This window comes from Abramis brama, assembly GCF_963993115.1.
Source record: "Abramis brama genome assembly, chromosome: 2".
Taxonomy (NCBI): domain Eukaryota; kingdom Metazoa; phylum Chordata; class Actinopteri; order Cypriniformes; family Leuciscidae; genus Abramis; species Abramis brama.
In genome coordinates, this window is record NC_139964.1 from 28460196 (window position 1) to 28521143 (window position 60948).

The 60948-nt window shown below is 42.7% G+C and overlaps 1 protein-coding gene and 1 long non-coding RNA gene across 2 annotated transcripts; one reads left to right on the forward strand and one right to left on the reverse strand.

The window, feature by feature from the left end:
* Positions 1–29378: 29378 nt before the first annotated feature.
* Positions 29379–59199, forward strand: LOC311077322 (heparan sulfate glucosamine 3-O-sulfotransferase 6; the record flags this gene model as incomplete). Its single annotated transcript, XM_084105699.1, has 2 exons — positions 29379–29866; positions 58581–59199. The coding sequence occupies 2 exons, from the start codon at positions 29379–29381 to the stop codon at positions 59197–59199; spliced, it is 1107 nt and encodes a 368-aa protein (XP_083961825.1).
* On the reverse strand, positions 37634–40688 carry LOC311077323. The gene is made up of 3 exons (XR_014604867.1): positions 40606–40688; positions 40227–40317; positions 37634–38210 (listed from the first exon to the last, which is right to left on the reverse strand). It is a non-coding gene; the product is annotated as an uncharacterized lncRNA (long non-coding RNA).
* Positions 59200–60948: the final 1749 nt, after the last annotated feature.

Consider the following 60948-nt stretch of genomic DNA (forward strand, 5'->3'; position numbering starts at 1 on the left):
TCATCCAGATACCTACAGTGTTTACCTAATGTTTTATGAGTACTGTGAATTCATACATACTTAATTTTGTCACATACTGCACTGTTTTTCGCCTACTATATAATAGGGAAGTATGTGGTTTTGGACACAGCCAATGTCAACAAATATGCAAGAAGTGAATTTGTATGCATATTATAAAATAAATAAATGCAGCTCATTACTATGGGATCAATATCCCGTCAAAAGTTTTGCGGTCACGGAATAATAAGCGTGAATCGAAAATTTAAAAACACATGTAAAAAATAATTGCACAAACTGAAAAAAAAGAATGCAAAATGATCAGAATAGCAAACAAAGTGGTCACGGATCAAAATATAATAAGCCTGAATCAAAACATAACAAGCATGAATAAAAACTTTAAACACTTTAAAAATTGTGACCTGCTAACGGTATATATGTCTACCTGGCGATCCGTTTTCATTAAATTCGTCATCCTAACGACGACCTGCATATGATCCATCATATTCACCTTTAAGGCACTTACCTCTGGACCTGGCACCGAGAGAGTCGATCTTCTCCGAGCAACACAACTTTGTTTCATCAAAGAATTCCCGATTTTGAAGAGAAGTTTGAACAAATGACTCACTCGTAAAGACAGTAACTTGCCACCACCTACTGGCCGTTTTACTTTCATATTTAATCTTTAACAAGGATCTGCAATGTCGGTCCTGGGTGCAGAGTTACCTCCAACCCTGATCAAACACACCTGAACCAGCTAATTATTATCTTCTGGATTATTAATACTAAACACAGGTGACGTTTTTATCGGAGTTAAAGATAAATTCTGCAGGACAGAGGCACTCCAGAAACTACGTTATCTATCCCTTATCTTATAAATAATTTTCATGTTGCTGTTTTCAAAATTAAAGCTATATTTAAAACATTAATCCTAAAGTATTAATATGTAATTATGTATCCATGTAAGTAAACACAATAAGTATGTAATAAATCACTGCATATCAATACAATAGCATCAGTAGTCATGGGTCGCATTGGAGCCCGCCCTAATTTACATGAAAATCGAACTGCAACATTTGGAAGAGCAAGCGCAGAACGTGGAAAGAAGAGCAAAGAGAAAAACAGCACAAGCGTACAAAAGAGTAAAATATGAGCAGAAAATGAGAGCACAAAGTACAGAGTAATAAAAATCAATTCTGTAAGTTTAAGCTTTGTTAATGCGTAAAGCTTTTATTCATGTTTGTTATTTTTTGATTCACGCTTATTATATTTCGATCCATGACCATGTTGTTTGCTATTCTGATCATTTTGCTTTTCTTTTTTTTTTCAGTTTGTGCAATATATTTTTACATGTGTTTTTCAATTTTTTATTCACGCTTATTATTTTTTTATCCTTGATCGCAATACTTTTGACGTGATATTTATACCATACATTACCAGACATCTATTAAAAACTATTAATTAATTCATGACAAACTGGTTTGCATGATGTATCTCAACTGCAGGAAACTTTATTTAATGAAATGTTCCTCATAGTTGTAACATGGGGAGAGTTGTAAAACCACCAATTCCATCAATCAGGGATAAGCTAGGAGTCCTATGATAATTTCATTGTTTAGCCACATCCTCCCGGATCCTATATGAATGGCTGGAAATGGGCACATGCACATTTAATAAAGAAAAAAGTAACGCAACTTTGAAAAGTGTTAACTTACATCCATCCCCTTGTTAACAACTAAGAACAGTTTGTTTTTAATAATTTTGCAGAATGCCAAGAAAATGAAAAGACAGATAGAGGTGTGCCTGCCCACTTTTTTTTTTAAAGCAACTAATGGGGTTTCAAAGGAGGGCAGATCCTGGGAGGGCAAGCCTCAAAGGAGGGCAAGCCAGTGAAGAGAATTATGAGAACGTAGACAATGAAAAGTTTTGTGTTATTTGTATAGAGCCATTTGAAAGCTCAGAGCCAAAGGAAGTCTGGGTAATCCCTGCTAGTGTGGTTTAAGCAATCCTGTAAGATCATTACAAATCACACTGTACGACATGGATCTAATAAACTTGGGTATGACATGCATGTAGACTGTATGATGATGACATTGAATCGTAGGCTACGACGGAAGTTAGTATAGAAAAATAAAACGTCATCAGCATGTGCTAATGGTAAAGAAATAGAGCAAGATGAATCGCACTTTGGCAATTGTGCTTTTTATGTGCGCTGAAAAAAGAGGAGAATATGGATGCGGTCATGGCTTGGGAAAAGAGGCCAACTTGACATGCCGATTTTGCAAATGGAGCTCGAGGTAAGTAGTTTTACATTTGTCACCATTGTGACTCTGAGAATTAGAGAGTTTTTGTTAGACCTAAAAAAAACATTTCTTTACACAGGTACACTGGAGTCGATTCTTAACTAAGCATAAATATCGTTAAGAAAGTTAGTTCTGGGAGACTAATTTATACACACACATGCACACACTCCTCAGTCAAACAGAAAGTGGATACGAGTTATGGTCAGTCATAGAGAGAGAGGCATTGTTTTAGTATTCTTTTGGATTGTTTCAATAAACCTGTTTTTGACACATATTTCATGGTGTGGCCACTGTTTTTGCTTCTTTTGTCTAATTGTTACAACTTGCCTCAGTAGTACAACCTATACACCGGGCACGGAAGTGGGGTGGGTTGTAACAAAGGCACACCATGTATTTGACATTAACTCATGGGGGCTGTGATATTCTTACAGAGGTTTAAATTGGTGCCTTTTGTAGTACACAATTGTGGGTACTTTCTATAAAAATTTCAGCTCTATAACTAAAAAAAATCAGTGAGTTAAGTATACTGAAGTAAAAAGTGTTACAACCATACCCGGTCTCCCCCTACTTTAGGTGAATTTAGTGAATTCCTTTAGTGAATTGCAGTCAGAATTTTTTTTTACTGCATAACCCAAGCTCAAATACATTAAGTGACAATTCCAACACATACCCACGCAGTAAACCATTGCAAAGATGTAGGCTTGTCAAATTTGTCATCCTCGCTGTCATGCTCATGACACACTTTCTCAGGAGAGGCTCTTTTTTGTTGTTTTGCAAGCATTGGCATTTCATTTGGGAAGTTCAGTTCTTAAGTATTGTTGCTGATGTCATGTTTTAAAATAACAAGAAACTATATCAAACTTGACTAGCAGGATACTTGTATTTTTGATTAGTATATCTTTCATCTAGGCGCATGACTCGAATGCAATGAAGGGGTGTCCAAATTATACCAGTTAACATAGATAACAATAGAATTGGCCAAACAGTAAGAGATCTCAGTCTTTTTGACTTCAAGGTCTTCTCATTGTCCACAACAATATTTGATAAAATATTTTAGAGCTTAGCATAGCTTGAAAGATGTATTTCTTATAAAAAATATTCTTAGCATCACTCAGAGTTCACAATACAAGCTTAAAAGTGCTTGTACTGAACATGATACTGTGATATCTCTTTTGTTTTTAGTTCTGTCACTGAATGAACAGATCGCCTGGGCACAAATTTGCCCATTTTCTTTGAGATCATTTTAATGTTATGGTGAATGGGTGACCTATGGAATTTCTGACCTATGGAGTTGATGTATATATGATATAGCTATTCTGCCACAGAAAGATAATATTTCAGATCTCTACATTTTGTAACCAACCTGCAAAGGTACAGTGGCCTACTGTGAAAGGTTTCTGGCACCTGTCAAAAACGCCTTAAAGGAGAATTTTTTCAAAAATAATTTGTACAATAGTTTTTATTTATCAACTTTGCTACATTGGAGTGGCATGATACACAGGGGCTAATGAGCATCACCTTCCTGCCACACTAATAATTTCTTAATTGGGATGTGTATATTGGCATATATATATCCAGGTAAACTGGATGAAAGATGACATGCAAAATGTAGGTTGTCATCCTTAGCTTTGAGGATGAGTGTGCTGGTAGTCATGCATTGTATGGCCCAGGGGTGTCCACACCTGAAAGTCTCTAGCCTAGTAAGACCTTGAATATCTGGTTTAGCCAGGTGTGTTTAATTGGGGTTGGAGCTAAATTTAGCAGGACAGTGCCCCTTCATGAGAAGGACTGGACACCCCTGGAATAGCCATATGCAGGCCAACCAAGTGACACATGACATGTCTATCAATCCCCATAACCCACAACTTAAACCATAAATTGAACAGATTGGGTGATACATTTTTAAAGCTTCGCTCAAACCCTCAGCAAACCCTTTCCCCATTCCACCCTGATCTGAGAGAAAACGTCTCAGGTTACGTATGTAACCCTCGTTCCCTGAGTAGGGAACGAGACGCTGCATCGATACTCGATACTTTGGGGAATGCCTTCGGCATGAAGCGTCTGAAGTCTACTATACAACTATCCCAATCTGGATTGGTGCAACGTCATTACGTCACCCGTGACGTCGCATGTGACGGTGATCCGGAAGCTATAAAACGGTCACAGGAACCAGGAAATGTTAGCTTCTAATTGGTCAAAGCAAGTCGTTCTCAGGGGCGCGAAAAGTGTGGCCGAGGGATGCAGCGTCTCGTTCCCTACTCAGGGAACGAGGGTTACATACGTAACCCGAGACGTTCCCTTTCGTAAAGGGAACTCCCGCTGCATCGATACTCGATACTTTGGGGAACAAATACCCACGCTGCCACACTGAGAGAAAAACGCCCTGGTACAAAGATCTGGTACACTCAAGGACGATAGAATGAGTAGAGGGCAGATCCAAACTAGCTTGTTGTAAGATTTGGTGTAAGAAGGGGAGGTGAGGAGCCAGAGGCTCAACTAACCTCATGGAAAGGGAAACCCCAGACAGTAGAAAGTATTAGATAAGAGGTGAAGGCAAAAGCGCACCTTGTACTTCAATTATGAGTGGTTTCTGCAGACAACCAACTGTCTACTTGATAGAGGGGAATAGCTCCTAACCCTTGATACATTACTAGATGGATTAACTCCTCCCAGCCCGAGGCCTAGCATCAGAACCTCCAAGGCTAAACCTTGACCATACGACACATGCGATGGAGGATGGAATACCTGAAGAATCATGATGTTGCCTACCGGCACCTCGGTACCGGGGCAACAATAATGTAGAGTGGCTCCCACGCTAGTAAGTGAGAGGGGGCAGCACCACCCCTCTTCCAGGGAGTAAGACGAGCATGAAGCAAACTCAATAGATTCTCCTATATACTCATATATACTTGTATATATTCATATATGTCATCCACAGGACATGATGGGTGCCAGGGATAACCCATCAGCCTGATGCCAATAGGCTAGATGAAAAGGATTCATCCTCCAATCTACAGGAACATGGAGTTTCAGCGGGAACTTCCTATTGAGAACACCCTAAGAGGCTTGCGGAGGGCACTTAGGCCGCCACAGAGGCCCCAAGCATGAACAGGAGATCCCGTTAGAGAGCGGGATGGAACACCAGTACTGAAGCCAGTGGGCAGTAATAAACTGGGTTCAATGCCCTCCCTAACTTAATTGTTTAGTTCCTAGTAGAGTGGGGTTCTAGTATGGATGTCCTGACCACCTCGGTGGAAAGGGCAACCTAATTATGGGTGGGACCCCCTCAGGGGCCAGACCCATAGTCTCCATAACTCTGGTCGGGGATGAAATAATGTACCATCAGCCTGAGACAGAAGATCTCTCCTAATAGGAATTTCCCATGGAGGACTCTCCAAGAGACTAATAAGGTCCGAAAACCAAATTCGGGCCGGCCAATACGGAGCTACAAGGAGTAGTCTCACTCCGTACTTCCTGACCCTTTCTAGAACCCCAGGGAGCAGAGCGATCGGGGGAAAAGCGTACAGATGTGACCTCGGCCATATCTGTACCATGGCATCCAAGCCCAAAGGAGCTGGATGTGAGAGAGAGTACCAGAGCGGGCAATGAGAGTTCTCATGAGAAGCGAACAGGTCAACCTCCGCCCGGCCAAATTCTCTCCATATAAGCTCAACCACTTCGGGGTGGAGCCGCCATTCCCCGGGCCTCAGCCCCTGCCTCGACAGGATGTCTGCTCCCATATTTTTAACCCCAGGAATATAAATAGATCTGACAGAGAGAAATTTGTCCTGGGACCAAAGAAGAATTTGATGAGCCAGTCTACAAAGAGGGCGAGATCTCAAACCTCCTTGGCGGTTGATATAAGAGACCACCGACATATTGTCTGTCCTAACAAGAACATGATGGCCTCTGAGGTCCACAAGGAAGTGCCTCAGGGCAAAGAATACGGCCAACATCTCCAAGCGATTAATATGCCATGAGAGATGATGGTCCTTCCAAGTACCTCGGGTGTAACGGCCCTCCATAACCGCACCCCAGCCCGTGAGGGACGCATCCGTAGTCAAAGTCTTTCTCTGACATGGTGCTCCCAACACCGGGCCTTGAGACAGGAACCATGGTTTCTTCCACATGACAAGAGAACGAAGGCATCTGCTCGTAACTCTGATCGTGCGAAAAGGGTTTCCCAGAGGAGAAAACCCCTTGTTCCTGAGCCACCACTGCAAGGTCCTCATATGGAGCAGACCAAAGGGAATTACGTGGAAGCTGCAGCCATAAGACCCAAAACTCTTTGAAAATGTTTGACAGTGATAGCCTGGCCTAACCTAATACTCTTCATTGTGTGCAAAATAGTATTAATACGAGCAGGAGACAATTGTGCCCGCATCGTGATTGAGTCCCACTCTACTCCCAGGAACGTAGTCCTCTGAAGAGGAGTTAAGGAACTTTTCTTCACATTGAGTCTCAACCCCAAGCACCTCAAATGACGTAAAACAACATCTCGATGTTGAATCGCCAGCTCTTTTGACTGAGCTAAAATAAGCCAGTCATCTATATAGTTCAAGATACGAATCCCCTGAAGTCTCAATGGAGCAAGGGAAGCGTCCATACATTTAGTGAAGGTGCGAGGTGATAAGGCTAGGCCGAAAGGAAGAACTCTGTATTGATAAGCTTTTCCCCCAAAAGCAAATCTAAGAAACTTCCTATGATGTGGGATGATGGAAATATGAAAATATGCATCCTTAAGATCTATTGTCACAAACCAGTCCTCGGATCTGATTTGTTGAATGATCATAGGTATAGTCAACATTTTGAACTTAAATGAACATCTCCTCAAAGATTTATTCAATACCCTGAGATCTATAATGGGACGCAGCCCACCATCCTTTTTTGGAACTATGAAGTACCGGCTGTAGAACCCGGAATCCCTCTGCTCTAAGGGCACATATTCTATGGCCTCCTTAGCTAGGAGAGTCTGAACTTCATCTTCCATCACCTGAGCCTGATCAGGAGATACCAGCGTATGAATAACACCACTAAATTTGGGTGGTCTAAACTGGAACTGGATTCTATATCCTTTCTCAACTGTACTCAGGACCCACTGAGATATATTTTGAAGACCCTTCCAGGTGTCTAAATAATCTACTAAGGGAATCAGTCTCTCAGAACTAACCTCAGGTGTTACATTCACATTTCTAATTTCATCTTTGTTCTTATTTATATTTTCGGTGACCTGAAGCACTCTTCTGGCAGGAACTAACCGAATAATTTTTTCCACAGGCCTCGTGAGAGGTAGCGAACGTTTCAGAACAATAGATCTCACAGGAACACTCTGTGAGATACATTCGCTAGAATTCGATGCGTCCCGAAGCGCACTTGACGGCGGGAAGCAACATCGATTTCCTGAGGGCTCCGCGGAGCGAAGTTTTAGAAAGCCCACGCGGAGGGGGATGCCCTCAGAGGCCTGGATGTCCCGTCATGGCCTCTTAGTCGAAGCCTTCCTCGCCTGAATAACAGTCCTCAGATCTGTTTTCGGTTTGGAAGGCTTCGACTGAGGGTGTTGCCTCTACCTCCAGGCCCCTTGGGGGGGAAGCACGAGAGGCCACACTCTCCTTCTGCCTCAGCAGGTGTGAGGAGCTGGCGGCGGCCTCGTGGGACTGCCCCCTGGCAGCAGACCCACGAGACCTGGAACGACGGCGGGGGATGAGTTCTTTAAATGCGGCTGACTGCCGTTTCGCCTCCTGAAACCTATCGACGACATTGTTGACACCGTCGCCGAAAAGGCCAGAAGGCGAAACCGGGGCATCGAGGAGACAAGCCCTGTCCTTGTCCCCGATGCCCGACAGATTCAGCCACAAGTGTCTCTCCGTGGCTACCAGTGCTGCCATGGAGCGGCCGATGGCACGGGCCATCTCCTTGGTAGCACGGAGAGACAAGTCGACCACACGACGCATCTCGCGGATGTCGTCGTAGGCGACCTCCCCACCGTCGTCCACCTCTTTGAGGAGGTCGGCCTGGTATGCCTGCAACAGCCCCATCGTATGCAGACAACTACCAGCCCGACCTGCCGCCATATATGCCTTCCCAACCAAGGCCGATGTTGTACGGCAGGGCTTAGTGGGAAGCGCCGGAGCCCGCAGGGATGACGCAACGTCAGGGGAGAGGTGCGATGCAAACGACTCTTCAACCCTGGGCATCATCCCATAGCCCTCCTCCCTAGCACCCATTATATTTGAATATAGATGGACATTGGGGCTAGATATTCTTGAGGAGAAGGGCTTGTTCCACGATCTCGACACCTCGGTGTGGAGATCGGGAAAAAATGGCAGACTCCGGCGTAGAGGTTGTGACCGGGACTGCAGGAAGCGCTCATCGAGTTTGCTTTTTACAGTCGCTTCCTGCGTCTCAGATGGCCAGTCGATATTTAATTTTTTAACTGCTCTGGTCACAACCTCTAGCAGCTCCTCAAAGGCAGGGGAATGGGGTGGCGAACTTTCACATTCCCCTGCCTCGATGCCCAAAATATCTAGCTCCTCGGAACCAGATAATTCGAGCATCGGTTCCACTGCTGGGGCGGAAGAAGCCGCAGCGCGGGCTTCCGCACCCTGAGCGGAACTATGGGAACTAGCTTCAGAATGCTGAGAAAGGGCCGAAGCCGTCTCAGCATCATCCACTAGATCCCGCTGCGATCCCCATGAATGCAGCCGCCGCGCTGCCTCGACAGACGCGGGACCTGATCCACGGGGATCGCGGGGCTGGCCATTCTCATTAAACATAGCTCGACGGGAGCGGAGCATTCTCAGGGGCATGATTTCACAGTTAGCACAGACAGCACCCTCGAGCGCTGCCTGTGCATGCTCCACTCCCAAACAAACTACACACAGTGAGTGTGTGTCACCCTCAGCGAGATAACGCGGGCAAGGGGACGCACACTGCCTAAACTGTTTCTCGGCCATAATAATATATATATATATATAAACTCTTTGCACGGGACAAACAACACCAAATAAGACTGACAAGTTGTACATAGAGCGCTTGCTGAAGACCAGAAGCTAACATTTCCTGGTTCCTGTGACCGTTTTATAGCTTCCGGATCACCGTCACATGCGACGTCACGGGTGACGTAATGGCGTTGCACCAATCCAGATTGGGATAGTTGTATAGTAGACTTCAGACGCTTCATGCCGAAGGCATTCCCCAAAGTATCGAGTATCGATGCAGCGGGAGTTCCCTTTACGAAAGGGAACAATTATTTTATGATTTTTCAAAATTTTGTGTGGTTCCCTTTCAAGGGAACTCGAGCTGCGTTTGAGACGCGGTGGGAACGCCCTGCGTGATTGCGTCGTGAAGCACATGTATAATCAGTCCAATGGAAAGACGAGACGTCATAGCGGATGACGTCATCGACCAGGAAACTATAAAGCAGTCCTGCTGACACAGATCGCATTAGCTTCTGTGCCTTCAGCAAGCGCTCTCTGTATATCTGTCCTTGTCTATTTACTGTTGTCTGTCACAGTTCAAGCACACACAATATATATATATATATATATATAATGGCGAGCAAGCAAGATTTCAAGCAATGTGTTGTTCCCTGCCCTCGTTACATCACGGGTGGTGACAAACATCAGCTTTGTGTTGCTTGTTTGGGAGTGGAGCATGCCCAGTCAGTTCTCGAGGGAGCTGACTGTGAGCATTGCGTAAAGCTGTCCATGCGGATGCTCCGCTCTCGCTGGGCGTTCTTTGAGGAGGACGGTTCGGTTCGCGCTCCCCGAGGTGCGGGTCCCGCTGCTGCCGAGGCACAGCGGAGGCTTTCATCTTGGGGTTCGCATATGGATTTAGTAGCGGGGTTTGAGATGGGCCCCGCCCTTTCTCAGCCCTTACCTGCTGAATCCAGTGCCTCTGCCCAGGAAGGAGCCCGCTCTGCGGCTTCTCCTTCCCAGGTTGAGGCACCAATGTTGCGGCTATCCAGTTCTGAGGAATTGGATGTTGTCAGTGTTGATATAGAAAGGGAATATGAGTCCTCGCCAGCTTATTCCCATTTTGATGAGGAGCTTATGGAGGTTTTGACTCGTGCTGTTGCTAAATTAAATATTGACTGGCCAGCAGATGAAGTTGAGAGTGAATCAAATCGAAAGAGTTTATTAGATGAAAGATATTTGCCATCTAAATCACGACCTCCACGTCGGGAGCTTCCGTTTTTTCCCGATCTCCACACCGAGGTGTCGAGATCGTGGAATAAACCAGTGTCATTCAGAGTGCATAATCCACAGACAGCTAACTATAGTAAAGTAAAAAATATTTCTCACTATGGTTATTTGACAATGCCTCCGGCGGAAGAGACGCTCGCGAGCCATCTCTCCCCCAAGACAGCGTCATCTCTGAAAGCCCCGACGTTACCCACCAAGCCATTAAAAGCTACATCTTCACTGGTGGGTAAAGCATATTCGGCAGCAGGTCAAGCCACGGCATGCTTACATACTATGTCTATTTTACAAGCATACCAGGCTGACCTGCTGAAAGACATGGACAATTGTGAGGAAGTCAGCGCTGACGCAATTCGAGAATTGCGTCGTGCAACAGATCTATCTCTGCGGGCCACCAAGGAGACGGCCAAATCTGTGGGTCGATCTATGGCAGCCCTGCTGGCCACAGAACGTCATTTATGGTTAAATCTTTCAGATATAAAGGATAAAGATAGGTCTGTTCTTCTGGATGCACCGCTTTCGCCTACAAGTCTGTTCGGCGACGCTATAAATTGTGTCGTCGATAGGTTTCAAGAAACGAAAAAACAATCTGCGGCACTCCAGAGGTTTCTTCCTCGCCGGTCCAATGTCCCCGAGACTGCTGTTCGTGTTGTTAAATCTGAGCAGTCTCGGCCGTCTACAAGCTCCTCACAGCAGCACAGAGTGCAACAAAAGCAGAGCGTCGCCGCTCGGGCTCCTCCACAACCTGGGGAGTCTGGGTGGCGGTCGCAGTCCAAGCCGGTTAGGGGTAGACAGGATCTGAGGACCGTCATCTCTAAGAAAGCTTGGACTAAGAAGAAGTCCTGACGCCAAGGCTGTCAGGCTTCTGAGGGTGGTCCCCTCCGGGGAGGGATGGTTTCGAGGAACCGTTCCTCCTCGGCGCCCTCTGGGGGGCGAAGCTGCCACTTCGGTTGTTCCCTGCCGGTTCGCCGTTTCAGGGCACCGAAGTGTCGGCGTCCCCATACGATCCTCCGAGGAGGGTCATAGAATGGTCAGTTCGGTTGTTCCCTGCCGGTTCGCCGTTTCAGGGCACCGAAATGACTGTTCAACCAAATCCAGAGGCCAGTCTCGAGAGACTGGTTCCTTTAGCGGAATTTCTGGTAGCGTGGAAACTTCTACCAAATATTTCGCAGTGGGTCCTGAATGTAATAGAAAAGGGTTACAGAATTCAGTTCGGTTCTCGTCCGCCCAGTTTTCAAGGGGTACTTCCCACAGTGGTGAACTCCGAGCAGGCTCTGGTTATGGAACAAGAAGTACTGACGCTTCTAAAAAAAGGGGCTATTGAAAGGGTTTCTCCTCCCAGCAGAGAGTCAGGGTTTTACAGCCGTTATTTCATTGTTCCAAAAAAGGATGGGAGGTTGCGTCCTATTCTAGATCTGCGTCAATTAAACAGCAGAGTTCAGAAACTCAAGTTCAGAATGCTTACGCTCAAACAGATTGTGTCACAGATTCAGTCCGAGGACTGGTTTGTTACAATAGACTTGAAGGACGCGTACTTCCATATATCTATCCATCCTCATCACAGGAAGTTCCTGAGGTTTGCTTTCGGGGGCGAAGCATACCAGTATCGGGTTCTTCCCTTCGGCCTAGGTTTATCACCCCGCACCTTTACAAAATGCGTGGATGCAGCTCTGGCTCCTCTGAGACTCCAGGGCATTTGCATATTAAACTATCTAGACGATTGGTTGATTTTAGCTCAGTCAGAGCAGTTGGCAGTTCGGCATCGAGATGTCGTTCTGTCTCACATAAAGAGGTTGGGGTTGCGGCTCAAAGCCAAGAAGAGTGTGCTCCTTCCAGCTCAGAGGACCACTTTTTTAGGTGTAATTTGGGATTCGACAACAATGCAAGCACATCTGTCTCCTGCACGTATTTCTGCGATTCTCACAGCCGTAAAGGGGGTAAAACTAGGCCAGTCACTCACTGTGAAACAGTTTCAGAGACTGTTGGGGCTCATGGCAGCTGCGTCCAACGTAATCACTTTTGGCCTTCTGTACATGAGACCTCTGCAGTGGTGGCTCAGGACCAAGGGGTTTTCCCCGAGGGGAAATCCATTTCGCACGATCAAGGTCACGCGGCGATGCCTTCGTGCCTTGGTCATGTGGAAGAAACCTTGGTTCCTCGCCCAGGGCCCAGTGCTGGGGGCTTCTTGTCGACGCGTAACGCTTTCGACAGATGCTTCCCTCACGGGATCGGGGGTGGTCATGAGTGGCCGCTCGGCAAAAGGTCTTTGGCAGGACCATCAACGTTCTTGGCACATAAATCAGCTAGAGATGATGGCGATATTCCGAGCTCTCAAATACTTCCTGCCAGACCTGAGAGGTCACCATGTGCTTGTCCGCACGGACAACACATCGGTGGTCTCTTATATCAACCATCAAGGGGGTCTGAAGTCACGTCATTTATGGAGGCAGGCCCATCAGATCCTCTTATGGGCCCAGGGGAAATTGCTGTCACTGAGGGCAGTATATATTCCCGGGCATCAGAATCTGGGAGCGGATATCCTGTCGAGGCAGGGGCTGAGGCCTGGGGAGTGGAGACTTCACCCCGAGGTGGTGGAGCTCCTTTGGAAGAAATTTGGTCAAGCTCAAGTCGATCTGTTTGCATCATCAGAGACGTCTCATTGTCCCATGTGGTTCTCCCTAACGCACCCAGCTCCTCTCGGACTGGATGCGATGGTGCAGGTGTGGCCGAGGTTACGCCTGTATGCATTTCCCCCGATATCAATGCTTCCGGGTGTTCTGGAGATGTTTCGCCGGGAAGGGGTCCGTCTGTTACTGGTAGCTCCTCACTGGCCGTCTCGAGTGTGGTTCTCGGACTTAGTGTCTCTTCTGGACGGCTCTCCCCTGGAGATTCCTGTCAGGAGGGACCTGCTGTCCCAAGCAGGGGGCACAATATTTCACCCCAATCCGGAGTTGTGGAAACTGTGGGCCTGGCCTCTGAGGGGGCCCGGCTTATAGAATCCGGTCTCTCGACTGAGGTCGTTGAGACCATTCTCCATTCCAGAGCACCTTCCACGAGAAAACTTTATGCACTGAAATGGAAATTATTCTCTACCTGGTGTGGTGTACGTCACCTAGATCCTGTTAACTGCCCTGTTGGTTCAGTTCTTGATTTTTTGCAAGACCGTTTCTCTGCTGGATTATCACCTTCTACCTTGAAAGTATATGTGGCGGCTATATCGGCCTACCACACCCCTCTGGGGGGCACTTCTCTTGGGAGAGATCCTCTAATTATTCGTTTTCTCCGTGGTACATTTGTGAGGAAATAACAGGAGGATGCAAGATGCAAGTAAAAACTCAGTTTATTATAAGTGGTCAGATGTAGAGACACAGGTCGGGGACAAACACTCAGGTGGCAGTTGAAGCAGGGACGAGATGGTAGTGTTGGGTCCGAGTCCACCATTGTCGAGTCCGAGTCGAGTCCAAGTCCTTAACAATCGAGTCCGAGTCCAAGTCCGAGTCCAAAGAGGGCCGAGTCGCACTTGAGTCCGAGTCCTTAACATCCGAGTCCGAGTCGAGTCCGGCCGAGTCCACAAAGATTTAAATTGTTTTAAATTGACCTTTCACAAAGACCCGCCCCTCTTACTGTCGCTACGTCTGTCTGACAAGCCTTTCTGCTCTCACTCCACATGTTCTCACACAGTGAAATATATATTGCGGAGCAAAGAGGACACTGACAATGCGCCAACAGATAAGACAAGGCTACTTCTGGTATATGAAATAAAGTCTCAGCTTTCAAATTTTGTAATTTTTATGAAATTAAAACAATACATACCGTTTTGTGGTGCTTTAATATAGGCCTCAACTCAAGCAGCACATGAACTGATAATATCTTCTAGTTATAGCAGGAATTAAACATGAATGAACATCAGAACTGCAAAAAGAATTCAATACACAGCATTTTTCAAGTTCAAGTCCAATGACTTTAATCTACTATCTGGTTTGGTTTGTTTGTCGGACAAAAATGGCAGGTATCTGCATTATGATTGGTCAGATCGCATGTCAATCAAATTCCAGTGAACGGTCTCAACACTGAGCTCTTAAATTAATATGTTAAACCTTACAAAATGATTCCAATGTATAGTTACAGTCATACGTTTACCTATTGTACATCTTTCAGATTCTGCAAGGTAATGCTCAAGAATATAACATGCATTAAGAGCCAGGAGTAAACTTTTGAGCAAGATGACGTTGATTTTTAAAAAAAAATTTATTTTGATCATCTTATTGTGTTTTACATGCTAATATCTTATTTAGCCTCTAAATGGCAGGACTAAATTAATTAATGAATTTTTAAATAAAATAAGAGCAATTTACACCAATGATCCAGTTCAAAAATTTACACCCCCTGGCTCCTAATGGTTGCTTCCTTCTTGAGCATCACTAAATGTTTGCAGGGTTTGTAATAGTTGTGTATGAGTCCATCAGTTGTCTTCAGTGTGACAAGATGGATCTCACAATCATAGTCACTGCTAGTAAGGAGTCAAATATGTTCAGTGGGAATCCGTAGCTGTTGTACCTGTTGGGAGAGACGTTCTCCTCTTGTTGGTCCATACGTGTGATGCAGTGAGCGATGAAGTCGTTGAGTTGAGTTGTGCTTGCTGCATCCATGATTGGTCAGATCGTTCTGTGAGGAAATAACAGGAGGATGCAAGTAAAAACTCAGTTTATTATAAGTGGTCAGATGTAGAGACACAGGTCGGGGACAAACACTCAGGTGGCAGTTGAAGCAGGGACGAGATGGCGATCCGGTGGTGGTGCGGTGGTCAGCGTGCACGAGTGAAACCCAGGAACCGTGGAACATCCAGACGACACGAAGAACTGACGAAATCCAGACGACACGAAGAACTGACGAAATCCAGACGAGGAACCTTGTAGACGAGGCACGAGCACAGGACACACACCGAGGAACAACCACAACGATCTGACAACATGAGAGGGAAATACTGGGCATATAAAGGGAACGGGGATTGATGACAGCTGGAGACACTAATCAACACAACGAGTAACCACACCCACACAATTACACTCACGCAGACACATCAGCGTGAGACAGCCGATTCATGAACCGTGACAACATTGAGGTTGAGACCTGCATTGCACTCTAGAGCACCGGCTTGGGATTTGGCCATTGTACTTGAGGGTCTGGCCTTGGCTCCCTTCGAGCTCATCGAAGAGGTTTCAGAAAAGTTCCTCACTCTAAAAACTTTATTTCTTCTCGCTATTTCCTCTATTAAAGGGGTCATATAATGTCATTTTTGTACAAGCTAACATGATTCTTTAGGGTCTAAATTAAAAGTTTGTAATATACTTTAAAAATTCTCATTAGTATTGTAAGAAAACACTCATTTTACCTGGTCAAAAACAGCTCTGTTTTCAGCACGCCGTTTCAGTGCATGTGTCTTTAAATGATAATGAGCTTTGCTCACCCCGCCCCTCTGTTCTGTGCGTACACCGTTTAAAATAATAATACAAAAACCATAACGCGTTGTTCATTATAAACGTGGGATTATGAATTATATTGAGAACGTCGTACATAGAAAACATGCCATAATGTACCCTGAGTGTAAAAATAGCCACATTCATCGTGAAGCGTGCAAGCTATTTGCAAAGATTAATATAAAGATTAATATAAAGGTCAATAAAACGTTACACTCACTTGTTCTTCTGGAGGTTCAGCAGGAACACGAATAGTTGGTACTGATCCTTTTTTCTGGAGCAGCTTCTTAGCAAAAACAGCTTTATACTGACCCTCGTTTGTAAAGCAGTCTCGAGTCTGGTGAAATGATTCGCGCAAACATGACAGCATTGACGTTGATCGTGGGGAATATTCCCTTCGAAAACAAACTCAGCCACTGCGTCTTCAGCTGTACGGATTTAGAAACATCATCAATATGACTGCTGTGTTCGTTATTACACCCAAGAACAGAACACCACAATCGTTAGACGCCATTCTACTCAGCACTCCAGCTATCAACAATGAACGCGCGTTGGCGCGTGCTATGATTGACAGCTCGCTCACGAGGGCGCGAGGGCGGGTCTGTGTTTGAAACGCTGCTGTCAATCACCCATCGTGGGAGAGGTGTCGATATTGTGACGTCACAATATCGAACAGCTTGATTTGAGACAGGAGGAAACATATAAGAAGATTTAAAAAAAAAAACACTGGATGGATTTTTATCATTTTATGATGGTTGTGTACAGGCACTACACACATTTCAGTACAATCAACTTGTAAAAGTGCATGTACCATTATATGACCCCTTTAAGAGAATTGGAGATTTGCAAGCCTTGTCGGTTGCTCCTTCATGTTTGGAGTTTGCACCTGGTATGGTGAAGGCATTTCTTCACCCTAGACCGGGTTACATCCCTAAAGTCCCTACTAATGTTGCGGGGCCAATAGTGCTGCAGGCCTTTTTTCCTCCACCATTTAATACCCCAGATCAGGAAAATCTTAATCTGTTATGCCCTGTGCGGGCTTTGGATGCTTACGTCCACAGAGCTGCCCTGTGGCGTAAATCAGAACAATTATTTGTCTGCTTTGGGTCAACTAGGAAAGGTTGCCCTGCATCTAAACAGGTAATGAGCAAGTGGGTAGTTGAGGCTATTTCACTGGCTTATGAAGCAGCCGGACAGCCTTCACCTTTGGCTGTCCGGGCTCATTCCACGAGGAGTATGGCTGCCTCTAAGGCTTTAATTTCAGGAGTTTCTATTCAAGATGTTTGTAATGCGGCGGGCTGGTCCTCACCACATACATTTGTCAGATTTTATGATCTAGACCTCTCCACTCCTGGGGCCAAGTTGCTTGCTTCTTAGTGTGCGCAAGGACTTCACACAGAGCATTTGGCATTATGGCGTAGTGGGTATGGGGTTCCCACCGCGTCTCAAACGCAGCTTGAGTTCCCTTGAAAGGGAATGTCTCAGGTTACGTATGTAACCCTGGTTCCCTGATAGGGAACGAGACGCTGCGTTCGTCTGCCATACTTCCTGCATGCCCTGACCGACTTGCTTCAGGCTTTTTCAGAAGCTAACGCGATCTTTGTCAGCGGGGCTGCTTTATAGTTTCCTGGTCGATGACGTCACCCGCTATGACGTCTCGTCTTTCCATTGGACTGATTATACATGTGCTTCACGACGCAATCACGCAGGGCGTTCCCACCGCATCTCAAACGCAGCGTCTCGTTCCCTATCAGGGAACCAGGGTTACATACGTAACCTGAGACGTTCTCCTAACCAACCACATAACATACGCTTTTTAAAACTGAGCAAGAAGGACCACCCCTAATCATCAGTGAGGCGTAAGCAGATTGTACAAATTCATACGAATTAGCAATCAACTCCCCAAAACCTTAAATAGTTACCAAATTGCCATGATAGTGTGTTGCCTATTACTGAATTTTAACAAAAATTCACATCCTACTTGGTAAAATCACTGGGGTTGCGTAGCATTTTGATGTTTGTTTGTTTTCTTATGTGACCTTGTTTCCTGTTTGCATGTGTTCAAATAACCCACTTGGCCTTTTCTCAAATTAGCTTGAATCATTCCAGAAGAGGGCAGGCTTGACTTCTGTGTAATATGTAATATCACTGGTAGGAGATTAACCAAACCTAAACCTGGCAACTTGCATGAGAATGACAGCTCTTTTCTTGTCTGAGCATAATTTTTACTGACATAAACACCTGTATAAATCACAATGCCGAGAAAATCATCACAAAGAAGCTTACATTCAAGCATCATTCCTAAGGAACTCGTAACATTACCACTGAACCTGTACCTACATTAATTTGTTGTGAAAGTGACACTATAGGTTGTGCAAAGTGATTCAACAACATCAAAGAATGTAGCTCAGGAACCTTGTGACATTCCTTTCATCGTGACATTTGATTGTAGGCGTTCTATTTTCTACAAATTGTTACTTCTGAATCTTTGTGCATCAGGTTGTCAACACCTTATGATCATTTGAATTTTTATGCCGCCTCTGTTCACTTAGAGATCTATATTTAAAAAAAAAAAAAAACGCCTTTCATGATATGCTGTATTCCCTACAGGGTCCAAAATTAACTCTAAGTGCCAAAAGTGATTCAAATTTGCCTTTGGTGAGTAAAAAAAGTAGCTATAACTTACATTACACCACCAAAACATGCATGTAAAGAAAGGTTTTTTCTTTTTAGAGGCATGATGCTGTGAGTGACATAATGACAGATAAGTTGGCAGATAAGGCTAAAAAGTTCATTTTGGCATATACTGTATATGCTTTTTTTTTTGCCCCCCTAAGCACAAAAGTGGCTATAGATCAAATGTGACCCTGGATCACAAAACCAGTCACAAGTTGCACGGGTATATTTGTGGCAATAGCCAACAATACATTATATGGGTCAAAATGATCAATTTTTCTTTTATGCCAAAAATCATTAGGATATTAAGTAAAGATTATGTTCCATGATGATATTTTGTCAATTTCCTACTGTACATATATAAAACATTTATTTTTGTAAGTGAATGCAGCACAATCGCGAACATAAATTGACAACTTTAAAGGCGATTTTCTCAATGTTTCGATTTTTTTTGCACCCTCAGATTCCAGATTTTAAAATAGTTGTATCTCGGCCAAATATTGTCATATATAATGACCACAAACTATTCATCAATGGAAAGCTTATCTCAATTTAAAAAAATTGACCCATGTGACTGGTTTTGTGGTCCAAGGTCACAAATGAACAATCCATCAAAAGATCTGTGCTGCAACTCAAGAACATAGAAAAAAACATTTTTTTGTTTGTGATGTTGCACTTCAAAGCAGGTATGTAAAGGACAGGAGTATTATCTGTCTGAGCACCTGCCACAGATCTGAATCTCAAATAGATAAGCACCTTCCCTGTTATCAGTCTCAGAGAGCATTTGTTGTTTGTTGTATTCCAAAAAAAAAAATAAAGGAATACAACAAACAACAAATGCTCTCTGAGACTGATAACAGGGAAGGTGTGCCAGCGAGGAAATAGATTTTGTCTGTAAAGATGCCGTGAACCCCACATGTTGGATAAAATCAGTGAAAAAATGTCTAGTCTTGTTAAACACTGAAAGTGCTGAGAGTTTAATTGTGGCTCAGTGGGTATAGTACTGTCACCTCACAGCGAGGAGGTCCTGTGTGGAGCATGTTTTCCCTTGCTGTGTCCCAATTCAAAGGCTGCATTCTTCGAGGGCCGCATTTGAACGCCGATTGCTTCACTATGGTGCAACGAAGGCTGTCCCAATTCAAAGGCTCCTTCCAACAAGAATAGTCCTGTGTAGGCTAGACCGTCCCATTTGACAACGCTCAGTCCGACCTTCGAAGGTGCGGCCTTTGAAGTCAGAGTACCTCTAAGGAAGAGAGTACCTCTAGATGGGAGACTCCTGGGAAAACCAGGTTGCTGCTGAAAGAGGTGTTAGTGAGGGGGGCTCTTTGGTCATTAAAAATCCCATGGCACTTCTCGTAAGGAGTAGGGGTGTAACCCCCGGTATCCTGGCCACATTCCCTCCATCAGCCATTGCCAATCATGGCCTCCTAATAATCCCCATCCACTGAATTGGCTCTATCACTCTCTCTCCTCTAGCTTGTGTGTGTGTGTGTGTGTGTGTGTGTGTGTGTGTGTGTGTGTGTGTGTGTGTGTGTGTGTGTGTGTGTGTGTGTGTGTGTGTGTGTGTGAGCGCACTGGCGCCGTTGTACTGTGTCTGCCGTCGCATCACACTGGTGGTGTTGAGGAGAGACCTCCTGATATGATTGTAAAGCGCTTTGGGTGTACAGTAGTACATATGAAAGTGCTACATAAATGCCTCATTCATTCATTCATTCATTCATTCATGTGTCTGTATTTGGTTTCCTCCGGGTTTCTCCCACAATCCAAAAACATTCAGTAGGTGAAATGGAGACGCTTAGTTGTCCGTAAGAGTGTGTGTGTGTGTGTGTGTGTGTGTGTGTGTGTGTGTGTGTGTATGTGTGTGTGTGTGTGTGTGTGTGTGTGTGTGTGTGTGTGTGTGTGTGTGTGTGTCCCAAGCCATGTAATAAGGAGGGTTGAAGAAAGACCCTGGTGACCTACCCCGGAAAAATCATCACCGAGAAAATTCATGGACAGTCTCTCACGTATGGTGGGAAATGGCCCATAAAATCACCAAGAGTCAGATACAACTGAAAAGGTTCATGAATTAATATTTAATAAAGTAACTTTCATTTTATTGGCCACGGGGAGAAAATACAGTGTAGTTTTTAAAACCAAATCTGAAAAAAAGTCATTCTCTTCATTCAAACTCCAATATAGCATCCTCTGGCATGTGAACTTCCTGGGCTTTTTTAACAACGAGGAACATGATTCTTTTTTTTTTTCCTCTCTTGTATACACATCTAAAACAGCGTATGTTGGTCTTTAAACTCTAAGTGTATTTAAGTGAGTCTTATTTTGAACAATTCATCGGTGTGGATCATTCCAAAGAAAATAAATATTTATAATTGTATTCTTCAATCACGTAATAACTTCCTTCGCCTCAGAAATATATATATATTTTTTTTTTTTTTTCAGATGACATTATGAATCCCTCTTATTTTTTCAACACTTCTGCTCAATTCTGGTGACTCCCGCTTTTACCGGTCAATTTCAGATGGATACAGAATCCGCGTTTCCAGTACAGATTTGCGCAAAACTTTTGCTATATTTTCTAAATGTCGATAAAAAAACTATTGCGAAATGACGGAGTTTCCATTAACATATGTTATGCGACTAAAACATATTTTTTTCCTCTCAGGATAAGTCATTCCAAAAATCATGGCAAAGGATGTAGGTTTACGTATATCCCAGTCACCGCACTAGCCATTATTTTTCATCGAAGGAGAAAAGGTGTGTTTTCCAAGCTTTAATAGCAAGGAAAGCCCCTTATACCTGGGAGCGGCACGTATGAGGTGTTTCTCCCTCATGTCTGCTTCAAGGTCTTGATAAACTGTGGTATTTCTTTGTTGTTTAAAATCCAGTGTTCCCGTAATACTTTTGTCTTTTATGAGTTTAATGAAAACTCTTTCTCATCTTCTGTCCAAACATACCGCTCCTTCTCTAAATAATAATCATGTGACTTTTATGTATGCCAGGTGACCTGTAAATGCAAAAAAACTCTTTCCATTGCAGTTTTGCAAAATATTCCTTTTTCGAATTGCCTGAAAAACCACCTCATGCAAGCGTAAAAACTTTTTTTTGCGATATATGGGAGTTTTTGTGAAATTGAGCCATTCCATTGGGCATATTTTCAATTCGCAATTTCAATTTGAAGGGTAATGGAAACGTGGCTAATGTAGCTGTAATATATTTTGAATATCCCATTTCAGTTGCAAATACAGCAGATTACAGGAGTAAAATGGTGAACATGGCGACAGCGTTTCACATTGACTTGTGAAGTGTGTAATTTCAACACTATTTGCACTAGCCTACTAGTGGCGTCTAACACAAAACTTGTTAAAAAACAGTGATTATTACTTTAGAAATTCTGTTTCCGCCACAGAAATTACACACTTTACCTTTAAGGTTCCAAGGTACTTTGCAAGATGTCCTGCCCCGACATGCCAATTGAAAATCCCTTTGAGTCTCTCTCTCTTTCTACTTTTCTTTCCTTCTCCTCTTTTTCTTGACTGCTACACCCATCCACTGTAATGTAATTCATGTCTTCCCTATACTTAAGGCTAACCACAGGCCTTCCATACCATGCACTGTAGAGAAGACTGGCTTTGCCACCATAGACTTCAGCTTTCATGTGCAAACACTGTGCTGAGGTCCAAGAAATACACAGTGTTTTTCAGGCAATCGCAGCAGTGCATTGAATGCTACACACTTTTGTCTTTAAAACCTTCAAAGTCTTAAACTAATAACTAGCTGTTGTGGGTGATCCCTAAGATGCCAGAATATCCAGGTGTTGTGCAGAATAGGTAGTCCGCACTTATCTCTTCTGCATTATGAGGTGACTTTGTAAAGTTCTGCACATGTGCTGCTGTTTCTGAACCATTAGCGTGATGCGATCTGCCCTCATTCACCCTTTACCGATTGAGCACGCAGATTAAATTGTGTTTGAGTGTCAGTATAAAGTGCACAAGTTTATGCATGTGTGTTCGTGTGTATGTGCAGGCATGCAATATTGAAGAAACACCTCCCCAGCTGTGAAAACAAATGCCACATCTGGCTGAAGGTGATTAAGGACATTTGCAAAAAAACATGTATGATAACACTTTACAATAATGTTCACTTTGCTAACATTAGTTAATGCAATGGGTTAAACAAAATCAAAATAAACAATAGTTTTTACAAGTTATATATTTTGATGATACCCAATGCATTAACCTGTCCCTGAAATAGAAACAAGACAACGGCAGGTTTTTGTTTCATTCTCTTGCCGTTTCTATTGTTCTTTTTACTTTCATTTCTTCAGAAAACTGCAGTGTTTGATTACAGTATGTTCGTTTGATGTTGTTGCCAATCTCTTGTTTAAAGGGATGGTTCGGAGTAAAAATCAACCTAGGGTCCTTTGCACCATGACCTCGAGCCAAACACCCTCCAGAAGCCTTTTTTCCCTTGGATGAACATTATTAAAGTTGGAGCTTATTTAGAGAAATCAGCCGGATGACTACATCCTTATGCATCGCTTTCTGCCAGGACTTTTAAGGGCTTTTCCCAAATCACAGAAGTGACCTCGACGTCCGGGTTAGCAGTAGCATGAGCCGTCAGGCAAGTGTTATTTAAATAAACTCCTGATGTACTTACAAACTTTCCAATGCCTCGTTTTATGAGTACAGAACCTATTTGTACTACTGTAGAAGTTTGGTACCATTCCGGGCATTATTAGTGGGGTAATTTATGAGATACAGCCTTGGATCCATTAGCGCCTGCACTAAGTCATCCGGCTGATATCTCTAAATAAGCTCTAACTTTAATAATGTTCGACCAAGGGAAAAAAGGCTTCTGGGGGGTGTTTGGCTCGAGGTCATGGTGCAAAGGACCCTAGGTTGATTTTACTCCGAACCATCACTTTAATGCCACATCTTTGTTTTCTTTATTTGCAATTCCTTGTGTAATCGCAGGCAGGGAAAGAGAACAGGTAAGAACTGCAACACTTAGTCAATTACTGTAGGTCTACATAATTTGTCCTATAAGCAGAATTCCTATGTGTATGCTATCCCGTCCAAATCGACCATCAAGAATTTTGTAATGCTCGTTCACGTTTCAGTAAAGATTATTTAGGCATATTTCATCTTGCATAAAATGGCCTTTAAAAATAATACCAGTTTGTGTTAGTCCCATGCAAACTGACATGCCATTAATAAATCAGGAAATCTGCCGTGAGCGACACATGTCCACCCTGTCACCTCGTGTTTGTTTCTCAAGTTGTGTAAGTGTCTGAGGTGTATGTTGGTAACTGATTTGAATAGAAGACAAAAATATGCACTTCTAAACTTGTCCGCCCTGATTGCATTTGGACCTGTTTTTTCAAGCGCTTATTGGAAAGATGGAGGATATTTGTGGAACTATGTTTGTGCATGTGTTGTTTCGCCTGCATTTCAGGGTATTTTTCCTGTGTTGTTATCTGTAGAATGTCAACAATTTTGTTGCATTTTGATAAATGCTCATGCTTCATAAATTAATTAGCTCTTACATTTTAATGGTAAGTTAAGTATGTGTCGTGTAACTGCAATCTGGCAGTGCAGTAGATACACCCATCTCTGTCATTGGCCATATACAATACACGACCACAGTAACAATTACTTTACAAGTCCTGAAAACTAATCCTGTCTCAACGGGGCTTTAGTTTGTCTTTGTTTTGGCATATTGTATATACTGTAGAAAAAAATAATAATAATAATTCACTTGTCACTGAAATCGGCTGTGCTGTAATACATTTCTTTACACCATTATCTTTGGGAATGTCATTGAATTCCAGTACCTAAATAATATCCTTATTGTATTCACTGCCTCTTGCTTAGTTGGGAACACTTAATATTCAACAATATTATTGATCTGACTGCACTGTAAAAAATTATGATCAATAAGTTATTACAACATATGGTTTTACATTGCTTTAACTCATCAAAGTTAAGAAATTTTCAACTTTTTTTTATAAGTTATTCAAGATTCAACTTTTTTTTTAAGTTAGTTTAATGTAATTTAAGTTGAAATGACTTAACATCCAAGTTGATTGTACTTAAAAAATTAAAGCAGCAATTTTTTGTTTACAGTGTGTACTGAAACTGTTGTATGAGAACTGAACTGAGCTGGACGATGGCATCACTGTATTCTGCAGAACTGCTTTATAGATGAAATGCACTAAATTAATAATTGACTATATCTTTACAACGGAACTGAATCAACAGTGACTGACTTCAGCTGAACAACAGCCGAAATGCATCATTTTCCTGTTATCACTGTAAAGCTGCTTTGAAACAATATGTATTATATAAAGCCCTATATAAATGAAGGTGACTTAACTAGACTTTTGACCTAAAGGAAAGCATTTATCCTCAGGTTATTCCAGTGAACACTGTTCCTGCATTTAGTGTTCAGTAAGTCAATGTGAATGACAAGCGTCTTATAAATGGTATCTCAAATAGATGACGCATAAACAGCCAGTTGGTGGCAAAATACCATGCCTTCAATAAATTCGACAAACCAAAAGCTTTATTTCTAATCTTGTGTAACCAGTCTGACCTGTAGCAGTGCATAGCTTTGAGCGTGCAAACTGCAAACAATATACTGACATGCTCTGAGGTTACTAAAGTTCAGTAGTAAAGAACTGGTTTGGCAGCTGCTGTTTATATTTTTACACGCATTATGATATCATCTGTAACTGATTCCTCTCAGATCAGTATTGCTTATTTGAGATCTATCAAATATACTGTGTAATAATAATAAAAGCCCTTTTAAATAATTATATGGTTTGTTTTTCAACTGTTGTCTTGTTGACAGCTCTGGTATGTTTTCTGTCAGCAGGATTAAGCTTGAGCTCATTTTAAGTGACATTTGCACCACAAAATAATGATATAATTTTGTCTTGAACTATATACGCTGAGTGGAAAGGTTGCCAGGTCATCAGTCAAGCGTATGATATGTGTTTGTGGGTGGCAGCTCCCTGGTGGTCTTCCTCAAATATGTAGCCTGAAACACTTATTAATTCGTCTTCAGAACTGCCTTTTTTATCCCTCATGCAGACAATGGTTATATCATATAGGTTTGTGTATCATAACCCAAACTGATCACCTAAACTGACAACGCTTCATTGTAATCTGGGTGGATTCTCTGGCCATTGTCTTCCCAATATCTCTAATATCATGGTCTCTATAGATTTCTTGTGTCTCCTTTAAATGTAAATATATGGGAATATTTGCAGATTTTTTGTCTTGAAATGCTTGCTTAGAAAAGTAATAAAACTAAAACTCTCTATTAAAGTTCTAAATCCTCTTCTACAGTCTTAAAAAGAAATCTTACAAAAGATTTTGTCACTATAAAGAACCTTTTGTGCGATGGAAAGGTTTTTCATGAAGCCATAGATGCCAATAAAAAAAAACTTTAATTTTAAGAGTGTAGGTCTAGAAAGTTTGTTGTAGACCCGTGTGATAGCATTTCCAGAATTATGCCGAGTCGATTGCAGAAAAGCCATGAAACAAGAGTAGCTAGATTATGTATAGATTATTGCAATGCTGGGACAGTTAGCCTGGGCTTGTTGATTTCATTGTTTTTGTAGAATCAACATGCTGTTGCCGGGAGCTAGAAGAGGTTTTGAGTCTAGATCTGTCCAGTATTACTGTAAAGTCTTAATGATCCCGTTTTATGACATGATCGTGAGTTTGTCACGGGGGTGCTGTGGACAGAGTGTTTGGCCACTGTCAGGCAGTGTTGTTTTTAGCCTTGCTGTAGGCTCCGTAGAGTCTGGACCATAATGACACCTGTCCTGCAGCGTTAACAAGAGTAAAGATTGTCAACCAAAGTAAGACTGTGTTGCCAAAATCATCTTTTATTTCGAGACTGGCAGAAATGCATCTGTAATTGTGAGGGCGATTGTGCATCTTTTTCACCAAAAACCCATATTTGAGCTGCACAATTTAGAGAAAAAAAAATATATATAAATATATAATTACTGTTCCAAACTCCAAACTCCAACAATGGTGTCCATCAACTGTTTACTGACATTCTTCATCTTCTTTTGTGTTCAGCAGAAGAAAGAAACTCATACAGGTTTGGAAAAAACTTGAGGGTGAGTATTTTGGTTGAGCTGTCCCTTTAAGAGTTGTGTGTACAACAAAGTAAGTCTGGTTGAATATTAAGAGCAGTTATTTTCAAATTCATAAGGGGTCCATAGAAAATTTGAGAGAAAACACTTTGCAAATCGATTTTAGAAGTTTTGAGGGGAAATCCTGACTAGATTTTTTGGAGGGAATTTTTTTTAGCAGCATCTCTCTGTAAACCTGATTTAGAATAATTTTTATTGTGAAATCTGAATTGAAGTGAAATAGTTTTTCTTATAATCTACAGTAATACTGGGTAAAAAAAGATATAAGTAAATATTGTCCAGACAGTTTTATTATCATCAGTATTTTAATCATTTGCTTTTGTTTTATTACAATGATAAATAAAAGTCAGTTATTTGTTAGTCAATTGTCGTGTTTATAATACCAAACTTGCTGTTTGTATTTCTCTGTGCCCCAGTGAAAAAATCAGTACAATAGTGCAATTCATATTTACTGACATATCGTTTGAGACTTACTGATATAAATATAATAATCAAACTATAATTAGAGTAGGTCTACTTCTTCATTGCACAATGCACATTTCTTAATATTAAGCCTAAAATGTGTTTTAATATCACTATTATTAAGGACAGTATGTTCACTGTATATACATTATATCTTTAGTTGGGGCTTTTCCTTTCCAGAAAACTAAAGTGCATCAAGTACAAAATTATTTATTACAATTTAGCAGACTTTATATACATGTATCAATTTAGTATATCAAAAGTACAATTGCAGGGTATTTATATTATACATATGTACATTTATTTGTAGTATACTTAGCATAAAATAAATGTATTTCAAATAGATTTTGGTATATATCCAGATTTTTTTTACAAGGGTGTCCTCAGTATAAATTAATGTATTAAAAATATTAAACCTCAAATATGGTTATACCTTTACATGGGTCCCCTTCTTAAAATATAAATAAGGCTATACTTTTTATTTACAAAGTTTGAAAACCCCTGGTTTATTTGTTATTTATTTTTATGTTATTGTCGTATTGCTTATTTTATTGGAACTATATACAGTCAAACACAGTCTAAAAAGTACTTTAAAATTAATATTCTAGTGTAGTGTAGTGTAGTGTTGGGCTCTTGGCCCTTAAATCATTGACTTTAGATTTTGTTTGGCTGCACACACAGACATCAAGAATTTGTGTATGAATCTCAGCAATGGTGACAAACAGATCACCTCTGATCATAAGCTCATTATTTAATCATGCAGCAATGTATGATGGGAGCCATGAATGAGTTTTGATGTGTCTAAAAACATATGAGACATGTTTAAGAAATCTTTGGATTACATTGTAAAAGTTCAAAATATTATGCTGTGCAAGAACAGTGCTGCTATAATTAAAAATCTAAATTGGTAAATTAGGTTCCCAAGTAAATTGGGATCTATATGAGTTCAGAGATTCAGGTCAAATGATTGTGAAATAATGATTATGTTAAAACATAACCAACACCATCAGATCACCTTTTCTCTTTGTTCATCTGGCTGTTATAACTCAGGTACAGCAGCCAAACAAAATCTAAAGTCAATGATTTAAGGTCAAGAGCCCAACTAAAACAAACACTGATCACCATAATGATGACTTAAAATTATGTCTTTCTCCTTCAGTGATTCTGCTTGTTAACATCAGGTGTCTTCAATGTTGGCAATAAAAAAAAATTGTTTAAAAAAATTGGTTTGTAAATTTTACTAATTTTAAATGGTTAACTTTTAAGGAATTAATTTGATTAATTATTACTCAGTTCTAATTTGTTAAATTTAATTAAAAATATTGCTTGTAATCTGTTGCCACAATTTTATTGATTAGATATAGCATATTCCCACAAAGATAGTGAACCAGACGTGTGTGTGTGTGTGCGTGCGTGCGTGTGTGTGTGCGTGAATTGAAGTGATTGTGATTTGCTAAGTTTTAAGTCACCAGAGACCAGATGAAGGAACAGACTGTCTCCGCCAAGTGTGTGGCCTGCTGGACAGGTGTTGCTCACTGACTGACCTCTTCATCTCCACTGCCTATGTAGGAAAGTACATGCCATAAAAATACCAGAGATAACATTTCACTATCTCTCTTATGCAGTAAGGGCTGTGAACTTTGACCTGTTCTTTTCTTATCCGCAAATAAAACAAGCTCTCTAACTCTCATCGATTTAACAGTACTTAATGTATTTGTAACTGCTTAGGAAAGTCATAAAAGCAATTTGAGGAAAAGGGGTGGGACTCGGAAGGCAGGGCGTGGATTCCCACTAAAAACGGGTGGGAGATGAATGGGTAACCCTGGTCACCCGAAGCTGCACGACTGCGAGACTCCAAGCCAAAGAAGTCATATCAGTTCAACAAAGAGAACATGACAAGTTATAATTCGTTATGTTACATCTATGGATAAGACATGATCGCGCAAATATGCTGTGCATTTGATTTAGTGATTTTAATGCGTGAGTAAATCTCACTAAATGTTCAGTCTTGCAACCAAAAGTCACTCTTTTACATTTAATACGGCATGATTCCTCCGTTTAACGTGTTATGTCTTGCGAAGCAAAGACACTCATGGGATGTTGGACAACGAGTTTCGACTTCGGACACCTGAAAGCGCATTCCAAGGTGTCCGTGTTCTTTACCATGATCCTTATATTCACCTATTTATTCTACTGTCTCACTGGATACTGCGATTCCATGCCGAGTCCACTGTACGTGCATCAGAGTTTCAGAAGTAAACTTTTCCCAAAGGAAGGGAAGAAACTCCAGCCGGACGCGCACGGGAACGGCTCCGTCGTGCGCGAGCTCCTCGATCAGGACGCGACAGACGTGGAAGATGAGAAGCGGCAGCGAGCTTCAGGCTATGACACTTACAGCAATCTTTCTGTGTCAAACAACTTCGGGACTAAAGAGTTTCCTCAGGCGATTATCATCGGCGTGAAAAAGGGGGGAACGCGCGCGCTTCTGGAGTTCCTGCGCGTTCATCCTGACGTGCGAGCAGTGGGCGCAGAGCCGCACTTCTTTGACAGGTTTTATGAGAAGGGTCTTCAGTGGTACAGGTAGGTCTGTCAATAGTGTGAATTATATTATCGCTTTATACTATAGGGCTATAGGGATTATCAAAACCAATAAACGTGTCAACTTTATTATGCAGCCATGAAATATATCACGCGCTTGTTGCATGCATGGACACTTATTACAGCACACATGAAAAATTATGAATGCAATAGGCTGTAGGCTATCCAGAGTAGTGGCATTTTTCTTAAAGAAATATAGCACAAGCAAACTTGTTTGCAGATTCTCTTTGCTGTGTCTAATACAGTGAGTCTTGGTGTTTTGAACCACTTTACATTGAAGCATCAACGCCACTTGCATAACACATAACACATTACAGTACCATTAACTGCAAAATATTGTTTGTTTATTTATTTATCCAGCATGTAACAACTCTCCGTAGCAACCATTCTCCCCTAGCGACTGCATAGCAACGTGCTAACAACCACTCCTTAGAAACCAATGCCCTGGCAACCACCCATTCTAGGACCACTGGTACTTGAAGTGGGAGATGCAAAAAAAGCTATAGATTAAAATACAAAAGTGCCAGTTCTGCATTATAAACCATCACATCTTATCTTATCACGGTCTTATCTGTCTATATAATCACTCCCTATGATTTTGATTCTTTGAGACTGCAGTTTTCTTTATCCAAGTTACCCACTTAAAATGTTAAGAGTGATAATAAAGTGAGCCACCAGATGTTTTAAGCCCAATTTTATAACAGACATTGTAATTTATCTAGATTGAAATGCATATCTGAGGCACATAAAGCTTCTGTCGTAAAGTCTTCCATCCGAGATCATTGGTTTAATTAACTCCTCAAAAGAGTTTTCACACTGAGACTTATAAAACTGCATGTTTAGACTGTCCATCAGGCAGTTATACGTGTGTCTGCATGATCAGCAGTTGATTCTTCCTCTCTATTTGAATGCCACTTGGTTCATCACCTGTCAATAACCGGCCCAGTTTAGAGTCATGTCTCATCGGCAGGACATTCAGCCCTCTGTCAATATAATGTCTGTGGATTGACTGTCTCTCATCTCATCCAACCTGAAATCAGACACATGGGAATCATATCTTAAACACGTCTTTCCTACTTTGGGCCTAAATGAAATTCTGTCATTATTTACCCACTATCCAAACTCGTATGCTGTTATTTTTTTCATAGAACCTGAATGGGTTTGGAATGACATGAGGGTGAGTAAATGATGATAGAGTTTTTATTATGGAGTTAATAATCATAGACATGGACCATTTATGATGCATTTCTTCTCTGCTGAAGACAGCTATAGCTTGTGAAGCGACTTTGAGGCTTAGCCTGATGATTTCTCTCTCTTTCACGCACTTGCACACACATTTGTTCCAGCATGTGGTGACAGCCTTATGTAAACAATCTACCCATGTACGGGGTTTTTCTAACGTATAATTCAATATCAGTCTTGTCAACACCACTGGTATTCTGTGTGTGTGCAGATGTGTAATGACAGCTGAGCTATTGTGCATGCCAGCTGGAAGCCCTACATGGAGGAGTGTGTGTGTGTGTGTGTGTGTGTGTGTGTGTGTGTGAGAGAGAGAGAGAAAGAGAGAGAGAGAGAGAGAGAGAGAGAGAGAGAGAGACCAGGTCTTCATATACTTTACTCATTAAAAGGTCATGACTGTGTGAAATATTGTACATTGTACATTAAATATTGTATACATATTATACAGGTGTTTAGTCAATAGTTTAGTTAATATTTATTTTGTCATTTTATTTTAATTTACATTGTTAACTAATAGTAATCTACAACAGTGAAAAATGTCTAAATACTCTATTTTCGTTAATCGTATAAAAAAAAGTGAATATTTGTATTATTTATGAATTATTATAAGTAACAAATATTAAATTGTATTATATGCAAATCAAATCAATGTAATTATATAATAATTATAATATTTATAAATGTAATAAATAAATTATGAATTAATAACAAATTATAATATATAATTTATAAAATAATTATAATAATTGCATAATTTATTAAAGAATTGTAACTTATTTCTATAACCTGAAGATCATAAAACCTTCTGAAAGCTGTTTCTATATTTTTTATTGCTACTTTTTTCTCATGAATTGCTAATATGTTCTGATTAACATGTCCATCCATTACATGTTCTTTAATTCTGTTCATTAATCCATAAAAATCCTTCCTCCCCCGCCTGACTCTGGTAGCACCTTTTCATGACTCCATAAATCACTGTGTGGAATAAAAGTCGCCTCCCAATCAATGATGAATGCAGACGTGCTGATTATCGATTCTTCCTTAACCAACTGTATTGCACTTAGGCATAGAGACAGTTAATTAACCTGTGCATATTCAATCTTGCTGACAAACTGCTGCTGCCTTTCAGCTCTTGAGATTCTTTATGATGCTCCGAGGTGCTTGGCTATAAAGGTTTATGCTTTAAGAGAATACTCTTTTGTGATAGATATAGGTTTATCTTTTGTCTTGTGAGTGCTGTGTCACAGAAGGCTCTTAGATATTTATTATTTAAACGACTGAAGATGATCCCTAAAGCAGACAAAAGTAGGTTTTAGAGCAGGTGTTGGCATTATACTTATGCTAAAGGTGGTCAAAGTAATTTGATAAAAATATTTAAAAATAATTATTTTATGTATAATTATAAAATATTAATCATAAATATAAAAAAATATTTTTATATATTTAAAATAGATTTATTTACTTTGTTTATTATTATTTTTTTAGTTTATATTCTATATATAATTGTAACATACTAGCTCAAGGAAGACGAAGGCAGATAAATATAAACGTTTAGTTTAATCAAAAACTCACTGGATACAAGATTCTCAGGATACAGGCAGGACAGCAAGCCACGTAACACAAACATTCAACAATACTGGACACTGAACTGAAAACAAGCAGGGACTAAATACACAGAGGTGATGAACATAAATGACAGGCAGCTGTGAGGAAGGTGATCAGTGTCCATGGAAACAGATGGGTGGCGGGAAACAGAACAAGGAAACAGGAAACAGAAGAATACAAACTAAAAGTCCATGACAACAAAGCCAAAACCGTGACATAACGCCCCCTCCCGGTAGGCGCGACCTCGCGCCGTAACAGAAGGAGACAGGGACAGAAGGGTCCTAGGAGGTGAGCGAGGTGATGCCGCAGACGAGGATCCAGGAGATGACGAAGAGATGACCAAGGAAGCAGGAGGAGGTTCGGGCGGAGGACGGCTGACCGGGAGGAGGCTGAACAGAAGGGTCCAGGGTGGTGCTGATGATGGTAAGAGCCAGTGGAGGGCCTTGAGCAGGGGCGTGATGGAAGTACCCCAGGCCACAGCCAGAGTGGCACCCCACGGTGGCGTCAACGGAGGGAGGAGCCATGGAGAGATGGTGATGAGGGCAGCCATGGGGCTGAGTGGAGAAGACGACGGCGAGGAAAGAGCCCACCGCGTAGCCGATGAGCCGAGGTAGTGGAGAGATGGTGGAGAACCAGATGACCGCGACGGAGACGCAGCAACGACCTCCCGAGAGCGAGGGGGGGATCCAGAGGTCTGAGGGTGAGCTGGAGCGACCGAGGGCGTAAGTGGAGCCTGAGGAAGGGCGGAGCAAGCCGCAGCAGAAGGGGTGGAGGACCAGAGCATAGCGGAGGGGCCATAAGTCCGCAGCAGAGGTGAAGTGACGTCTGACCTCGGTGGAGCCGACGTGCCGAGGGAGACCGGCGAGACCGAATGGCCGATGGTCCACGGCGAGGTCGAGGGAGGAAGGAGCGCAGGTTCGGGAGCCAGGTCAGCAGGTCGAGACAGATCGTAGCAAACCGACGATGTAGGCGGAGCCGTGGGCTCAACTAACTCAGGCGAAGATGGCTCCCGACAGGTCCGAGGTGGTATCCCACTACTGAGAGGCAGAGGTGGTACCGAGGGACTGAAGGGTGACATAGAGGGCTGGGTGGTAACGAGGGCTGGAGACTGGGGTAGAGACTGAAGTCCAATGCAAAAACAAAAGAAGAAAACAGTGTTCGGGATGTTTAGGAGAGGAGGTGGAACAGGCGGATGACAGACAGGTTCAGGATAAACAGGTTCAGGCAACAAAACAGGCGCTAAACAAATCTCCTCTCCAAACTCAAAGTCAAATGGTGTGCTTTCCAGAGATGCACTCTCAGTAGCGGGGGGGTGGGCGGGGCTCACTTCCGAACCCTCAAAGTCCACCAGTACTCCCTCGGCGATGGATGGCTCGGCCAATTTTATTGTCATAAAATAAATTCCAGAAGAAATGCCTTAAAACAACAGAATTCCAACAAACTGTCTTAGAAAAAGCATTAGCACTCAATCTTCAGCACATGTTTCTTCAGTTAATCTGTGTCTGATGTTAATGAATACATTTACATTTTGCACATTCAGTTTAGATATTAAAGCCATACATTTCACAATGTCAGAGTGCCGATTTGACAGGCTTGATTTCCCATATGACCCAGGGCTCTAACATTAAACTAGCCATTGATTGATCAGGGCTGAGGGTAGTGGTGTGGAAGAAACTATCAGCACTGCAGAACAGAGATAGATGAGTTATCTATATCCTCAGAGTCGTAATGAAGAAGAACAGTCAGGAAGCAACTGATGAAAACCATCATGTCCTAAAACAATTTGTTGCACCAAATGCAGGGTCTCTTGATAATAATGATAGGAGATCTGTTTATATGTGGCACTAAACAATATTAACAGATCTCAGATATAAAAAGAAAGACTTAAAAAGACTTAAAAAAGAAAATGAAGGTTTTTTATTGGAATTGATTGTTCCCGTGAAGAATCCATGGAATCTTTCCACTCCACAAAAGGTTCTTTATAGTGGGGAAAAAGGTTCTTTAGATTGTTAAAATGTTCTTCACACTAAGAAAAACATAGTTCTTTTAAGAACTGTTCACTGAAAGGTTATTTGGGTAACCAATGGTTCTTCTATGGGATTTCTGGGAAACCCCCTCTTTGGGAACCTTTATTTTTAAGAGCGTTTCATTAATTTAACAATTTGATAATCACAGGAAAAGGTTTGGGAAGCAATTTCAGCTGCTTTGTAAGCTTCCGCTATTTTGCTCATTTCATCGGCACGCCCTCTCTTCAAAACCCCGCCCTCCAAATGTACTTAAGATAATCCTGTCAGCAAATCTGAAATAATCCATGCAAAATCATGACTGACAGAGAGGGTTTCTGACTGGCTAGCTTAATCGACTACAGCGCCCGTTATTTTTTACTTTCTGTGTGTCTTTCATGGACACACCTGGCTGAGTTGTAAGTCTGTGAGAAATGCGTTTAGCCTTGCTTTGCTTGTGAAATTTTTTTTTTTCATTATTATTATTTTTTATGATGTGGTTAGCAGGAGAATAATTTCCTAAGGAATAACTTGGAGTGGGTAAGTTACTGTCTAGGCCAAGAGAAAGAAAGCTTTGGCTTGTCCCAAGTTGTTCACCAACCCACAACGGCATAGACAGTAGTTTTTGATGCATGGTTTCTCAGCAGAAATGCCTTGTCTTCTTCTGCTGAAATATAGAGAAAAGCCCAGTATATCCCTCTTGAATACTTCTAATAAAAAAGTATGATTAATCAGGCAAAAATAAAAGTGGTTGAAGACACTAACCTCTGAATTGTGCAGCTGCAGTCGTTCTTCTACGACTGACTGTTAAAGCTGCATACGGTGGGCTGTTCACCAAGCCAGGGATGTGGTTTCCTCCAGGCCGGTCTTAAAGCTTCATTATGCTGCTACACACTCCATATTGAGTCACTTAAAATTCTGTGTGGTGCATATTTGAACAGATTTCCATTGTACAATCTGTTTTTACTTTTATATTCCTGCATGTGTGCATTGAAACGTCTATAGGAGCTACAGAGACGCTATCTGGTCACATATAAATTTACATCGGTTTACTATGTAGCCTAAATGTAGTTTTGCTCTTTGGCTTTGGTTCAGTCAGCAGTTACACATTCGTCACAGAATCCGTATTCACTGCACACACCACCATAGCATATAGTTCATTGAAAATACACTGTGCCAGGTCTTTTTTCCCCAGGGTCCTCCTGCCAAATTTATACTGTAAATTTATGTCAGGCGTTTGTGGACATTTAGCAATGTCCTGATACTGGACGATTTCCAGAAACTGACACATCCTGAATCTCAGATGCATTAAGGATACACTATTGCATTAAGGCAAAACTTGATGCAACCAAGTTTTGTGGCTTTATTTTAGGTATAATCTTCTGTTTATGCAATGCTGAATGTCAATTTTCATTGTTTTTATTGACTGGTTCCTGTGGTTGCATCCAGCAATTTAAAAAAAATGCAATAAACATTAATTTAACAACATTAAATGTATAACATAAAACCCTAATGTACTTAACTGATTAGAAAAAACTAAGAAGAAATATGAAGAAAAAAAAATCAAATGTGAAGTGTCACGCAGGGAATTGTGGGAATGTCAATTTACGTTTTTTTCACTGTAAATTATACGACTTGTTCTTTTTCACTTCCAAAAACCTTAAATTTAACGGTATTTTACTGTAAAATTACACTAAATGAAACAGTTTTTCACTGTAGCAGTTTTACAGTATTTTACCGTTAAAATCACGATCATTTTTTAAAGCTTTGGCCAGTTTTGCTGCCCACCAGTAATATTAGATCATCCAACATAAGTACATAGATTGTACTTTTAATGATATCTTATTGTGTATTGTTTTATTGTTATATGTGTATTTGTATAACTGGGCCGCCTATCTTGGCCACACTCCTGTAAAAGAGATTTTAATCTCAGTGAGGTTCTCTCCTGGTTAAATAAAGGTTAAATAAAAAAATACACATAAAAATTAAAAGCACCCACTCTGTCCACCAGTGATCTGCAGCCGAGGACTTCTTCCTCCTCGTTGTTTCCGGTGACTGATCCTTAACACAACTTCAAACACTTAATATCTAAAATATTTCAGCCAGTCTGTTTAGATAATTAGGAGCTTCGGAAGTAGATTTAAAAAGCAGGAAGAAAAGGAAGCACATCCTGCCAGGGCTTCAAGAGACTGATCAGGAGGATATCATTGGATTTGCAGTTCAGTGTTTTGATGTTTTAGAGATATAACATTTGTGTCATAAATGTAAATTGACCTTCAAATTAAAAAAAGTTTTTTAGGCTTTATGCCATGTACTGCTTTAATTTCAGTTGGCAGCATCTTGCAGAGTTGGGAGCCCTTTTGAGAAAAGCTCTTTATATTATATAATTATATGAGTCATTACTTAAAGTACACTGTAAAAAATTCTTTTGTTGACTTAACTCATTATTTTTTGTTATCTTTTTGCATGGATATTTTTAAGTTAAACTAACTTATTTATAAAAGTGTACTTGACAAATTTGGAAAAGTTTACCTGACAAGTTATGAAGTTCAATGAACTGATTTAATTTAGTTAACTTCGAATTTAAGTTAAGTCAACTAAAGTTAAGTTTTCTAAACTACATCCAATAAGTTCAGCAAACTAAAGTTAAGTTTTCTAAACTACATCCAATAAGTTCAGCAAACTAAAGTTAAGTTTTCTAAACTACATCCAATAAGTTAAGTCAACTAAAGTTAAGTTTTCTAAACTACATCCAATAAGTTCAGCCAACTAAAGTAGTGTTTTGAAACCTGCAGCAGTACCAAATAATTAATTACTACTAGAACATTAATTTGTAAAATACATTTGATTAAAAAAAATATATATATGGAAAATTAACGATCACTGATACAATTTACAATAGTTAAGTCACCTTTATTTATATAGCACTTTTTACAATACAGATTGTATCAAAGCAGCTTTACAGTGATAACATAAATAATACAACAAAGTTTGTTTCTAGAAGAAAATTGCGTCATCTTCCACCTTAAGTAAGGCAGATCAATAATATTGTTGAATATTAAATGTCCGCAACTAAGCAAGCCAAAAGCCAAGGCAACAGTGGCAAGGAACCAAAACTCCATCAGGTGACATGTCACAGAATGGAGAAAAAAACCTTGGGAGAACCCAGGCTCAGTCGCTCAGTTCTCCTCTGGGCAAAGAACGAACAGTGTATGATAATGATTCAGGCAGCATTACAGATCAGAAGTCAGATTGGATCAGAACATTCAGAATATTTATCCAGTTCCATCTGATTGGAAGTCGGAGTCACGCCGGTATGTGGACGAGTTTGTTGAGGATCAGTGCTGATGGCTGTAGTGTCGATGAGGCCTTCACAGGGCTGATGAGGCTGGCACTTCAGGGATGCGTTGTGGATGGGTCCAGGCGCAGGTCCACCACCTGATCTGGATACGGCCCGGATCCGGCTGACTTCAGTAAACCTTGGAATAAACAGAAAGACTAACATTAGCATAGATGCCATTCTTCTTATGATGTAACGAGTACATCAGGTGTTATATACAATACAATTTTTTTTGCAATGAACTGCAATGAAATTGCAGAAAACAACCTCATGGAAAGGTGTTTTACACCTGTCTCAATGCATGTCTTGTGGATTAATTTGTTAAATAACATTAAACAAGATCAACCCACAGCATTCAATATAGAAACATCCTTTGTTCCAAAAGAAACCGTTTAAACATTGTTAAACACATTAAAGACCTATGAATTGGCTTAAATGCCATTTTAATATCAACTAAGTTACCAATTATTTATGCTCTCAAGCTTCAACAAATTCATCAATTAAACTAAACACTCTAAAATGCCACTCCCACAACATACCAACACATGAAACATCCTGTTCACAACATTCCTTTCAAAAAGAAACTCTGAAAAGCATTAAAGGTGTTGTTCCAACCCCGTAAGACTTTCGTTCATCTTCGGAACACAAATTAAGATATTTTTTATGAAATCTGAGAGCTGGCTCACTCCTTCATAGACTGCTGGGTAATCGATGTCTGCCAGCCCAGAAAAGTTATTAAAAGTTTTTTTACAATAGTCCAAGTGACTACAGTGGCTCAACCTTAAGTTTATCAAGCGACGAGAATACTTTTTGTACAAAAAAACCCCCAGACTATTTTCAACTATTCATTTTATTTTGTGTGGGCCTCTGAATGAGCTCACGAGAGCGCCACAACGCATGTGCGAGAACTGAGAAGATGACGCTCGCGATCATTTGATGGGAAAGTGTGAAAGGTAAGCCATTAATTTTGCGGCACTGGTAAGGCACTTTTACGTTTTCTTCTTGGTTTCTCACGATTTGGACATCCAGGAAATGCACACTTTAGAACCATTTAAAACACTACATTGAGACCCATCTGCGTCATCTTTTCAGTTCTCGCGCATGCATCGTGGCGCTCTCGTGAACTCACGTTAGAGGCTCACATGGAAGAAAATGAAGAGTTGAATAAAGTCATTATTTTTGTTTGTTTTTTGCGCACAAAAAGTATTCTCGTCGCTTGATAAACTTAAGGTTGAGCCACTGTAGTCACTTGGACTATTTTAACAATGTTTGTACTAACTTTTCTGGACCGGCAGAATGAAATTGCCTAGAAGCCTATGGAGAAGTGAGACAGCTCACAGATTTAATCAAAAATATCTTAATTTGTGCTCCAAAGATGAACGAAAGTCTTAACCCGGATTTTCACCAACTGCGGAACGGCTGCGGATCGGCTCCGCTGCGTGTCGGCTCTCTGCTCCATCATCCTTCAATACCCACCAGGTCCGGATTTGTTGCGGAATGGCTGCGGCCATGACTGACAGCTGAGGTCACAAGGACCCACGAGATTCACGTATATGATCGCGCGATATAAGTGCTGAATTGTTGCGGAGCTCTCCGGCATCCGGCAAAAATAGAAGCTCTGCGTATCTGCTCCGGAGGGCTGCGGATCGCCGGAGTTGGAACGCAGCCGTTCCGCATTCAGTGAAAATACACACATTGACTTTAATGGAAACCTATTGACTCCACCGCCGTTCCGGAGCGGATCCGCAGCCATTCCGCAGTTGGTGGAAATTAGGGGTTATGGGGTTGGAACAACATGAGGATGAGTAATTACTGAATTATTTTACAAGAAATGATTAATGCATGACAGAATTTTCATTTTTGGGTGAACTAACCCTTTAATATTTTTGCTTTCAAATGCCTAAAACTTCAGACTACAGGTTTATAAACGATTCACATGATGAATTTAGGAAGATGGTTGAAATGTGTTCTCAAATTACAAGTGACTCAAACACGCATCACTGAAACATGCAGTGTGTGTCAATCACAACCATTTCCCATATTAATAAAAAGTCAAATTTAAAAGTACAGATATAATAAGTTACTTATTTTACCCACATCAATTCAAATTGATAGTTAATTTTAAGAATTCCCAAAGATTACAGTGAAAACTCACCTGTATCTGGTGCTCTGCAACTGTTATGTAAGTTAGTGACTTAAGTAAAAAATCCGGTTGGTGAACAAGCTTTTAGTCAACTTGACGGAACCTGTGAGTCAACACGAGGAAATACAATGAGATAATCTTCTATGTGCAAAACACTCTGATTCGAAATACACTCAATAATCTTAAATTCGTGACAACATCGTTACTAATTCACCCTATTATCAAGATTCCTTAAAACATGAACATGCGCGACGACATGGCACAAGATCCAAACTCCGAAGAATAGTAATAATGAAAACATCCAAACCACAGACGTATTAATTGTACATCACCCATATCGATTCAATTTGACATTTACTTTTGTAATTCAAAGATTGTGGTCAAAACTTACCTATATCTGGCGCTCTGCAACTGAGTTGAATTGAAGTGACTGAGGTAAAAAATTCCGGTTGATGAACAAGCTTTTAGTCAAAGTACTTGACTGTGAACCTGTGAGTCAACACGAGAAAGTACAATGAGCGAATCTTCTATGTGCAGAAATACACTCAATAATCTTAAATTCGTGACAACATCGTGAGTAATTCACCCTATTATCAATATTTCTTAAAACATGAACGAAATGGCGCGAGGCCGGTAAAATCCAAACACTGAATAACTTAGTAGCCTAATAATGAAAACCGTGACATTTCAAACCACAGGCGTATTACTTGATATATCACCACACCCATATCGATTCAATTTGACAGTTACTTTTTTTAATTCAAATATTTTGGTGAAAACTTAACGTTACCTGGCGCTCTGCAACTGAGAAACTGAGGTAAAAAAAAAAAATAATTCGGTTTGGTCCGGTTGGTGAACGAGCAGCTTTTAACTTGACTGAAGCTTGAACACAAGGAAGTAAAAAAAAAAAAATCAGCGATGTGCAAAAACACTCTGACTTGAAATGGATAATATAATTCTAAAACGAACTAAAAACTTGCATCCACTTTCACTTACTCTGTATCACTCCTTCTGAAGACACGTAGCAGCTAAGGTCCAACAGGGAAAATCATCCGGTTTCCGCGGGCTTCTCGAAAATTCTCAGAGAGAAAAAAAATGATTCACCGAATCATCTTGAGAGGTTCATTTTCATGAATCGCTCAAATCCGCTCGAATCTGACCATGAATAAAAACTGAAACAGCTAGACAATTTTTTTTGTGTAATTTAATTAATTTGTGCTCATAATTTAAATAACAGTAATGTTTTTAATGTAGGCTATCGCAGTGGCGTAGGTTTGATTTTGAAATTGGTGGGGACGGGGACATCAATATAAATATATTTTAAATTTTGATCGAAATTATTGCTAAGGATATATCAGTGTCACTGGATATTGGTAGGGACACGTCCCTAGCGTCCCTACTAAATTCTACGCCCCTGGGCTATCGTTACACACTAAAATAAAATTGAAGTTTAGGTTTTAATGCAGTCTACCAGACAGCAAGATATATAGATAAATTAAGTTTAGTTTACTAAGTTTAGTTTACAAAGTAAATTTACTTCTATTAAAGTCATTTATACTTCATTAGAGTATAATTGAAGTAAAACCAGCAGAAAAGGTAACACTTTACAATAAGGTTCCTTTATTAAACATTAGTAAATGTATTAACTAACATGAACTAACAATGAGCAATACATTTACTACTGTTTTTGTTAATCTTTGTTAATGTTAGTTAATGAAAATAAAGCTGTTCATTGTTTGTTCATGTTAGTTTACAGTGCATTACCTAATGTTAACAAGATTTTAATAAAGTATTAGTAAATGTTGAAATTAACATTAACAAAGATGAACAAATGCTGTATAAGTGCAGTTCATTATTAGTTAATGTTAACTAATGTAGTTAACTAATGAACCTTATTGTAAAGTGTTACCGCAGAAAATTTAGTGCAGTTGTTTTAACTTACATTTATAAGTTAAAATAACAATTATACTTGTTAATTCAACAGAAAATCTAGTGCAGTTGTTTAAACATACATTTTTAAGTTAAAATAACAATTTAAGTTGTTCATTCAACTTTCAGTCTAGTTGAGGACAAGAAAACTTAAAATTTATTGTTGTCTGGACAATCTAGTTATCTCTACTCACAAAAATAAGTTGAAATAACTAAATTGCAAAAATATTTTTTACAGTGTAGTTCACACAAAAAAAAAAAAATGTATGAGGGTTTTTGCTTTTGGGTCTGGCTGCTCATTAGATGCCACTAGCTGATAATCGATAGGTATTTTAGAAGGAATTTAAGAAGGGGGAGTTGCAGTGTCTTCATCTTTGGGTGTGTACGTCCTGCTACTGCTTCACAGATAAACCCACGCAAACACACACTCTCGGCAGCACCACTGATTTTCCCACATGATAGGAAGGGCAGTTAGCCTCTCTCTCTCTCTCTCTCTCTCTCTCTCTCTCTCTCTCTCTCTCTCTCTCTCTCTCTCGCACACACACACACACACACACACACACATCACAGACACACGCACACACACTCATACACACATCACATCTCACACACACTCATACACATATCAAAGACACACACACACACACACACACACACACACACACTCACACACACATCACAGACACACACACACACACACACACACACACACATTCTCTCTCTCTCTGTTAGCATTAGGGAAGAGGAATGTCATCCTCTGTCATTCCTCACACACACAAACATGCACACACACACACACACACATCTCTCTCACACACACACACAGACACACACACACACACTCATACACATCACATCTCACATACACTCATACACACATCGCAGACACACACACACACACACACACACACTCTGTCACACACACACACAAACACACACACACACACACACACACACACACACACACACACAGAACATTCTGATTTGCTGCTAGTCTGTTTCCTGTTAAAGCAGGACCTCCCCCTCTCTCTCTCTCTCTCTCTCTCTCTCTCTCTCTCTCTCTCTCTCTCTCGGATGTGAGCGTTTAAACCTCGGCTTCTCCCTTGACCTGTGGCTTTCCTGCGATGCCACACATGCAGAGTCAAAACCTGATGTTTCAGCGCCCACTGAGTGTTTCTTAAATTACAATATTTTACTGCTCCGATGTTGCTCTTTCACAGCTTAATGCTCAGTTTGTTTCAGATGCAGCATTCCTTTTAAGAAAAGCTCAGATAATTTGGTCTTGAGTTCATATTAAAATCGTTGTCAATAGTGACATATAAAGTCTAGAGGAGACGTGTGCAATCACTAGGATCTGTTCTCAGGAGATAAAACTAAGAAGTCTCTATTTCATGTAATTGATGTCTAAAAGAAACAATTGAGGCGTTTAAGAGGACTCCTCTGTCATTCCTCTTCCCTAAGGGCTTGTTTTGTCTCATGTTTTCTGTCCGCTTGCATGTTCGTGCAGTTTAACTTGTTATTTCCAGCTGACATTTAATTGCTTCCCACAGTTTCTAGAAGCTTCCATTTGCTCTGTAATGACAAGCCTGTGTCCTGAATGCTTTCTCAATAAGAAGATCCTGCCGTCCTCCAGCACTTAACTGAGCGCTGCAATTACATTACAACCCATTACATTTTGTTTCCTTTTTTGCATAGGCTTAATTAAGGTTTAATTGCTTCCCAAAAGTTAAGTTTTTATTTTATTTTGTCAATTCAAATATATTGGACAAAATATCCGTACTGGTTTCAGGCCCATGGTGAGCCCTTAATAGGAGGCAACTTCCTCCCAGAGACTCATTGCTGCCAGATGTGGCAGAGATCCTACGGGAACATCCCGGGTCACTGCTGCCAGACACAGGGGGGTCTTCAGTCTGGATGTTTTCCTCTGATAATGGGAGAAAGGTCATATCCGGTGGTTCATGTAAATGAGGGAGAGAAGATCCCACTCTGTTATGACGTGTATAATGCAAACAGCTCAGAGGAAGAGGTAGAGTAGGAAGAGCTTGTCGTGTAATCAGGCATGACTTACCGCTCTTTGTTTATTGTCTCTTTTTTATAGTTCAACATGTTTTTGGTTCAAAAATGTATTTGAATATTTTGAAAGTAACCCACAGAAACCTAAACCAAACAGTGGTGGTCAGTCAGTATATTTGTCTGGTGTCCAATATGAAACCATGTTCTTTTGTGTATCTTTTTCAGGAATATTTTGAGGTTTTTCTCAATATCTATCTATCTATCTATCTATCTATCTATCTATCTATCTATCTATCTATCTATCTATCAGGTGAAATTATTTTGTTGCAAGGATGTTTAGATATGTTAGGAAAACAATGTTACAATGTAGTTTTCTTAAAATTTGTAATGCTTATTTTATAATCCAATGAACGCCAAACAAATTGAGTTTGTTGATATTTTGAGAGGCCATTTTTGCACCAGGCCACCCGCAGCCGTGCCTTCTGTACTAGTAAACAGAAATAAATTGTTGCCAGGTTCTGAGCTGATAAGCTCACATGTACACCCACATTCCCAGCCCAGATGCTAACCACTAACGCTGCGCTAGGTGTGATCAAAACAAACAGCATGGATGCTAGCCGCTTCATCGCCCTGACAACCGCACAGGTAACGGCAGCTGCTGCGAAGCCACCCGATAAAGAACAAAACACACGAGCGCACAACTGGCGAGAGATCAAAGGTTGTCGCTGGTTAACTGCGTTTGCAAACCTGGCCAAAATGGGGGCTTTATCTTGCTATGCTTCTTTGGATTTGGAGATCAAATGGATGGACCAGAGTGTGTGGGCCATTGGCGTGAATTTAGAAAAACCCAAACTATTCGCTGATTACCAGGTTGCTCTCCCCAACGTAAACATGATGTCAACAGACACAACCAGTGCCATTATGGATACAATTAGCTTGATTACTCTGAATTAAACAAGCACTTAGCTGAGTGTACATAGCCAAACAGTGCTTGCACTTTAGATGCAGGGTGAGGATGACAACATTGACATTAACCATGACACTGTGAATACAAATTAAAAGGTTTGCATGCTTGTAATGCATCAAGATCACATCTCTAAAAGTGGGTACTGGGAACATGCATCATGTAAACATACTTGAAACACTTTTAAAGAAATGCTGCATGACTGGAATAGGTACATATCAGTTCCCTTTCAAGGGAACTCGCGTTGCGTCGAGTTTGACGCTATGGGAACGCTTTGCGTGATGACGTCTTGAAGCACATGTAAAATCAGTCCAATGGTGTAGCGGGACGTCAGAGGCGGGTGACGTCACGTACCAGGAAGCTATAAAAGCCGGCCTGAAGCAGGAAACAACAGCTTTCTGAGTCTTCAGTAGCGCTCTGTGTTGAAATCTGTCTGTCTTATTTGGTGTTGTCTGATATATATATATTATTCAGTATGGCGAGCAAGCAGCAGTTTAGAGTGTGTGTCCATCCCTGCCCGCGTTATTTAACGGGAGGTGACACACACACTCTTTGTGTTGTTTGTTTGGGAGAGGAGCATGCCCAGTCAGCACTCGAGGGTGGTGACTGTGAGCATTGCTGTGCGCTTCCTTTGCGTACGCTCCGATCCCGCTTGGCTCGGTTCAATCCCGACCACGTTCCCCAGGGCTTTGGTCCCGCCGCTGCCGAGGCACGGCGTCGATCTCAGACCTGGGGTTCGCAGATGGATCTGTCAGTGGATGTTGAGACGGGCTCTGCCTTATCTCAGCATCCTTCTGATAGATCCAGTGCCTCTCATCAGGGTGTGGAAGCACGCGCTGCGGTTTCTTCCCCCCCGGTGGAGGCACCAGTACTGCAATTGTCCAGCTCTGAGGAGCTGGACGTTGTTAGTATTGAAGCTGAGTCTGAGGATTCGCCACCTCAGTCTCACGCTTTTGAGGAATTGCTCGATGTTGTCACTAGAGCAGTTCACAGATTATCTATTGAGTGGCCAGAGGATAGGCAGGACGTTCGTTCGAAAAGCAAGCTCGACGAACGCTTCCTGCCATCTCGTACACAGCCTCAGCGAAGAAGCCTTCCGTTTTTTCCCGATCTCCACACCGAGGTGTCGAGATCGTGGGGAAAACCGGTTTCATACAGAGTGTATGCACCACAAACATCCCACTATTCTTCCATTCATAAATATAAAGAATATGGTTATGGGGAGATGCCGAAGGTGGAGGAGACGCTTGCGAGCTATCTCTCTCCAGCAACGGCATCTTCCCTGAAAGCTCCTTCACTTCCCTCTAAGCCAGTAAAATACACATCATCTCTGGTTCATAAATCGTATGCAGCCGCTGGTCAAGCTGCAGCGTGTCTGCATACGATGTCTATTATGCAAGCCTATCAGGCAGAATTATTGGGGGATTTAGAGGAGGGCGGGGGAATTGGTCCTGACACAGTGGCTGAACTTCGCAGAGCCACAGATCTGTCTCTCAGGGCCACCAAGGAGACCGCTAAATCAATCGGGCGGTCTATGGCAGCCCTGGTGGCCACTGAGAGGCATCTGTGGCTCAATCTGAGCGATATAAAAGAGAAAGAAAAGCACGTTCTCTTAGATGCTCCGGTTTCCACTGTTGGTTTATTTGGTGATGCAGTAAACAGTGCGGTAGCTAAATCTCAGGAAGCTGCTAAACAGGCAGCTGCATTGCAAAAGCTTCTCCCCCGCCGTTCATTCTATGAGGCTGCTGAGCGGGAGCAGCCTCACTCCTCTAAAAAGAGCGCTGAACACCGTGCCACTCAAAAACAGAGTGTGTCCTCTCGTGCTCCCCCACAAAAATCTCGGGGACACGGAGGGCGCGCTCAAACCCAGCAGTCTTCGAGGGGTAGAACGGATCTGCGGACCGTTATTACCGCCAAGAAGGCTGCTGGGAAAAAATCCTGACGTCCGAGGGCTCAGGATTAATGAGGGTAGTCCCCCCCGAAGCAGAGCGGTTAACACCTCTTTTTACGGTGCCCGTCTCTCTTCGGTACCCTCAGGGGACCGTTCTGCCAACCCTGCCGCCTCAGGTGTTACAGGGCGCAGCGGTCTCCGGCGAGCACATATCTCAAGGACCACCCGGAAACGTAGTGGCCTCGGGATGCCCGCCCCCTCCGAGGAGGGTGTTAGAGCAGTCTGTTCGGTCGCTCCCTGCCGGTGCGCCGTTACAGGGCGTCGAATTGACTGCTCAACAACAACAAAATCCAGAAACCAGTCTCGAGAGGCTGGTACCTCTAGTAGAATCTTTGACAGCGTGGAAGCTACTGTCAAATGTTTCTCGTTGGGTCCTGCAGACCGTGGAAAAAGGGTATCTGATTCAGTTCGGGAAACGCCCACCTCGGTTTATGGGGGTTCTGCCCACTGTGGTGGCCCCCGAGCAGGTTCTGGTTATGGAACAGGAAGTAAACACTCTGTTAGAGAAAGGGGCCATAGAATATGTACCTCCCTCCGACAGGGAAACCGGGTTTTACAGCCGGTACTTCATAGTTCCAAAAAAGGACGGGGGATTGCGTCCCATTTTGGATCTTCGAGTTCTGCACGAGTCAGTCATGCAGCTCAAGTTCAAAATGTTGACATTGAGACAGATCGTGCCACAGATCAGGTCCGAGGACTGGTTTGTCACGATAGATCTCAAGGACGCATATTTCCATGTTTCCATCCGTCCTTGTCATTGGAAGTTCCTGAGGTTTGCTTTCGGGGGCAAAGCATACCAATATCGTGTTCTTCCATTCGGCCTAGCTTTATCACCCCGCACTTTCACGAAATGCATGGATGCAGCTCTGGCGCCTCTGCGCCTTCAGGGGATTCGCATCTTGAACTACATCGACGATTGGTTGATTTTAGCTCAGTCGCATCAGTTGGCGGTTCAACATCGAGATGTTGTTCTCGCCCACATGAAAGAGCTGGGGTTACGGCTGAACGCCAAGAAGAGTGTGCTTTCTCCACTCCAGAGAACCACTTTCCTAGGCGTGGTTTGGGACTCAGTGTCGATGCAGGCGCGCCTGTCACCGCCACGTATAGAGTCCATCCTTGCAGCTGTGAAAAGTGTAAAGCTAGGCCAGCTACTCACTGTCAAACAGTTCCAGAGACTGTTGGGTCTCATGGCAGCAGCTTCCAACGTGATACCTTTTGGACTGCTGCACATGAGGCCCCTGCAGTGGTGGCTCAGGACCAGGGGGTTTTCCCCGAGGGGCAACCCATTTCGCACAATCAAGGTCACGCGGCGATGCCTACGTGCCTTGGTTATGTGGAAGAAACCTTGGTTCCTGTCCCAGGGCCCAGTGTTGGGAGCTTCTTGTCGTCGCAGACTGCTAACGACGGATGCTTCCCTCACGGGTTGGGGAGCGATCCTGGAGGGTCGCTCAGCTCAAGGTCTGTGGGAAGACCATCATCGTTCCTGGCATATCAATCGCCTAGAGATGTTAGCTGTCTTCCGGGCTCTGAGGAGCTTTGTCACAGACCTCAGGGGACACCATGTGTTAGCGGACAACACGTCGGTAGTCGCCTATATCAACCACCAAGGGGGTTTGCGCTCGCGCCCATTATCAAATCTGGCACGCCATATCCTCTTGTGGTCCCAGGGGAAGTTGCTGTCACTCAGAGCAGCCTACATCCCCGGGGTTCAGAATATAGGAGCAGACACTCTGTCGAGGCAGGGGCCGAGGCCCGGGGAATGGAGGCTCCACCCCGAGGTGGTGGAGCTGATATGGAGGGAGTACGGCCAAGCACAAGTGGATCTGTTTGCGTCTCGAGAGACGTCTCACTGTCCACTTTGGTTCTCCCTCACGCATCCAGCTCCTCTCGGACTGGATGCTATGGTACAGGCGTGGCCGAGGCTTCGTCTGTACGCCTTTCCCCCAGTTGCTCTGCTCCCGGGAGTTCTGGAGAGGGTTCGCAGGGACCGGGTTTGCCTGCTTCTTATAGCCCCGCGCTGGCCGGGCAGAGTATGGTTTCCCGACCTTGTGTCCCTCCTCGACGGGCCTCCTCTGGAGCTACCTGTCAGGAGGGACCTTCTGTCCCAAGCAGGGGGTTCAATACTTCACCCCCGCCCAGAACTGTGGAACCTGTGGGCTTGGCCTCTGAGGGGGCCCAGCTCATAGAGTCAGGTCTCTCAACTGAGGTTGTTGAGACCATTCTGCAGTCCAGAGCTCCCTCCACGAGGAAACTTTATGCCCTGAAGTGGAGAGTATTCACTTCTTGGTGTAGTGACCGTCGGCTGGACCCAGTCCACTGCCCAATTGGTACAGTGCTGGAGTTCCTGCAGGACCGGTTCACTGCAGGTCTGACCCCGTCCACTTTAAAGGTCTATGTGGCGGCCATAGGTGCTTACCACATTCCTTTGGGTGGAATGTCTGTGGGGAAGGACCCTCTGGTATCTCGTTTCCTTCGTGGCACTTGGAGGCTGAGGCCTGCAGTCCGCTCTAGGGTGCCGCCATGGGACTTGTCCATTGCTCTACAAGGCCTGTCCCTGGCCCCCTTTGAGCCCATTGAGGAGGTTTCGGAAAAGTTTCTGACTTTGAAAGCTATTTTCCTTCTTGCCATTTCTTCTCTTAAGAGAATTGGGGATATTCAAGCATTGTCGGTTGCTCCTTCCTGCTTAGAGTTTGCTCCGGGTATGGTGAAAGCTTTTCTCCATCCCAGACCGGGTTATGTCCCCAAGGTCCCCACTAATGTGGCCAGACCTATTATTCTGCAGGCCTTCTGTCCTCCTCCCTTCCAGAATGCGGACCAGGAGGCTAATAATTTGCTTTGCCCAGTTCGGGCGTTAGACGCCTACGTCCACAGAGCTGCCCTGTGGCGCAGAAGTGATCAGTTGTTTGTTTGCTTTGGCTCCCCTAACAAGGGAGGGCCGGTGTCTAAGCAAAGAATGAGCAAGTGGGTGGTCGAGGCTATCTCACTTGCTTATGAGGCGGCTGGGCAGCCTTCTCCTTTGGCTGTCCGGTCACACTCTACAAGGAGTATGGCGGCCTCTAAGGCCCTTATTTCAGGAGTTTCTCTACAGGATGTCTGTGATGCGGCAGGCTGGTCCTCACCGCACACTTTCGTCAGGTTCTACTCTCTGGATCTAGACTCTGCTCCAGGGTCTCATGTTTTGTCATCCTAGTGCTGCTCTTCATGATTTCACACAGGACAGACTTTTGTAGCTATGGAGGCGTTGGTATAGACGTTCCCATAGCGTCAAACTCGACGCAACGCGAGTTCCCTTGAAAGGGAACGCTCCGGTTACGACTGTAACCTCGGTTCCCTGAAGAGGGAACGAGCGTTGCGTCACCTTGCCATATCTCCTTCATGCCTGTCAGCACGACTTCAGACTTTACTAAGCTGTTGTTTCCTGCTTCAGGCCGGCTTTTATAGCTTCCTGGTACGTGACGTCACCCGCCTCTGACGTCCCGCTACACCATTGGACTGATTTTACATGTGCTTCAAGACGTCATCACGCAAAGCGTTCCCATAGCGTCAAACTCGACGCAACGCTCGTTCCCTCTTCAGGGAACCGAGGTTACAGTCGTAACCGGAGCGTTATTGTATGACTTCAGAAGTTGCATGGCCTAATTGTATGGTGCTTTTTTTAGTTTTTTTTGTCCTTCTTAAAGCTTAAAGTCAGCATGAAACAGAAGTTGCAGTAATTTTTTATTCCTTTTTGTGACGTCACGTATATCTGACTGAAACAGCTTCCCGAACAAGAAAAAATGCAGGGTGGGACTTGATTTTGTCCATATATGTCAGAGAGTGTTTTTCACTCTCAGAAAAAAGGTTCAAAAGCTGTCACTGGGACAGTACCCTTTAAAAGGGTTCTAATATGTACAATTTAGGCACTAATATGTACACTTTTGGTACCAATATGTACCTTTGAGGTACTAATATGCACTCTTTAGATACACCACAGTGGCAGCTTTTGTACCTTTTTTTCTTAGGGAACTGATTGGATTGTTGTGTTTTGTTATTGGTCGATCTCATGTGAGTGACAGGTTGCCCCGCCCTCATGTCAGTAAACGCATCATCAGAGGAGAGAATTAAGGAGATTAAATAAGAATTGATTAAAGGTTACATGGACAGGAAGTTGTTTAAAATAAATTAAGATGTGCGCAGATAAATCATTTATAATAAATACCGCGATATTACATTAAAGATGGTGATTATAACAGACTAAAAATTAACATTGTTTGAACAAGCGCTGCATGAAGAGTCGGATGGATGATATCAGAGTAGATAAATAGTGACAAAATGTTGTGATTTTTGGTGATCTGTTCCTTTAAAGAGCATTGCAGGTCAAATAATATGGCAAATCCAATTTCTCAATGTTGTCCTTCATTCTATTTCACAGTCAGCAGGCCACTGGCATAAATAACTCTGATTCTTGTCTCTGTGGTAAAGCTCTCGAAGAGAAATATGATTCTTATTAGAGTTCAGTATTAGCCTCATGGCATTGAGATGATGGCCAGCCTCAGAGAAAGAGAGAGAGAGAGAGAGAGAGAGAGAGAGAGAGAGAGAGAGAGACCGCTTTCCAAACGCCATCCCAGACCAATGAAGAGTTAATCTACTACATATGTTCTCTATGGAAATAGTGAGAGTTAGTGTAGAGACTTTTCCATTTGATGCTGGAGCTATTGGACATTCATCGAGGAGATTAACTGAACATTATAATCAACAACAACCATAATATATTTATACTTAGTTATATTTATTTATTTTTATAAATTATATATTTTATATTATTACTTAGAATAAATAATTATTCATTTTTATGATTTATTATACTATTAATTGTATTTTATATGCTACATCCATAATGCAAATGATTTTTGCCAAATTTGGTGTAGAAACTATTTCACTCACAAATTGCTAGAAAATTTCACATTTAATTACAAAGAAATAGCAACAATTTTGAGGTAAGCAATAATACTTGTTTTATTTACAACTTCAAACATTTATTCCACTTTGTGGTAAAGGCAAACTTTTAAACGAGGATCTCGCAAAAATCATCAAATCAGCACAAAATGTGCTCAGGCGTTCTGGGGACGAAACCCATCAGGAAATGACTGCTAAGAGCTGTTATGGTTTCGTCTTTTTTCTTTCTTTTATAGCAACTCACCACTCCCTTCTCGTTCATTCCACTAGGCTGGTTTTTAATAAAGTCAACTTTAATGTTTATTTAACAACACTTTACATTACTCAGGACAGAGTGAGTAATTCAACAGTGACCTCATCAGAGAAGTGCTTGTTTTATATTTGATAATTAAAAGAACATCTTTCATCATAATGAACTGAACACTTGTGACAGCTTCATCCGCTGGCGAGAGCTGAAAATGGTGGCAATTATCACGTCTCCAGAGTCACTTTTAATAAAGTTTTTCATTTAGCAGAATTGCTTAAAATTGCAGTTCAATATTTAGTTTGGACGACATAGGTGAAGCTACACATAGTTTCTGTCCCAAAACCTAGTGAGCTGCCTATTTAGACGACATTTATGTGCACTCCAAATGCAAATGCTGTTCTGGAAGCCAGCATAATTCTGATTTTGGCCAGATTCTAATGCAGCATCCCTAAAGGCACAGTTCTTTCAAACATTTAAATTGTGTCATTCATGTCATTCCAAACATGTATGACTTTTTCAAGGTAAGTTAGTTTGTGTCTCAAACACCCGTTACACACAGAAAAAAAGTAAGTCATAAAGGTTTGGAACAACATGAGGATGAGTAAATAATGACAGAAAAGAAAAGACAATAAGACAATCCCATAATGCATACATATTTTTTTTTAATTCTTGTGCCTTATTAGAGTGTAGCTTTATCAACATGCTTAAGCCAATTTTAGCAGCCTTGGTTCTGGAAGCATTTTCCCATTCATTTTTTCATTCATTCATTCATTTTCTTTGTCTGGTTGGTGGAGATTTCTTTCCTGGAATAATATTTTTAAACACGATTATTATAAGTTGAAATAATGTAGACTGATGGCTTCTGCCTAAGCATATACCATTGTTTAACAACCTTGTAGCTTACAGTATGTCTGTTTTTAACGGTTTATAAGTTATGGTTAAAAATCAATTCCCCTATGGATAAAATTAATGGGATTTTTACTTCTGGAACCCATTTGCACATTTCACATACTGTGGCAACTTTGGCCTGTCCTCAAAGAACATTTTTGTAAGTTGGGTATTTTTCTTTTTTTTCTTTTCTTTTTCTTTTTTCTATTTTTCTTCCTCTTTTTCAAAATGAATGGCGACGAGAAAGCAAAAGCCATATCCCGGATATTTTGGGCGATCTCGAAATCCCGGCCGGACATGTCCTGGAATATGGTCACCCTAATATAGATATAATAATGTTTGAATGACTACGTTTACATGCAGCCAATAACCCGTTCAAAACCGGGATATTAGCAATAACCCGGTCGCGCACGGCCATGTAAACACCGGCAAAAACCCGGATATGCTCATATCCCGGTTCCCTTTCAAGGGAACTCCCGTTGCGTCGAGAATGACGCTATGGGGAACGCTTTGCGTGATGACGTCTTGAAGCACATGTAAAATCAGTCCAATGGTGTGGCGGAACGTCAGAGGCGGGTGACGTCACGTACCAGGAAACTATAAAAGCCGGCCCGAAACAGAAACGAAAGCTTTCTGAGTCTTCAGTCGCGCTCTGTGTTGAAATCTGTCCTTGTTATTTGGTGTTGTCTGTCTATATATATATATATTTATTCAGATATGGCGAGCAAGCAGCAGTATCGAGTGTGTGTCCATCCCTGCCCGCGTTATTTAACGGGAGGTGACACACACACTCTTTGTGTTGTTTGTTTGGGAGAGGAGCATGCCCAGTCAGCACTCGAGGGTGGTGACTGTGTGCATTGCTGTGCGCTTCCATTGCGGACGCTCCGATCCCGGTTGGCTCGGTTCAATCCCGACCACGTTCCCCAGGGCTCGGGTCCCGCCGCGGCTGAGGCTCGGCGGCGATCTCAGACCTGGGGTTCACAAATGGATCTGTCAGTGGATGTTGAGACGGGCTCTGCCTTATCTCAGCCTCTTACTGACAGATCCAGTGCCTCTCATCAGGGTGTGGAAGCACGCGCTGCGGTTTCTTCCCCCCCGATAGAGGCACCAATACTGCAACTATCCAGCTCTGAGGAGTTGGATGTTGTGAGTATTGAAGCTGAGTCTGAGGATTCGCCACCTCAGTCTCATGCATTCGAAGAACTGCTCGATGTAGTTACAAGAGCAGTTGACAGACTTTCTCTTGAGTGGCCAGAGGATAGGCAGGACGTTCGTTCGAAAAGCAAGCTCGACGAACGCTTCCTGCCATCTCGTACACAGCCTCAGCGTAGGAGTCTTCCGTTTTTCCCCGATCTCCACACCGAGGTGTCGAGATCGTGGGGAAAACCTATGTCATACAGAGTATATACACCTCAAACATCACATTACTCTTCCATCTACAAATATAAAGAGTATGGTTATGGGGAGATGCCGAAGGTGGAAGAGACGCTTGCGAGCTATCTCTCTCCAGCAACGGCATCTTCCCTGAAGGCTCCTACACTTCCCTCTAAGCCAGTAAAAATGACTTCGTCCCTGGTACATAAATCGTATGCAGCCGCTGGTCAAGCTGCAGCGTGTCTGCATACGATGTCCATCCTACAAGGGACGCATATTTCCACATTTCCATCCGTCCGTGTCATTGGAAGTTCCTGAGGTTTGCTTTCGGGGGCAAAGCTTACCAATATCGTGTTCTTCCATTCGGCCTAGCTTTATCACCCTGCACTTTCACCAAATGCATGGATGCAGCTCTGGCACCGCTGCGCCTCCAGGGTATTCGCATAATGAACTACATCGACGATTGGTTGATTTTAGCTCAGTCGCATCAGTTGGCGGTTCAACATCGAGATGTTGTTCTCGCCCACATGAAAGAGCTGGGGTTACGGCTGAACGCCAAGAAGAGTGTGCTTTCTCCACTCCAGAGGACCACTTTTTTAGGCGTGGTTTGGGACTCAGTGTCGATGCAGGCGCGCCTGTCACCGCCACGTATAGAGTCCATCCTTGCAGCTGTGAAAAGTGTAAAGCTAGGCCAGCTACTCACTGTCAAACAGTTCCAGAGACTGTTGGGTCTCATGGCAGCAGCTTCCAACGTGATACCTTTTGGACTGCTGCACATGAGGCCCCTGCAGTGGTGGCTCAGGACCAGGGGGTTTTCCCCGAGGGGCAACCCATTTCGCACAATCAAGGTCACGCGGCGATGCCTACGTGCCTTGGTTATGTGGAAGAAACCTTGGTTCCTGTCCCAGGGCCCAGTGTTGGGAGCTCCTTGTCGTCGCAAACTGCTAACGACGGATGCTTCCCTCACGGGTTGGGGAGCGATCCTGGAGGGTCGCTCATCTCAAGGTCTGTGGGAAGACCATCATCGTTCCTGGCATATCAATCGCCTAGAGATGTTAGCCGTCTTCCGGGCTCTGAGGAGCTTTATCACAGATCTCAGGGGACACCATGTGTTAGTGCATACGGACAACACGTCGGTAGTCGCCTATATCAACCACCAAGGGGGTCTGCGCTCGCGCCCATTATCCAATCTGGCGCGCCATATCCTCTTGTGGTCCCAGGGGAAGTTGCTGTCACTCAGAGCAGCCTACATCCCCGGGGTCCAGAATATAGGAGCAGACACTCTGTCGAGGCAGGGGCCGAGGCCCGGGGAATGGAGGCTCCACCCCGAGGTGGTGGAGCTGATATGGAGGGAGTTCGGCCAAGCACAAGTGGATCTGTTTGCGTCTCGAGAGACGTCTCACTGTCCACTTTGGTTCTCCCTCACGCATCCAGCTCCTCTGGGACTGGATGCTATGGTTCAGACGTGGCCGAGGCTACGTCTGTACGCCTTTCCCCCAGTTGCTCTGCTCCCGGGAGTTCTGGAGAGAGTTCGCAGGGACCGGGTTTGCCTGCTTCTTATAGCCCCGCGTTGGCCGGGCAGAGTATGGTTTCCCGATCTGGTCTCCCTTCTCGACGGGCATCCTCTGGAGTTACCCGTCAGGAGAGACCTTCTGTCCCAGGCAGGGGGCTCAATATTTCACCCCCGCCCAGAACTGTGGAACCTGTGGGCTTGGCCTCTGAGGGGGCCCAGCTCATAGAGTCAGGTCTCTCAACTGAGGTTGTTGAGACCATTCTACAATCCAGAGCTCCCTCCACGAGGAAACTTTATGCCCTGAAGTGGAGAGTCTTCACTTCTTGGTGTAGTGACCGTCGGTTGGACCCAGTTAACTGCCCAATTGGTACAGTTCTGGAGTTCCTGCAGGACCGGTTCACTGCAGGTCTGACCCCGTCCACCTTAAAGGTTTATGTGGCTGCCATAGGTGCTTACCACATTCCTTTGGGTGGAATGTCTGTGGGGAAAGACCCTTTAATATCTCGTTTCCTTCGTGGCACTTGGAGGCTGAGGCCTGCAGTTCGCTCTAGGGTGCCACCATGGGACTTGTCCATTGTACTACAAGGCCTGTCTCTGGCCCCCTTTGAGCCCATTGAGGAGGTTCCTGAGAAATTTCTAACTCTGAAAGCTCTTTTTCTTCTGGCTATTTCTTCTCTTAAGAGAATAGGGGATCTGCAAGCATTGTCGGTTGCTCCGTCATGCTTAGAGTTTGCTCCGGGTATGGTGAAAGCTTTTCTTCATCCCAGACCGGGTTATATCCCCAAGGTCCCCACTAATGTGGTCAGACCTATCGTTCTGCAGGCCTTTTGTCCTCCTCCCTTCCAGAATGCGGACCAGGAGGCTAATAATTTGCTTTGCCCAGTTCGGGCGTTGGACGCCTATGTCCACAGAGCTGCCCTGTGGCGTAGAAGTGATCAGTTATTTGTTTGCTTTGGCTCCCCTAACAAGGGAGGTCCAGTGTCTAAGCAAAGGATGAGCAAGTGGGTGGTCGAGGCTATCTCACTTGCTTATGAGGCGGCTGGGCAGCCTTCTCCTTTGGCTGTCCGGTCGCACTCGACGAGGAGTATGGCGGCCTCTAAGGCCCTTATTTCAGGAGTTTCTTTACAGGACGTCTGTGATGCGGCAGGCTGGTCCTCACCGCACACTTTCGTCAGGTTTTACTCTCTGGATCTAGACTCTGCTCCAGGGTCTCATGTTTTGTCTTCCTAGTGCTGCTCTCCAGATTACACACAGGACAGACATTCGTAGCTATGGAGGCGTTGGTATAGACGTTCCCCATAGCGTCATTCTCGACGCAACGGGAGTTCCCTTGAAAGGGAACGCCTCGGTTACGACTGTAACCTCGGTTCCCTGAAGAGGGAACGAGCGTTGCGTCGCCTTGCCATATCTCCTTCATGCCTGTCAGCTCGACTTCAGACTTTTACGAAGCTTTCGTTTTCTGTTTCGGGCCGGCTTTTATAGTTTCCTGGTACGTGACGTCACCCGCCTCTGACGTTCCGCCACACCATTGGACTGATTTTACATGTGCTTCAAGACGTCATCACGCAAAGCGTTCCCCATAGCGTCATTCTCGACGCAACGCTCGTTCCCTCTTCAGGGAACCGAGGTTACAGTCGTAACCGAGGCGTTTTTAAAAACCCGGATATGATCCCTGGGGTACCCCTTTTCTAACCCGAATATTTGGTCATGTAAACGTGTATCGGCATATCCCCATCAAAAGGAACATTGATTTGTGTTCTGCGCATGTTCTATTCGCAAGGAATCTTGGTCTTTTTGAGTAGAGACGGCGCATACAAAAACCCGCGTACAGTATACTGGAAGTAAACAAGAAGTAGAGGTAAACATGACGAGACACAGCACAGCACCACAATTTTGGAGCGAGGAGGAAAGCGCAAACAAAGGCGATCGCTATCTGCCCCGAACTATTCATTATCCGCATGCTGCTGCTGTTGTTGTTGTCTTTGGATACAGGAAGAAGAATCGGAAATGACGCATATTGCGTCTTAAGGTTGTCCGTACGTCCAGACGCTAACCGTGCGTCGCCGTTTATATCGGGATATTGCCAATTGATTACAAATTCCATGTATACAGGAGTAACTCTCTCTGCTCACGCATGTAAACGGGTTATTCCGAATGTTTCAGAAACCCAAATAGTGACCTTAACCCGACCATAACCCGATATTTGACAGCTTGTAAACGTAGTGAATGAAACCTCAGGAGCTGAAGCTCGACACATGCACTAAGTGGTTGACCAATTACAACAGAGCGGGCGGCTGACCAATCAGAACAGACTATGCTTTTCAGAGAGACGGGTTTTAAAGAGACAGTAACTAAAACAGATTGTTCAGACAGAGGGTGAAAAGAGGTGCTGCAGCAAAGTATTCTACCAGACCACACAAATAAAGTTATAAACTTGTAAATGAGCATTATACAAGCACTTTAAAACTCTAATGCATATTGGCAAGATTTAGGTGTTTCAAACCATTTAGTGACCTCCATTATGACACTTTCTCTACTTTCTCTTTCTGTAGGAACCTAATGCCTCGTACTTTAGACGGCCAGATCACTATGGAGAAGACACCCAGCTACTTCATCACACGTGAGGCCCCTTCCCGAGTTTTCTCCATGAGCCGCAGCACCAAACTCATCGTGGTGGTCCGTGACCCCGTTACCCGGGCCGTGTCAGACTACACTCAGACTCTGACCAAAAACCCCGGCCTGCCATCCTTCCAGAACCTGGTCTTTAAGAACTCCACCACGGGTCTGATCGACACATCCTGGAGCGCCGTGAGGATCGGCATCTACTCCAAACACCTGGAGAACTGGCTCAGGTATTTCCCACTCGCGCAGCTTCTCTTCGTGAGCGGCGAGAAGCTGGTGACGGATCCGGCGGGAGAAATGGGCAGGGTGCAGGATTTCCTGGGACTCAAACGAGTGGTGACCAATAAGCACTTCTACTTTAACCAGACTAAAGGCTTCCCGTGCCTCAAAAAACCGGAGGGGAGCAGCAGACCGCGATGCCTGGGGAAGACGAAAGGAAGACCGCATCCGCACATCCCGCCGGAGGTGCTGCACAGACTCAGGGATTTCTACAGGCCTTTCAACATGAAGTTCTACCAGATGACTGGCCAGGACTTTGGCTGGGAGTAAAGAGTTGCAGCCAGGACCCTTTTTGATAATGCAGAAAGCTATGAAACTGTCTATTGATTTTCAGCACCTTCACAGTATGTACAGTCAAAGCTCATGGTGCATATTGTGTGTTCTGGCCCAAAAAGACAAAAGCCCCTTTCACACATTCAGTCTTTACTAGTAAATTACCGATAATAGATTGTGTGTGAACAGGACCTTTTCAAAAATACTGGTAAATTCCCTTATTTACCAGTAATGCACATACTTTGTGTGAATGCAGAATGAAGATTATGATCACTTACGAGAACTCTGCTTTGGGCCAGTCATAAAGTTCTAATTGAGATGACGTGATTACTCAGTGAGTTTACATTAAGCTTTTTAATAGTTTTTCTATTTAAATATGCAATCATCTTTGAACGTTGCGCCACGTCTCTGAGCTTTTTCATCGTGTTGCACTCGAGACCCGGCCTTCTTTTCCTTCCATCAGTTCTGCAGGTCTGCAGTTGGATACTATTATGCGCATCTCGTGTTTTTAAAAGCAAAAAACGCTTTCTGTTTGATCATCCCCTTACGCCTTTCACTCAGACGTCTAAAAATTTTGTCAAATTGAACAGATAGTGAAACTAAAGTGCTTCTCCTCATGTGGGCGGATGTGTGAATGGTCTCTTACCGGTAAAAAGTTGCTTGTGTGAACATCATATTTGTGTATACTGGTAAAGTCAGTCTGACAATTTTACAGTAATTTACCAGGATTGCTGTGTGAAAGGGGCTAGTGAGAAGCAAAAAAATCAAGTCACTATTATTTAAATAGCCCCTAAATGCGAGACAACGCAAAAGCATTGAAATATATTTTTCCCTCCCAGTTCTTATTTTTTTTCAATCACCATGTCACTTTTAGGGGCTCTAATATAGCGCTTTATATAATACAGATTGTTTTAAAGCTGCTTTATGGTAACAGAATCAATGGTGCAAACTTCATCAAATATATATATTCAAATTCTGATTTGAAAAGCATCTCTACAAACTGTTAATTCAGTTCGGTCAAGCTCAATTCAGTTGAGTTCTGTGTAAAGTTTACTGTGTAAAATTTTAAATTGTAAAATGAGTTCAAATCAGCTATAAGCAGCTCGGCAGAAGACTGTCAATAGTGTCGTTACTCAGCTCAAGTCAGTTCAAGTTTTGTTTTGCTCAAGTCAGTTCAAATATTAAGTGTTTTTTAAACCCTAAATTAATGCATTGAAACATTTTTACTTCCTCACTCAAACACTCCTCATCATTAAATGGATTTAAAACAGGCATGTAACAAACATTAAAGGCTCAGGGAAGGAGGAGACAGGAACCAGCGAACGTTCAACATAAACTTTAATCACCAAATAAACAAACGAAAAACTGAAAGTAAAGCATAGAAACATGATAAAACATGTGGTCCTCTCTCGTCCTTCACTGTCGTCACTCGTCCTTTTATCCTTCAGGAGCTCCTCCGTGGGACTCGAGGCCGGTGTGTCACGCAGGTGATGCTCAATAACACTCATTAAAGATCCCACGGCTCTCTGCCTTTTTTAGGCATTTTCCACTATATATTTACATTTTACCGTCTATTTTTTGTTTGCGTCTGATTGAACTGTATGATCTTGAACTGACTGAACAGAATACCGGCTCTGATGTCTGCTGCCTAAACGCTCCCTTATTTCACATGCCCATAATCATACAGCTCAAAACACATTTGTTCTTTGTGATTTATTGCTGCCAAAAAGAGCAAAGCTTGGATGT